Source organism: Stegodyphus dumicola, chromosome 9 (genome assembly GCF_044657685.1).
Source record: "Stegodyphus dumicola isolate Sdum_Otavi_A_Nest chromosome 9, ASM4465768v1".
Taxonomy (NCBI): Eukaryota; Metazoa; Arthropoda; class Arachnida; order Araneae; family Eresidae; genus Stegodyphus; species Stegodyphus dumicola.
In genome coordinates this window covers 70,523,394-70,590,065 of record NC_140776.1, presented here as the reverse complement: position 1 = coordinate 70,590,065, position 66,672 = coordinate 70,523,394, and the positions used below count along the sequence as shown (strand labels likewise).

General features: G+C 34.5%; 1 protein-coding gene across 1 annotated transcript; it reads left to right on the top strand.

Annotated features, from left to right (window-relative positions):
* The first annotated feature begins 27,739 nt into the window (after positions 1-27,739).
* On the top strand, positions 27,740-41,876 carry LOC118202986 (lambda-crystallin-like). Its single transcript, XM_035375222.2, has 6 exons — positions 27,740-28,005; positions 30,234-30,468; positions 34,119-34,280; positions 36,573-36,767; positions 39,657-39,762; positions 41,538-41,876. The coding sequence occupies exons 1-6, from the start codon at positions 27,971-27,973 to the stop codon at positions 41,759-41,761; spliced, it is 957 nt and encodes a 318-aa protein (XP_035231113.1). The 5' UTR covers positions 27,740-27,970; the 3' UTR covers positions 41,762-41,876.
* Positions 41,877-66,672: the final 24,796 nt, after the last annotated feature.

Genomic DNA, 66,672 nt, shown 5'->3' with positions numbered 1-66,672 from the left:
CATTCATGCATTCATGCAGAATCTTCATTATTTAGTTTCTTTAAATATAATGCATGCTAATAATGTTTTGTAGCAACAATTTGAAAGTGAAGCCATGCAAAATGTCGTTTTGAGACTAATAGCCGTTCGGGTCTAACGTCCCTTTGGGTTAAAAAAAAATAAAATAAATGTTAAATTAGCAAGTTAAAAATCGGAAATAGCAACATTTAACCGATAAGAAAGTCATAACTCCTTACTACCTCACTTGAAAAATGCAATTTTGAATACAATGATAATTTTGCTTCTTTATTAAATTATTCTTATAACAGGGCTTGCATGAATGGATTATATTCTACTACACGAAATTTTTTCATAGCAATAAATTGCTACATTTAGGGAACGAAAGTACAGTAAACCCTTTCTAAGATGACTAGCACAGGTTCATAAGATTTTGGGCTTTTGCGAATTATAGAAATAGCTCTCAGCACCAATGTCCAAGTTCTCAGAAATATTAATCATAGTAGGTGGTGTGTGGTGTATTTAATTATGGCAAAGCACAGTAGGGCTATCTGCCTAAGGGGAGGAATGCCTTCGTGGAGGACTTTCTAAGGGAAATTGGCTCGTATACACGTTACACATGGGGAAAACCACGAAAACACTCATGCAGCCAGTCCGTTCGCGGGATTCGAACCTCGGACCGAACTACCAGTGTTCAGCGACTTTACCGCTCGGCCGCTGGTGGACCTAATCATAGTAGGAAGATAATCACCAGAAGAAAAACCACTGTTCACATTCAGAAGGGCATTATTCTATAAATGAAAATACATTAAGCCGATTCGATTGCGTGTATGCCCGTATCTATATTTATATATAGTAAAAATTATAATATAAAATAAATATAGTGTAAAATATGTTACCGTTAAAACGTATAATGCAGTTATTTCCTCGAATAAAGTGAGTATTTGACTGAGAAAAAACTAGCCAAGCCGGTTAAGCTAATTATTTTAAAATAACTATATTAATTTGTATAGAATATAGTATTCTATCAACTATCTAATGATAAATGCCGCACAGACGGTGTAGTGGTTAGGGGAGCCAGCTGCGATACCTAACGGCCTGGGTTCGAGTCCAAGGGAATGCATAGTTCTAATTGCCCGTCCCTTCATAGGAGGCAAAGGTGGCCCACTTATTAGCTGCATGCATAATAAAGTGACAACTACTTCTGGCTTTAATCGAAGTCGGCTGAAGGCCCATCATTCATATTTAAAAAAAAAAAAAAAAAAACCTTAATAACCAAAAAATCTGAAAGGTTTCAGGTTTTAAATTACGTCCAAAGGGGGCGGTTTTTTAACGTTTTGTGTGTTACCTTTATTTATTAAATATCATGTTCTTTGCGCTTAAACCATAAAATTCAGTTCAATAGCAATGTCGCAAAATAATTTTAAAATGAGCATATCTTTAGAATTTCCGATACACAGTTCCGCGCGCTGGAGATAATTTTTTTTTCGTATAGTGTTGCAATTCTTCGCTTTTAAATCGTTGAGTTTGTTAATCAAAAATTCATTAAAGTTTTACAAAATATGAAATTGATAATAAAACAAATTTCAAATTTGGGCTTCCAGATGCCCATATTCGCAGGAGGATTACGTCATTCATAATTCGATGGTTCTATGTACTGTTGTTTTATCACAATGCGAAAAATACACATACATTTATGCAGATTTTTCATTATTTAATTTCTTCAAACATAATTCAGGTCTCTAACATTTGGTGGAAACAGTTTGAAAAGTGATTCGCCATTTATAGGGATTAAACGTAAAGTCGCAAAACGAAAAGAATAGTCCTCTAGGAGCAAAGTCTCTTTAGCCCCACCTAATGATAAACCGTTAAAGTGAAAAAGAAATTGACACTAAAAAATATCTATCGTTTTATAAATTAACTGATGATAAATCCTTAGTGTTTAGAAAATTATATTTCATATTACGGATAGATTAAATAATAAAGGAATGCGTAGTATAATATTATTGCTAGATTCGTTAAACCGTAATAAAATATAACAGACTATACTACGCCAATAGTTCTGTTTAAATTTTTACAGCTTATCAAATTATTAAGCTATTTAGTCCTGCAAACAAGCAGCTTTCGCGTGCCGTCTTTACTGACGATTCCTCATTTATCAACACTTTAATGTGACACAAACTGTTAACTTCCAGTTAGGGATGGATGAAATTTAGTTTTAAGGGCGGCAATCATTGATATAACAGAGAAGAAACATTTGCTCCCCATGGATTCTTTCCTTCCGAGTGATGTGGGTCGATTTCCTAAATGAAACGGATGAAGCAAACGCGGGGGAGGACATACCATTTTCCCGCAGGCAAGTTGGAAAAACCTCACATCGAAATCACCTTGCTCGGCTGCAGCCAGCTCAACATCTTACCCTTAAAACCTCCCTCAAGAGAATCCGCTATAACCCTGCCGGTTAAATTAGAATTTGGCCGGTGTACCCAACTAAGATTGGCGACATTATTTGGCGAGATTTTAGAGTTCCTTTTTTACCGTTCCTTATTTTCCGGGTGACATTTTTTCCGTTCCTTATTTTCCGGGGACATTCTTTCCGTTTCCCTTTTTTCCGGGTGTCATTTTTTCCGCACACCGGTTTTTGTGAAGCTGAAGAAAAAGGGAAATAATATTAATTTTAACTTAGGCATACATATCGGTGTGATTTTGTCAGTGTGGGCTTTTATCAGCGTGAGCTTATATCTATGTGGGCTTTTATCAATGTGGGCTTTTATCTGTGTGGGCTTTTATCAATGTGCTCTTTCATCGGTGTGGGTATTAGTCGCATGGGCAATAATCCCAGTGGGTTCTTTTTTGTGGGCTTTTGTCGCGTGCGCTTTCGTTCAGTGGGCTTTTGTCTGGTCACCGTTACGAAATGTACAAGCGCGGTAAGATGGCTTCCCCACAAAGCAATTTTAGAGTTACCATAAAATGGCAGTGAAGGCAGGGTTGCCTCATTTGGCGACAAAATTGGCGATATACCATGGACGGATGGAGAACCTCCTGGAACGAATTCTTACCGGTTTAGCCCAGAATGATCTCGAACACAGGCCGAAAGCTATATAAACCCTGCTGGTCCGCAGTGAGAGTGTGTGTGCCTCGTCTAGCGAGCTCATGGTCAGTCACTGAGAGTCTTTTAGTGCATCGTCGAGTTTTTTCTTAGACTGTGCTGAATCGAGAGCTATACTCTTGTGTATCGTCGAGTACATCGCGTGTTGTAGCGAAGAACCGGGAGTCGTGCTCTGTGTGACGTCGAGTGCATCGCGAGTAGTAGCTGGAGAGTTTCGAGAGTACGTGGAGCTCCGAGAACGACCAATCAGAGTCGGGAGCTGTACTCTGGTGCTTTGCAGTGAAGATGTCTTCACCGCTATAGCCTGAAGGCTGTGTCGCTGATTGTGTCAGCGTGTTTATAGTAGATCTTCGACGACTATAAAACGTGACTTTGGAGCTGTCCTGATCAGTATTAGTTAAATAAAGTGTATTTCGGTACTTCATCAAGTAAGATTGTCGTTATTCACTCCAAATCCTCACGAACCCCGTACGAACGTGAAGAAAGCAAATAACGTCAAAAGTGGGATTTGCGAGTGAATGCCAGTGACCCGCCTGCAGATGAAAGCCATGGCGGAGGAGATGAAGACTTTGATGGACTTCTTAGCCGAGATCAGAGCCGGACAGATGGAGCTGAGGCCGGATATGCTGAGATAAAAGCCGGATATGATAGGATGAAAGCTGGACGGGAAAAGATAAAAACTGAATATGAAGAGATGAGAGCTGAGATCAAAGCCGGACTGAAAGAGATGAAAGCCGGACTGGAAGAGAAGAAAGCCCGACGAGAAGAAATAAATGTCGGCTAAGAAAAGGTGCGAGGGTAACTCCGACAGGTGAAAGTGGAGCTTGCAGAAAAAACTGGAGCTATAAAAGAAGATGTGGAAATGACGGAAGTGGCATCTGAAGAATCAGAAGATGAAGAAATGAAGGAAGTAGCTAGTGAAGGATCTGAGAAAGCAAAAGAAATAAAGGATGAAACATCTTACGGGATTAAAGAAAGAGAACGAAAAGATGAAGAAAAAGACGGGGAAGACGCTTCTTATCCTCAGGTGTCCGAAGTTGAACTGGAAGACAATGATCATACTTGTGAAGATGAAGAAATAAACGAAGTGGCTTGCAAAGCTTCTGAAAGAGGAGAAGAAATAATTTATGTAAATAAAATTCCTGATTCTCAAATGCCTGAAGTGGAAGAAAGTGAAAATGCGACTGTTAAGTTAAACGAAACTAATAGTGAAGTTACGAAGTCGCAGTTAGCAAATATTGAACCATTTGAAAGTGCATGTGATACAGAGATGGGAGAAGCTGATGTACAACTTACGCAGAGTGCTCCAGTACTGCAAAAAAATTCGCCCACTTCGCAAACTGTGTGTGCGTCTCATAGTGGAGGTTTTACGGACAAGGACTTGATTCTAAACCCGGATACTTCTGCTTGTAAAGAATCGGATTCTATTCGCGACCCTGGTACAAACTTCGGAACTGGTCCGAGGAAACGGAGGTAAATGAGCATGTACCAATTGCTGAAAATACCGAGGTGAACTGTACGCATGCTGCGTATGAATTACAGACTGTTGAAAAAACTGTTTCAGATCTTTCTGTGGATGAAAAGTCTGAAAGGACTGAATCTTCAGACTGTGATATGCAAAACAGAAATGCATCTGAGAACTGCAGTGGAAAAGTATTTGACCCGAATATAAGTTAATGAAAAGACTGAGACTGAAATTCATTCAGAACTTTAATTTGTGTAATTTAAAATTGTTATGTGTTTAATTTGTGTATATAAATTGTACATAATGTAAATATCTGTTTCTTTAGTTATGTTATTTATTTATATCTTATGTTTGTTTCATTACGTTTATTTGTATTGAATTAGGCTTCTGACCAAGGGTTGTACTGCCCGGGACGTGCAGTCCTAGGGAGGGGGCAGTGTTACGAAATGTACAGGCGCAATAAGATGGCTTCCCCGCAAAGCAATTTTAGGGTTGTCATAAAATAGCAATGAAGGCAGGGTTGCCACATTTGGCGACAAAATTGGCGATATACCATGGACGGTTGGAGAACCTTCTGGAACGAATTCTTACCGGTTTAGCCCAGAATGATCTCGAACACAGGCCGAAAGCTACACACAGGCCGACCATGCTGGTCCAGAGTGCGAGTGTGTGTGCCTCGTCTAGCGAGCTGATGGTCAGTCACTGAGCGAGTGTTTCGATGTCTAGCGCCGAGTTGGCCGTCGAGTGCATCGAGAGTCTTTTAGTGCATCGTCTAGTTTTGTCTTAGACTGTGCTGAGTCGAGAGCTATACTCTTGTGTATCGTCGAGTACATCGCGAGTTGTAGCGAAGAGCCGGGAGTCGTGCTCTGTGTGACGTCGAATGCATCGCGAGTAGCAGGATGGAGAGTTTCGAGAGTACGTGGAGTCCCGAGAACGACCGAGCAGAATCGGGAGCTGTACTCTGGTGCTTTTGCAGTGAAGCTGTCTCCACCGTTATAGCCTGATAACCTGAAGGCTGTGTCGCTGATTGTGTCAGCGTGTTTATAGTAGATCTTCGATGACTGTAAAACGTTACTTTGGAGCTGTTCTGATTAGTATTGGTTAAATAAAGTGTGTTTCGGTACTTCATCAAGTGTCGTCGTTATTCACTCCAAATCTACGAACCCCGTACGAACGTAAAGGAAGAAAATAACGTAACAGTATGTTTCTGTTTGCTAGGCAATAAGCATCACTTTAACCATATTTTGAAACTATCATTTAGAATCAGCAGTGAATTCGTCCTTAAAACTCTCTAATATTTTAACTGGAGCATTGCTTTTCCAAGGAAAGTAATCGATGATTATTAATACATTTATTAATAATCTAATAGATGTAATTGTTAAAGTATAAAATTTGATGCATATTACTTTTTTGCATTTGATGACTGAATTTATAATAAACTTCTAATTGTGAACATCTCTGAAAATTTTTGAGATCATAATTAAATGCTAGTATTGAGTATCACTGACAGTCATGTTGTCTAAGATACATGTTGTCATCTATAGATGTAGATGATTATCACAAGACAGTTTTATTGAATTTGATTTTTTCCAGTTTTTCATATTTTTTTTTGGATTTATCTCATTACACTAATTTTTTAAATATACTATTTATGATGATTAAATTTCTGTTTGGATCTGTTATAAGTTACTGCATTTGTCGCGATGGTTTACGCCACAATACTCCAAACTTATCAGAAGGTTCATCAATAGGAATGCCGAAGATTTCAGTAACTCATAGGATAAACTTTAATTTAAATTAAAAGGTAAAACTCAAAACGAAATACATGATGATAAGTCAACGCCAAATGTCGACTATGAACAAACAGGAAAATCACTATCAGTATGCTGAAGTCGTTTAACTTCTTTTGAGTCGGTGTTTACTAATTTCTTGAGAGCTTCATCTTCCGTATTTAATTGCTGCAATTTAACTTCTTCAAAGGCACCTCTGGATGCTTCATTTTTGTCCTTCATCGGTTCCGAGATCTTCTCTTCATCGTGCTCAGCTATTTCCGAAAGATTATTGTTGTATTTCTTTTGTAACATCAACAAAATCTAAAGAGAATCTATGCCGGGAAAGTAAGAATACAGGAGCAACTGCATTTAACATTGAGTAAATGGGTATTTCGATAATTTGGCGAGATATCACCAAGCTGACAATTTGGCGACTTATTTTAAATCGCCAAATTCGGTGACAGTTTGGTCCGGTCCTTGTATCACCGTAATATGTATTGAAATTGAATAAAAGTAATTGACACTATGTTAGCTGTAACAATAATTCCACTCTCGTATTACTTTCCAGTAATTTTGAGAAGCAGAAAATACTAGAAATATATCGGCGGTTGGTTGAAAACTATGTAAGGTCGGAGAGAGAGCATCTGCTCTTAGTTGGGCAGTTGTTTAGTTGTTAGTTCCGCGTGTAGATATGCTTTGCGTCTTCTTTAGATATGCTTTGCGTTGCGTTGTGTTTTAACGTTCTTAGTTGGTTGGTGCTGATTGTACTCTGTGATACTTTGAACTCCTGTATGAGTATTTCTGCGGAAAATTCCAGAACTTTGAAATGTTTATTTTGATAAAATTAATTTTTATTAACCTATCATCGAACTTGTGCACATTCAATCTATTACGAACCCATACGTACTCAAGCAACAGTACCTTCCTTTGTCGAGTTCATTTCTAATAATGGCAGTCTTGGTTATTACTCACCCGAAAACGCAGTTTAGTTCGACCTCAGCCAACTGTAAACAGATTGGATTCAAATCCAACTGAAATTTGGCTCCTGTTGCACAGATACTTTTTCACCTGTCAGCATTTCTGCGCTGATATATTTGCGACAAACTCTATCAATTCTAGCACCTGAATCCCTTAATATAGGAATTTTATAATCATTTACGTATCTCATACTAGTATAAGGTAATAGAAATTTTCCTCTGTTTTTGCAGTAATTCTGTTTAGATTAGCATGAAATTTAGTACTATTCTTAAGTTTTGTAGATTGAGGTCTTAAATGCTGATAGGATCCACATTGATAGCATTGTGGCGTCTTTTATTTTTCATAATTATCATCTGGACGTGGACTTCTAGGTCAATGGAACCAGCTTTGCGAATTAAATCTTGATGATCATTAATTTTCAGTTTTATTTTTATTATCTGAACTCATTTTACTTTGAGTTTGCGAATTGTATTTCTATTTCTGCCGATTTACTACAAACCTTTTTTGAACGTTTTCGCGTGCATTTTCATAGACAATCAAGGTTTTTAGATACTTTCTTGGATGAAATCATCTCTACGCACTTGTTAAGAAAATGATCTCGAATTTCAGACGGAACTCGACGTTTAAGTTGGTCAATCACCGTCAAGTCTAACAACAGATCAAAAGTTTCAACTCCCAAGCCAGTCACTCATTCTTTGCAATAATTTTCTATTTTGTAGCTAAAATCCATTTATGTGGATTCGGAACAGCTTTTGATGTTTTACGAATTTCTGCCTAAACTTTTCCGGACTTTTCTTAAATCGTCTTAATAATAAATTCTTCACGTGTTCATACGCTTTAGCTTTATCGGAGGGTTCTTTAGCTATTAACTGTGTTACTTCGCAAGGAAGTAATTCTAGTAAATGAGATACAAATTCTTCTTTATCAATTTGAGCCCATTTTGCGTGCCTTTCAAACAGTAGCAAATATAGATTGATATCTCGTTTCTTGTCACCGAATTTCTGCATAAGGGGACGCAGCTTCGTTTTCGGCCGGACTTGTCGGTAGTTTGAAACTTTGTGTCTGCTTCAAGTCTTTAATCTCTCTAAATCTTATTATTCTTTCCTTTTCTGCTCTTCTGCTTTTTCCTGCCTCCTACATACTTTTCTTTCCTTCCTCTCTCCGATCTTCTGTTATCATGCCTAAGACTCCTTTGACTGATACTTCATCATAATCTCTGCTCTCAACAATTTTCTGTTTTAAATCGACTATTTTCAAATCTGCAGTCACATGCACTCCCAGTTCAGCAGCTAGATTTTGCAAATCTTCCTTACGAGTTCTTTCTAAGTAAGATATTTTTTGTAGTTTTAATATTTATAAACACTCTGTTCTTCATGCTTCCTCAAAACAACTCCATTTAATTACTTTAATTGATTAATACACTCAGGAATAGTGGAATTAAATGCACTCTCTTAAATACTCAAACCTCAAACATGAGATATTTAAATTATATGAAATTCATACTCTAACATTAATTGTGACTAAAGTAAAAATAACAACATTTAACAATGGATACACTATATATGTCTACTGTTGGGCAACTAAAATGAATATTAAACATAATATCCAACACGGTAATAAAATAAGGCTATACACGTTAACTGGAAGTAATAACCTGGTGTCATCGTAGTTGTATTGCGTTCAGTGATGAAGTATTAAAATAAAAACAAGCACGATTATTCGATCTTCCCAGTGCCCCCCAAAATAAATAAGACTATGATACTTGTTTCGCAGTTGAAGCAAACTCTATTGATGGAACACAGCAATGACCTTTATTTAACACATAAATTTCACAAGATGAAAGATGATTTCACAAGCAGCCCGCTACACCTTAATATCCTCGCCGGGAATCGAACCACGGACGTCTCGAATACGCGCCGATCGTGCAGACCACTATACTACGAAGGCACCCTAAGAAGGCGGGAGAAACAATTTATATACCCCTTTTTTTAAAGGGAAACTGAGGACTAGGGGACCCATTCGTCAAATCCTGGTGGTGGAGAATCTTTATCCACCACTTTTTTTTAATTCGGGAGCCACTGTAGAGCCATCAGGTATTTTTTGAAAGCAGGGGTCATGAAAAATGAGCAACGCTTTCGCCGGGACTCGAACCATGGGCCTCTCGAATACGCGCCGATCGTGCTAACCACTACACTAAGAAGGCATGTTAAGAAGGCGGGAGAAATGCCTGATAGTATAAAAGGCGGTACAGTAACTCAGCTGTTGGTAAGTAAGACCGAAACGACATCTTTACATGCGCAGTCAGACGGGATAGTAGAGAGGTTTAATCGAACCATCCTTAACAATCTCTCGTTGGTGGTTTCCGGAACCCCACAGAACTGAGATAAGAAGTTACCTCTGTTTTTACTAGCTTATCGCAGTGCTGTCTACGAGACTACCTGCTATTCCCCATCTCAGATGCTCTTCGGTCGTGACCTTCGTCTGCCTTGTGATCTCTTGTTTGGTCGCCCTCCGGATGCGCCTTCATCGCCTGAGGAGTACATCCAAGATCTCCAAGCACGGTTTGAAGCCATGCAGAATTTGGGCGAGAGCGAGTTAACCTGGCGGAAGACCCGATACGATACGAGAGCTAGTCGACATCGATTCAGCGGAGGAGGCAAGGTGTAGTTGTGGAATCCGTTTCAACGGAAAGGACTTTGTCCTAAACTGCAATCACCTTGGCATGGTCCTTACGCAGTTCTAAACAGGACGAACGATGTCGTAGTTCGAGTCCGTAAGTCATCAAGTTCTAAGCCTAAAATTATGCATTACGACAGGCTAGCTCTTTACTATGGCCATAGTACGTAGTGTATATAATGTAAGTAGTATAAAACCATGGCCCTATTTGTTTCTAAATTTGTAAATTTTTGCACTTATTTATTGATTTAATATTTTATTTGTTTTATGTTACTTAACTGATATTGTTGTTTATGTTTTGTTATTGCACTGTAATGTTTATTATTGCATTGATACCTTAGTTATAAGTAGGGTTTCTTGTCCAGGTATTGTACTGCACGGGACGTGCAGTACTTGGGAAGAGGGCAATGTTACGAATTTTGTACTTGGAATAGGTAATTTTAGTAGAATTATAAGTAAAATTGTAGTACTTTTCTGTGCAATGCAGCTCGAGACAAGTTTTAAGAGAAAGCCATGCCAGAGAACTAAGAATACAGAGGCGGTTTTTGGCGACTTATTTTGTCGCCAAATTTAACGAGAAGTCGCGGACCATTTGGCGACATTTTGGTCCGGCACTTGTAATCACCGTAATATGTACTGAAATAGAATAAATGTAATTGACCGCTATGTTGGCTGTAACCGTAATTCCACTCTTGTATTCCTTCCGAGTAATTTCGAGAAGCAGAGAGTACTAGAAATATCTCACGGCCGGTTGAAAACTATTTAGGGCCGAAGAGACAGCATCTGCTCTCAGTTGCATTGTTATTGTTGTTGCGAGTTGTTTAGTTCCGCGTGAACTGAGATATCCGACCTTTCTCTTTGTTCTTTGCATTACGTTTTGCTTGCTAGTAGTTTAGTAGTTTGATGTGTAACTACTAATTATACTGTGTGATACTGTGAACACTTGTGCGAATATTTGTGTGAAAAATTCCAGTGTTCTGACATACTTATTTCAGTAAAAATAAGTATTTATTAACCTATTATCGGACTTGCGCATTCAATCTATTACGAACCCGTACGCACGCAACAATATATTAGGTTTCTTGAAGCAGGAAATATGAAATATCAGTTGTATCTTCTCGGGGTTCTAATTATGGACCTTCCAGTTTACTAGCTAGCTGTTCCATTCAAGCACACACAAAGATATCTGATGTTTTACCTTCTCCTCCACTTAAAAGGCGAATGGATAGACGCACTGGATCTTAATTGAGCAAATCTAGGTAGTGGTGAAGCATCTTGCACCACATTTAAATATGGATGTCATAGTCCAGAATATTAGACATTTCCAGACTTGGACGTCCGCCCAGTATGATACCTGGACTTGCTAACCAGTAACACTACTAGAGCAGGCACGTTCGCATGCGAAAATTCCTTGTAAGGCGGTCAGGTTACCAATAAACCCGCAGTAATTCTGTAGGGTTGCAGGTTTCATTTTATATGATGCTATCTTTCAATCCTTTTATTTATATTATTATATTTTGAAACTTTTCGATCCCCTTTTTTTATCCAATTTAGGATGTTCATAGAATCTGACCAATTAAGTCTTTGTATTTTCCAAGTGTCTTTTTTCACCAAATTCGACAACCTTGCACCAATATTACTAGCCAAAAGTTCTAATCTAGGTATAGATAGAACCTTTAAAGGTGCTACTCTTGATCTCGCTTGGACTAATTGACAGATTACTTTGTCTATTTTATCTGCTCGAAAGACAATGCAGGTTGCATATGACTTCTTTGATGCATCCCAAAAAAGAGTGCAAAGTTAAATTCGAGTCATTTAGTTCTAATTCGGATGGCCCGAGAGGAATATTCAGTGCTTTTAAGTTCCTATAACTTATTTTCCTAGTTCTTAATCTTTTTAATTATACTTTCAGGTAGTTTAGAATGCTATGATGCTTCTATTTTCCAACGATCCTAAGAAGCAATTTCGATATCAACGTTACTGGATATGTGAACCCCAATCGGGTAAAAATTCCGATTTGCCACTGATAGGATTCTTCGCTTTGTAACTGGTTCATCTTTATTCTCCGTATGAAGCAACTCACATGGCAAAGCATCATTTCTGGTATTCCAAGTAAGACCTAACACTGACACATAAAGGTCTTTTACAGTGGATGAGTCAACCTTTTAGTGTTCATTTATTTCAGAAATACGATTGTTTTTCCAACCGCATAATTCAAAACGAATTGCACTTAATATATTCTTAGACTTCGTTCTAAAATATTCTAGTACACTAACTGATGATAAACAGTAACAAAATTGTCTACGTACATGGAATCTTTGACTTTCTGAGCAAAAGATTTTAAAGGTTTTTTGACATGATCCAAAACACGGTTTAAAAATTGCAGCAAGAACAAAAGGACTTCAATTAATGCCAAAAATTGCTCTGCAATGTCTTAATATAATTACATTATCAGGATTACCTTCTTTTTCCCAGAAGAAATGTAAGTAATTTCTATCATGTTCACGTAAAGCTATCTGCAAAAACGCTTTGCGGATATCAGCAGTAACTCCAAATTTGCTAAATCTATTAAGAATAGACGGCATTAGCTAGATTAAATTCTGCCCCTTTTCTACGCATTCATTCAATGGTACACTATTTCTAGTTTTCCCAGAGACATAGATAACCGGTCCTACTTTAGTTGTTAAATTTCCTCTGAAAATGCTCCTGTGGGGCAAATATTGTTGACGCGACGTTTCTGTATCAATTTCATCTTGGTTAGGATCAATGCGTTCTATGATATTTTCCTTTTCCCATTCATAAAATATATAGTGATAATTTTTCAACTCTAGGTACTTCACAGTGTTTTTATACGTCTTCGATAGGCTAAATCTCTCTTACTAGATAAAGGTGGATGATCCTCCAACCAGGGTAAACAAACTTCATACCTTCCTTCATACCTACACAATAAGTAGAGTCATCTCTACTTATTGTGTCTTTAAAATGTTTCAATGCAAGTTCTTGAGTTTCTATTTTAGTGCTTTTGTAACTTCCGTCTTTGATCCCTAAATCTAAATTCCAGAGATCTGATATTTTTGAATTATTTATATGATGAGATAACACTAACGTCGAACTATTGTTCTTATTTTGCTGTATGAACGGCTACCAGTCCTTTAGAAAGATTCTTTATATTCCCTGTGATCAATTTTTGAAATAAATCTGCTCCAGCGAGTAAATGAATCTCATTATGTCTTTCGAAATAACAAGCTTTTCCAATTATGACTATATCACTTACAAAGATGGCTAGCTTCTTTAATTCATCCAACGTTTGAGAATCTTCAATTTTTGGGATGCGAGTACAAATTTGTGTTTTATCCATCACTTCAGACTCATTGTCATAACTTCCGATGACTTTCATTAATTTAATCCGATATATCTCTGATGCTTTTCAGACTGCTGTACGCCTCCGAACAGCCCGTAGTTAATAGTTTTTTCTCCCAAGCTTTTAAATCTCATAGTCTCTACGACAAATTTCGAAACATAACTTCTTTGAGACCCACTGCCTTAAATACATAGAAGATAATGCTCCAAGTCATTATATTTTATGCAAACAATTAATGTTTAGAAATAAACTTCATTTTTAAGTGACTGGTTCGTAACGACTGTGCTTCCGCCAGATTCATTAATTGTATCCTTACATTTCTGTTTGTATTTAGAAAAGGACATTAACGACCAATGTTTTTCTGAACAACGAACACAAGTTATTACTTTTGCTTTGCAGGAGCGTAAAACATATTTCTTAATTCCCAAACATTTAAACATGTTCCCCTTTTCATAGATCCCCTTCCGCCATCAAAAGACTACAGATACGTTTAACTTGCATATGTAGATTCACTAGGTGATCGGAAGCATTTTCAATGACTAACCAAACTGCTGAAACTGTAACTGAGACTTCTTGCTCTGAATGGATTGCTAGATTTGGAGTACCTGATTTCATATCGTGGCACAAACTTCGAAAATTGAGATCACTCACAAAATTCCTAGGACGTCACAAAACAAAAAACCGCGGTTTCTTGTTTTGTGACTTTCTAGGAAGCATTTGGATGAAAGACACGTCTTTCATCCAATTGTGACAGCATGATAGACCGCATGCATCAAAAACTAAAAGCATCAGTTATATATCATACAACAGTTATACGGAGTTAAGCGTTACCATCAGTATTGTTCGGAATGAGATCATGCATTAAAGAAGATATTGAATCATCACCATCTGAAATGGCATATGTAACTTGCTGACACTTCTAGAGGTATTTCTCCACGCTTTCTCTTCAGCTCTAGTTCCTGCAAAGTACTTTGTTGATAATCTTCGTCAGGAGATGCGACTTTTTCAGCTAGCTGCAGCTTCTTGGCACTCTTCGACTTAAGTGTTCATTCATGACGATTCGCTTACAAGTTCGCACGTCTTTCTTTGACAAGATGCTAAAATCCTTAGAGCGGGCCCCTGGTATGGTTGCTCAAAGTATTAGCCGTGATTGAGAAATATTTTACAGTTGATATAAATTGTAGTAAATCTACAGTATCTGTAGATCGCTTAAAACCTGCATACATACTAGTAGACCCTCACGAGGTAAATCGTATAAATAGCAACAAAGAATCTGAAGCTGAATCTACAATAATAAAAAACTTTAAAAAAATTACTAGTCTTCATTAAGTTTGGCAGGCGTGTAAAGTAACCGAGTTTCGTAGATCCAAAAGTCTTCTATAGATGTTAATGGTTAAACGTGGCAAAACTTCAAGACAAACTATCCATCTGAAGAGACTAGTGGTGAATGCAATCTTATACAAAATTTCAGAACACTGGTAAAGAAAGAGTTGCAAAAGGTTTTTCATTACAATTGAAGTTATTTATCGATGGATACTACATGGACTGGTGATTCAGAATGTCCTCTTCAACCGGTCTCGTTTATGGGTAAAAAAAAACTTTCGAATACAACAATAGCTCCAACAAAATTTAACAAACATTTCACTACAAATTATACTAATATGAAGAATAAAACCGTCAATTATTTTAAAGCTCTGTTAAAATTTGAAAATAAACAGAGTATAACTTTAGTAAACACATTCACAGTTAATCAAAACGCTCAAGAAGCAAGTTATTTGGTAGTAGACCTAATTGCACACAAAAGAAAAAGGTCACACAGTCGGTGAGAATCTCATAATGTTTGCATGTAATGCTTTAGTAGGTAAAATGTTGGAAAAAGATACAGTAAAGAAAACTCAAAATATTCCACTTTCGAACAATATAGTAAATAAATGAATTAATGATATGTCACAAGATGTTGAAAAGATTTTATGTGATAATTTAAGTAGACGAGTCAACAGGTTTAACAACAAATATTATGTTCTAGCATTTGTAATTGTATTTGTTAATACGGAATAAATTAAAAAAAAAAAAAAAACCCTCTACTATAAAGAATTGCTTGAGAAAAGAGGACGAATAGAACTATTTAATATTTTATCTGCATATCTGGATGGAGATCTTTCTTGGATTGGCTTTATATGGATGGTGCTGCTTCATGATTGGCTCCATAAAAGGTTTGTTATTCTTGTAAAAGGAAAAAATTTTGATGTTGTTTCCACACCCTCTTTTATTCATAGAGAAGTGTTGACGTCAAAATGTCTTGGTAAGGAATTAGTAAAGGTATTTGATGATGTTATGAAAATAGTTAATTTCATTATACGAAAGCCACTTTACTCTTGAATTTTTAAAATCTTCGTAAAGACATGGATAAAAAGCGTACAAATCTGTTGCTATGCACTGAAATCCGATGGTTAAATAGAGACGGAGATTTTAGTAGGGTTGGAGGTAAATGAAGAGATGCATGGGCATATTATGACAAACAAATAAAATGACAAACAAGATTTTACTAAATGCTTTGAGGAAGAAATGTGGGTGAAAATGCCACCTAATTCAGTAGATATATTTGACTACATATTAATTACACTTGAACAACTGCAAAGAGCAGCAACTGCAAGTTATCGCAATGGGTGGAGAAAATATACTAACTTCAAGTGACAAGATTCTTGGATTTAAAACAAAATTAAACTGGAAAGGTCGTGTTTGAAAAGGGAATCTTGATATGTTTGAATCTAACTAAATTCTAAAAAGAGGACTAAAAATGAAGATCGCCAAAAACGGGTTCCGCACTCTTCATATGTATATATTTTATGTTAATTTAACGAACTTTTGATTAAAAACTCAGCTATTTAATAGCTCTGCGTTGCCACTCTGCAAAATGTAACATATATACAGGATGATTCGCTAACAGACCGACAAACTTGCAGTGAGTGTAGGGAACAGAGATGACTCGAAAATTCAGGGTCGCAAATGCGGATATTTGAGAGCTATGGTGCAAAGAAGCAAATAAAAAGAACCGAAACAGCAACACATTAATGGGACAAAAAACATTTAATTGAGAGGTATAACCTACAACATGCGTTGGAAATTACGGCCAGAAGTTGTCAGGCAGGCCTGACTTCAGCGTTGCATGGAATTCCTTACGTTCTGGAAGATTACTCCCGGCATTCTTGCGGTAGATGGCGCTGAACGGAAGGTTGTGTGAACAGCCAACACCATCTAAATAGTTACATATATCTAGCACACATGTTATCTTTCGAGACGGCGTTGGAGTAGCGATCCAGCTGAAAGTCGTCATTTGCGATCCGTTTCCCGAGGTAGTAGGATGAACGCGTATTCAAACGATGAACTGGTCGACATGCTGATCGTCTATGGAGATGCGGACTGTACCGGGCACGCCGCTTGGCGGTTTTACCACTAACGTTACCCGAACAGGCATGCTCCACATCACACGACCTTCGCAAGTGTGAAAAGAAGGTTACGTGAAACTGGTTGCTTAGCGAGGGCTACAATGAAACGACGGGGGCACCTGGCAACGAGGAGGCGGTCTTACGTCTGGCAGAAGACAATCCAAGTACAAGTACTGGAGCCATGACCCAACAAGTGGGTTTATCTCAATCAATTGTCTGGATCGCAGGAAATTAAATGAGCGCATACTATCTTCATCGCTTCCAGTTATTGCAGCTTGAGGATTAGCCACTCCGGGGTCCTGCCTGAAATTCTTGACGCAGCGCATGTTCCTCCGTCGTTGCGTCGCTCCATGTAGTATGTAGTACCAGCACGACGGGCTCTTCCACATTACATGACTGGCGTCCGCCGGCACCTCGACGTAACCTTTGGACAGTGCTGAATAGGTCGTGGTGGCCCGGTTCATTGGCATGCCAGATCACCGGACCTATCATGCATGGACTTCTTCTTCCGGGATCACATGAAGAGTTTGATCTAAGAGACACCTGTTCCTTCAGTTGAAGACATCGTCGTTCGAATATCTGTAGCTGCCGGGAGGATGTGTGACATGACAGAAACGGAAGGAATTCCGTGCAGCGTCGCTGTCAGGCCTGCCAGATGGCTTTTGGCCGTAATTTCGAACACTTTTTGTTGCATAACATTTCAATAAAATGTTTCCTGTCCGTTAATGTATTGCTGTTTCTGTTATTTTTCTCTGCTTCTTTGAACCACAACTCGCAACTACGTAATTTGCGACCCTGCATTCTATGTGATTTCGAGTCATCTCTGTACCCCATACACACCCTGCAAGTTGGTAAATTTTGGTAGAGAGTCACCCTATATGTTTTAAATTTAATCAGAAAACTCGGCGATAAAAAAAATTTTGCTGCCGCTCGGAAAAACGCAATTATATTAATTTGTCTCAAATCTAATAAACAAACTCGGCTATTTAAGAGAAATCTGTTGCCATTGGCCAAATTAAAATATTTTAAAGTGTGTTATCGTTCAACAAAGCGCAAAATATTTAATTTTTCACGCATAACACGCAGGCACTAACATGCGAGTTATTGCATCACACCCATTTTCTTTGCTTTTTGAAAGCGAATTTGTAATAGCTTTCCCAAAACATTACTTTCGCTGTGAAATCAATTATGCCAGCAAAATGAAAATCGATTGCTCGACGTACACCTCACACGAAAGAAAAAGACATCACGAGTTTCAGAAACAAAAGAACAAGGGAAAGCAAGACTGAAAACGTTCGAGTTAGCACTCTACAAACCCATTTGTATGAAACAAACGAGCAACGGCAAGCAAAACTGGGAAATGTTCGAGTAAGCGCTGCCCTTTCGTCTGAAACAGATGAGCAACGTTAAGCATGGCTGGAAAGCATTCGCGTACGCACTGCTCAAGCTCGTTCGTCTGAAAAAACGAGCAACCGTCGATTTATTTAAAAACCTTCCGATTTATTCTTGTACGCACAAGATGGAAAAACAAAGAACATTGTGTATCCAAAAGCATTTCAATGAACATAATTAAAATACATACTTTCTTTCTCTTAAGTAGCATTGCAACGCATGCCGGGTAACAGCTAGTATTATAATAAAAATATTTATAGAATATTTTTCGGCGTTCTATTTTACTTCTTTAACTTTCTCAAACTAGTCTTTCTTCCTCCAAGTACTACTCTAGCAGACAGGACCAGAGGCAGAACCGGGACAACCCGTGCGGACGCATCGGGCGGTATAATTAAGGAGCGGCAAAATATTTGCAATTTATTAAGGAACCGGGCTGCAGAATTTCGGAGGCGCAGAGTTTGCAACAGGCGGCAAAAAATCTAGTATCGGTCCTGGTTGCAACTTTCAACCGAAATTCTTTTAGTCAAAAAACTGCTATGTTACATTTTCATACCACAAATTTTAGAGATAATATAATTTTTTTTTCTTTTTTTTTTTCTTTTGTATTTTTTCCCCCCTTTCCTGGCTTTAAATTCAAACAACCCACATCCGTATTTTTTCAGTTTAGGTTTTCAGTGCTTGTCAGTTTTTGCAATTGTAATTTCAAGTGCATAGTGCTAGAACATAAGTAATGTCGGTTCCTGTATGCTGTGTGAAAATATTGCTACTAATGCAGTGAATATTTCTTTTAGCATTTAAGTGAAAATTATACTGTTCTAAATATATGTCTCATATTCCCTGGGAAGAGAAAAGCACATGAAAACTTGAACGGCTAGAAAATAAAGTCGTGGTATTAAAAAAAGTAGAGGGGACAAGCTTTTTTAGTCCAAAGGGGCAATTTGCCCAGAAGAACTATTAACTTCGTTTTGGCATTTTGCATCGATTCACAATAAGCGTTGTTTCACTTTTCAAATTGTTGCCACCAAATATTATCGCCCTGTATTACATTTAAAGAAATTAAATAATGAAGAATCTGCATAAATGTATGTATGTTTCTCGCACTGTGATAAAACATCGGTACCTAGAGCCATCAAAATTTGAATAACGTAACATGGCATAGAATATGGGCATGTATTTGAATTTGAAATTTGTTTTATTATCAATTTCATATTTTGTAACACTTCAACGAATTTTTGATCAACAAACTAAATGAGTTCAAACCGAGAAATGGCAATACTGTACGGACAGCAGGAAGGGGGGGGGAGGATTATTTTTAACTTCAGCGTGGGAGACTCTGCATCGGATATTCTAAAGATATGCTCATTTTAAAATTAATTCGCGATATTGCTATTGAGCTGAATTTTATACTTTGAATACGAAGAACATGATATTTAATAAATAAAGGTAACACACAAACGTTGAAACAAAGCTCCTTTGGATGTAATTTAAAATCTGAAATCTTTCAGACTTTTTTTTCTTTTTTTCCGCCCTGAAGAAAAAAAGGCGAACATGTATTTGATTCGTTTTATTCAAAATGCACGTCAAACTGAGATAGATATTTTTGCTTAATTTTAAACCCATCTTATGTCAAAATACAATAGTTGAAAGAGGAGAATTTACGGTATATACCCATCTGATAGGATTGGCATGCAAACTAAAAAGCAATTTTACCCAGATCGTAATTTTAAAATCTTAAAAGCGGAGCCCTAAGGAAGTAGGAAAAGTAAACAAAATTCAATAAATAAAATAATAAATATTCAAAAATTCACATACATAATTTAAAATGAATTTATTGATTTGCATCACATTTTAATGCGTCTAATATACACACAGACATCATCACTACAATTTTGCACACACTGACTGGAATGCTGCTGACTTAAGAGGTATGAGCAACTCCTATACCGACAACGTTAAATTGGCCATTTCAATGTACCTTTTCTCAAAATCTGCTGAGATAAATGATAAATGCTTGAAATTTTTTGTGTAATTAAAGTATACCTACTTGATTATACTGAAATGAGCTTTTGAAACATTTTGGATTTAGAGTAATTTACAGAATAGTTTGTTAGGCATAGTAAAATTTAGCACTTTTCTCATGCAAAAAAAATTTTTCAAATTTTCTTTTCTTAGTTTGTTACAAAAAGCTCATCTCATTAAATATTAGGAATCCTAATAAATAAGCCATAAAAATTTTAGATACCTTTGAACATTAGTCCTGACAAAGGTACATCAAGTATAAAAAAAATCACAATTGGAGAAAAACGCGTTTGTATGTAAAAATCCTCATTTATCAAACATTCGATGACAAATTAAAACTAGATTTTTTACATTTCTAATTTTCATAGACATTAAAGAATGGTATTTTTAGAAACATAAAAGTGTAGAAAGTTTGAAAATGCAAAAATCCGAAATCATGGTTTTTTGAAGATTTTCGGGTTCCAACGCGGTGGCTTTGCAAATGCGGTCAAAAGCAGGAGACTGACGTTAATTACGGAAGGGGAAAGTACACGGCTGTGTCAGGGATCATAAGGGGAGATATATATTTTAAAAGAAAAGTGTTTTTAGGTCTCATTCAGTATCAGTATATCAGGAATATATATCGCGCGCTGGAGATAAAAATGTTTTTTTTTTCGTACGGTGTTGCCATTGTTCGCTTTGAAATCGCTGAGTTTGTTAATCAAAAATTCGTTGAAGTGTTATAAAATATGAAATCAAAACAAATTTTAAATTCAAATTAGGGCTTCCACACGCCGATATTCTATGGAAGATTACATTATTCAAATTTTGATGGCTCTAGGTACCGTCGTTTTATCAAAACATACATACATTCATGCAGACTCTTCATTATTTAAGTTCTTTAAATATAATACAGGGCGATAATATTTGGTGGCAACAATTTGAAAAGTGATTCGCCGTTTATAGTTTTCAACGCAAAATGCCAAAATGAAATTAATAATCCTTCTGGGAAAATTGCCCCTTTGAACTAATAATGCATTCTAAGAGCGATGGGTTGATGCCTAGCAGTAAGGGTTTGGAATCAAGAATATATTTCGCAGAACCATTATATTACTTGAAATATTTCATTAACTGATGTCGTTAAATTTTGAAATTTCATATAAACTAGAAAAGGGATATAAAATTTAGGAAATATTTTATTTTTAAATAAACATTCAATTTAATATCAAACTGCAAATAATTTACTCAGTTGTTGTAGCAGAGTTGTAATTTTATTGGGGGGGAACTAGGAAATTCCACTGGTTAAGTAATGGAAAATCGAGAAATTTTTGCGATCGAGGAGCAAAACGCATTTTTCTGGGAGGGTAGGGGTCTATACCAGAAACGAAGCAATAACACAGATAACTAGCATGTAAACTAAATAAAATATTATACATTTTTTTTTAATTACAAATTTACATTTATTAATCAATTTAAGAAATGCATACAAAAGCATTAAAGTCAAGATTACTGTTTAGTTTGACGGTATTTTTAGACATTATTTTGTACATAAAACGGCTTTTCTTCGTTAAGAAGTTCGTTTATTTAAAAAGGTACCCTTTTTCATCGAAATCGTCGGCACTGATACGAAATGAAGAGCGATTTATTTACCTCAATTTCCTGGTCTGTAAGACGCGCAGTGATTTATCAGGTTAAAACTTGGGAAAAATACTAAGACAGAAAAGAATTAAGTACCTATTTTAATGATAACACTTTATACAACGAAAACGGAACTGTTGCATTAAAAACTTAACAAATACATCAGCGTTTCTTACAATCCCAGAAATTCGTCATCACTGTTGCTAAAATCATAGTTATTTTCACTTAGGTTGTCACTGTAACTAGATTTGCCACTTTTCTAAAACACGATGTCATCCTTATTTCCACTTAGTGCACTGCTAATTCCACACTTTTTAAAAGATTTGTTGTAGGATAAAATTGGATAATAGAATAAATGTATTTTTCAGTATTAATTTCATTCTGAAGAATTTTCTGCAGTCTAGTTTGCGTTATTTTATTCATGTCTCGAATTAAAAACAATTCAATGTTTATATGTCATTAGAAAATTAACTAAAAAGCAGCGACCACAATGTAATTGAAAAACAGTCCTTAGACGTGAAAAGGTTAAAAGCCATTTGAGTTAAGACTATTTTCTCAGATACTCAGCTACTTCGCATGCATGGAACATAGCATTCAAAATGAAAAATTCAATATTTACTAAAAATTCATTGATGTAACAAATATCTGTCTTTCTACTCCTACTTTAAAAAAAAGATGTTATTTGCCTTACAGTTTATAGTTCACTAATACATTTTCATTGTACAAAATTGAATTTCTTCGAAGAATTCAATTTGTATTTTCCTCTGTATAAAACTGAATGTAGAGAAGTTAGATGTTTAAACGACCCCCCACATTTTCTCAAGATCCCGAGGAAGATTATTCCTCCTTTTCAGCTCCCCTCGTGAAAAAAGGGGTTGTAAATTTACAACTTGACCGCATATAGGCTGATTTCAAATAAAAAGGATTCCGGCTCAGGGTTTCTTAAACTGTGGGTCGCGACTCCCAAGGCGGTCGCGGGACATGTAGTAGGGGGTCGCCAAAAATTTCAGCAGTTTTGATAGTTCTTTAACTCATTATAATAATTTTACAATTACAAAATATTTTTAAGCAATGTATCTGAAAATAGATAAAGATAAGACAATACAGACAAAGAAAAAACGAAAGCGTTTCAAAGAATTCTTTTTATAATATAAACGTTCATTTTCCTTGCTTTGCACGTGACGCTGTCATTTCGTCTGTTACTTATTTAAACTTTTCACATTGTTCTATGTCTTAAAATTTAAAATAAAAGTTAATGACCTAAAACTGCATTAGTATATTACAGTACAAGTGAAAATATTGACAGTTTCACTCACGCGTGTGTCGGATTTGCGCAATAGGTATGGTGTCCCACAAAAGTTTTGTATAAATATTATGGGGTCCTGGGGATTGCGAAAAAAATCTCAGTGATAAAAAGGGGTCGCGATTGAAAAAGTTTAAGAAACCCTGATGTAAGTGAACCACAATTTTAGCACAAATTTTGTTTTAATAGTAAAATATGCCTTAAAAATCAATTCCAACTTCTGAATGCGGATATGTCTTTCCCTCGCACTCAAGCCTTGCAGAGAGGTTGAGATTTTTAAGAAAAGAAAAGCCCCTAATCATATGTTAAAGGCTTATTCTCCAGGATATGCAATGAATTTATAAGAGAGGGTAAATTTTGTATTTCCTCCAAGAACTAAAAGAGATACCCTGGTCGTGCCCGTTCCACGCTAATGGCTTCCTACTGCAAACATTCTAAATGATGTAACCAAACGGGGGGGGGACGACTGCTGCCGCTTATACAGAGAAATCTTATGTTTATTCTCACGTTGTATTCAGGAAAATTTATTCAGGGAAAATTTCTATTTGACGGCTCTGTTCAATTTATGTTTACATCAACAGGACATCGCGATCAGAAAGTGTTGAACTCTTCCCTCTTCCTTTTCAAAGCTACACTTGTAGATTATTTCGAAGCAAAAGAGATGAAAAATGAGCAATGCCCTCGCCGGGACTCGAACCACGACCTCTCGAATTCGCGTCGAGCGTGCTGACCACTAAACACGAAGGCATGCTAAGAAGGCGGGAGAAATACCTTATACACTTTTCCATAAAATTTATTTTCATATCCTCATACTGTTTCTAGAAATCGCACTATTCTTCTTAGTGGAGCTTTAATTGTTTTATCTTTTTTTACTTAATGTGCTGCAAAAAAAGAGTGGTACCTGTCATCCCTTGGAATAGAACATTATACGTATAATCGGGGCTTAAACTCAGACATAAATGGGCTAAGCTGCTTCTTATTATCAAACTGGAATTGTGAATACAGCCGATGCCCCAAACAAGACAAGTTCCGATGCTTCGGTTGGAATTACGATTTTACTAAGACTGAGAAGCACTCGATTCGGGCTCCGAAGAGCTGTCGCTGAATTTCAACCCTGATTCTAAATGCTTCAAAATTATGTGCCTGTCTTTACCTTCGAAATCATGGTATCATATCTTATTCTCATTTATTTCTTCATCTGTCATTTGTTTTGTTATTTAACTTATTATTTTGTTTTAATCATTCATATTTGTATCTTAACATTTTATATCATTTTAATTGTTTATGATTTTATTTATTCATTTCCATTTAGCTTTGTTAATGCAATTCCATAGGTTCTGATTAGAAATTGAACTTTTTTTGTTGCGTAATATAGTACCTTTCGAAATTAGTAACGAAACGTCGAACATAAATACCATATTTCCCCTTATGTAAGACGCTTTCATGTATAAGAAGCCCCTTGAATTTGAGACTTTAAAATTCAAAAAAAAAAAAAAAAAAATAAATAAATAAAGAATTATTTGGTTTACGGACTGCTGGATCAGAATTGGAAAAAAAATATATATATATATATATAATATTATTGAAATCAACGTTTATTCAGAATACAGTTCGTCATCACTGTCAGAACTCCATCCATTAGCTGGACCTCATCTAAAGTACTCAACAGCGAAGGTGCAGCGTATCCAAATGCATTTTATTAGTTCATCTGTACTATAGCCAGTCTTATCCTAAAAGGGTTCTTTTGCGGTTCCTTATCCTTTGCGGTTAAAAGTTGTAGAGACATTAGGATTTTTTTGGAAGCCAGAGAGATGAAAAATATGGAACCGCCTTCGCCGAGAATCGAACCACGGACCTCTGGAATACGGCCCAGCGTGCTACCGTTACACCACGAAGGCACGCTAGGGAAGTGGGAGAAATACCTTATATACTCCTCCTTTTTAAAGGGTGACTAGGGTTTTAGGGGACCTAGTCGCCAAATCCTGGGTGCGGAAAATCATCATTCACAACCCGTTTAGTTCGGGCGCCACTTGTAGAGTCATTAGGATTTTTGGAAGCAGAAAAGATGAAAAATATGCAACCGCCTTCGCTGGGAATCGAACCACGGATCTCTAGAATACCGGCCCAGCGTGCTACCGTTACACCACGAAGGCACACAAGGGAAGTGGGAGAAATGCCTTATAAAGTGACTAAAGGTTAAAATTTCCTAAAGAGGAACTGTCCACCAATGGCGAAGCGGTAGAGTCGCCGAACACTGGTTCGGTCCTGGCAACATTGGGTTCGAATCCTGGCGAACGACTGTATGAGCTGTGTGAGCGTTTTCATGGTTTTTCCTATATGTGTGGTGTATACGAGTCAATTTGCTTTAGAAAGTCCTCCACGAATGCTTTTCTCCCGTTAGGTAGATAGTCCTCGTGTTCTTTGCCATAATCGAATAAAACATTTAGAAACTAGAAAAGGTATCATTTGAAACCTTCTTACCTCTTTGTTCGCTAATGAACGGGGGGGGCAGAAGAAATTCTTATGAATTTCTAATGCAATTTCAAACGTTTCCCTTTTTTAAAGAAACAGTTGAGCGATTCTGATAAGGGATACATATGCCGCGTATGTGTGGTCGACAGTCTCTCACCTTTGGTTTCGTTCGCCGCAACGTTGCGTTGGCGCCGGCGTCACTGTTGTACAAGACGAACCAGGTTTATAGATACGGAAAGTTTAACCTTCCGAGGGTTACGAGTTTAGCCCTGAAGTTTCAAAGTTCCTCAAAATGTCATGAATAAATGGTATTTTCATGATTTTTAATTAAAAATTGAGTCTCTCATTTTGTACCGATTCCTTTTCTACCAATATACGAGGGCTATTTAGAAAGTAAGGAACGTTTCCGTCTGCCGTCGCTAGGCGCGCGCCGATCACGTATATTTTAGTGTCTGCGTGCAGCCATCACAACGGGAAAATTTCTACGCTGCCCGAATTTCGATATTCAAATTTAAAATGTGCTCTGCAATTGAAAATCCCGCCAGTTCTGAGGTGCGTTCTGTGATATGATTTTTGTTGGCAAAAACCTATGGAAATTTATCGTCAAGTGTGTGAAGTGTACGGAAACAACGTAATGAATGAAATTTCAATCCGGAAATGGTGCATTCAATTTAAAAATGGCCGAACTAACGTTCACGATGAAGAGAAGAGTGGACGTCCTAGCATTGTGACTGACGAACTGGTCGCTAAAGTTTATGAAAAGATTCGTGAAAACTGGCGTTTCACAATAACGGAGCTTTCGCTTAATTTTCCACAAGTTTCACAGACTTTGTTGTTTGAAATTGTCACACAAAAGCTAGGCTACCGCAAATTTTGTGCAAGATGGGAGCCGAAATTGCGTACCATAAAGGTCAGCGAATGAGGGCATCTTTGACATTTTTGGAGGCCTACGACAGACATGGTAATTCATTACTGGATCGAATTGTAACTGGTGACGAGACGTGGGTAAGACACGTGAATTGCGAGACAAAATTACAGTCCATGCAGTGGGGGCACACAAGTTCCCCAAAAGACCAAGAAAATGTTTGCAAACCTTGTCACAAGAAGATTATGGCGACTGTGTTTTGGGATAGGCAAGGTGTGCTTCTGATTGAACGTGGTGTCACAATAAACTCTGAGCAATACCGTCAAACTTTGCGCAACCTTAGGAGGGCAGTTCAGAACCGAGGGAAGTTGAAGTCCAAAATTTTGTTTTTGCAAGACAATGCCCGACCTCACGCGCCAAATCGCACTCAAGAACTCCTTAATTCATTCCAATGGGAGGTTTTTCCTCATCCGCCCTATAGTCCCGATCTTGCACCTAGTGATTTTCACTTGTTTCCAAGAATGAAGAACTGGATAGCAAGAGAGCGCTTTGACGACGACAAGGAGCTGCGGTTGCGCGTCACTGAGTGGCTGAGATCGCAGGCGGCATAATTCTGTGACGAAGGAATTTCAAAGCTTGTCTACCTCTATGATAAGTGCCTCAATTTGTTTGGTGACCATGTAGAAAAGTAGAATTTTAGTCGCTCTCTCTAATGTATATAATAATTTTTTCTTGTACTTAGTTCCTTTTTAATTCCAAAACGTTTCTTATTTTCTGAATAGCTTACGTACATCCAAACCGAAATCAGATACACTAAAAGCTAGGAAAAATTTTCATGTATAATGAATATAGAAGTCAGCCTTCTATACGGAATTTTAAAGAAAAGGGCGTCTTACACACCGAGAAATGCGGTACTTTTGTTTTGGATTCCGTTCCACTGGTAGATTGAACTGGTTTCACTTCGTCCTCATTTCGGAGGAGGTTAAAATACTCCTTGCTTATATCCTCCTATGCGCTACCATGAAAAATAAAGAGTTTTTTAAGAATCGATAATAGTTAATTATGAAGATTAAATTAGATGCAAAGATTCAAACTTAACAACATTTATTTCACCTGCACTTCCAGACGACACACTCCTTGAACGTTCGGCAACTGACTGCCCTTGCTGTACGAGAATCTTAGAATTTGTACACTGTGATTACGTGCTGCCATCTCTCGGCTGTTCTGGGGTTAAATTGGTAGGTTGCTTTTCCAAATAGAATAAACCACTACAGAGTAAACAAACTTATTGCTTGAAACACGCAGAAGTCAAAAAGGAATTTCTGCGCAATTGGTCAGATTTAAATATTCCTGAGTAACTGGATTCTTATGTGAAGTCGGATGATACATTATCATACAAATAAACAATTGCTGATGTATAGTCAGCGATAAGGATTTACTCGTTTTCCTCTCTATACTGATAACATTACAGAAAATTCTGACCTTGATGTAAGTAGAAATGGCTTCTAAAGGCAAAGTAGGAATTGTTGGAAGGTATATATTTAATTTTTCCTTTAATTTTAATAATTCATATTGCCCTTATTTGCAAATGTATGTTAACTGAATTAGAAATAATAATAATAATAATAATAATAATAATAATAATCTTTATTTATATTCACATGTGTATGTATAGTTGCGATGGGTTGGGTGTATCATCTCTGTTGTAAATATTTCAGTACAAAATTATGCTTTGCATATATATAAAATTACATTTTTCAAACTAATATGCATATTATCAATTATGTTAAACTGTATACTTTAAACCATGGTATGAGAGAAATAGTTAATAGGTAAACTTTCCTCAAGAACTGGAATTATTTTGAGTGAACAGGCCCTGAGATTTGAAGGGAAAATATTAAACTTATTTGCAGAGAGCAATTAACAAGTATTATGAGAATTTTTCGTGTTGTATCTTTTTATAAAGGTTCATTCCCTGTAGACTGATACTTACATGAGCAACATACTATGTATGTTGCCTAGAAAAAGCAACTTATTATACTGATGTGTTAATTCAAAAGTTATCCAAGGTAATGGTTTGTTTTCAGTAAAAAGTTTTTAAAATGCATTTTTTCAGTGCAAGTGAATTTTTGTATAATAGATTTTATTAGTTTAGTAAATAAATCTACATTAAAAAGTGCATTTTGAAATAAATATCAAAAGAAATATGGAAATAAGTCCTGTTTGTTGAACTAGGTGATTTGTTAACTTATTTAATCTTCCCATCCCCACTTTTTTTGGCATTTCTTTCATATAAAAATTAGTTCTAATGTTTTTACTTGATTCTTTGAATTCTTGATTCTCTGTTCTTTCCTTAAATTCTTTTTTTTTTTTATTAGCCTCAGGGATATATTAGATATATATGGTGCTGTATGATTGTATTTATTGTATTAAAATTTCTGTAATTCAAAATATAAGGTATGAGCTGTATGATACAATGAATTAATTAACCAAGCTTTTATAATATTTAATTAAAAATTAAAGAATATAAATTAAATTAATATTCAACATCAAGAAGTCTGACTTAAAAATGTATTAGTATTCACACTTTTTTTCCTTCTTAGTAATAAGGTAATAATAAATGTTCTTAATGCACAGTTATAATTTTTCTACTAATGAACAAACAACAATAATCATAACAAACTTTATGCAGTATCTGCATAAAGTACTTATTACATTTTGTGTCTGATCTCCCATGCTTATCTACATCATTCATAGCTCTCAGTCTATATTAACATTAAAAAATATTTAGACTGCATTACTTTGTTTGGATTATTATATAAAATTCAAATTCCTATTCCCTTTTTTGTAGAACTTATGAGAGCCAAATTGCTAGATTTTTTAGCAAGTTAATGCACACAACAAGATTAGAAATTGTGATGACTGACAACAGATTATTTATTTGCTTACAACAAATTAGAGGGTACCATATTTTTTTAATTTATTTATTTTATTTGCAGTTTCCTCCATGTCAAAAGTAACTGTAATCAAATTTTGTTTAGAAACTTCGCTGCAGATGTATCTATGTAAAAAAAAAAAAAAAAAAATTGCAGAGTGCCTTAATAAATTTTCTATATTACTATCTGGAAAAAGAGTTTGAGTACTATTATATATTTTTTAATTAGACTTACTGATATATTATTCAGATGTTGAACTAATTGTATATTCTTTGGTTTTGATTAAATAGTATAAAAATTATGTATATTCTTTGGTTTTGATTAAATATTATAAAAAATTGGTTAATTAAGCTTTTATACTTTATCACATTTTGTTACTGTAGAATTTTTTAGTAAAATTCAAAATTAATGTTTGCATTTGGTACATGCTGTATGCTTTCTTTTAATTAAACTAAAAGAAATTCATAAGAGGAACTCAGATTGTATTAGAATGTGCAGAATATAAATTACAGATTTGAACATTATCATTTCCCATCATGGTCATACTATAACTTCCAAAAGAAAATAAAAGGCAATGTAACAAAGTAAAGTACCAAAAGTAATAAAGGTTTGCAGTACCCTGTGCAAGAGACAGTGTATATCTTAAAATGGATATGAGTGGATTACATGAAGGTCATTATAAAATAGTTCGGCTAATCTTTTTAAAATATTACTATTCCAAAAATAGATTAAGCATTTTTGGAAAAATTGTTGATTATTAATAATAATTCACACAACATTTTTAGTATGTTTTTATTTTAATGTTTTGCATTATTTATATCGTAGTGGCTTCATTGGAAGAGGATGGGCAATGCTGTTTGCCAGTGTAGGATACAATGTGGGCATATATGATGTTGATCCTTCCAAGATAGATGATGCTCTTGTTGATATCAAACAACAGTTGGAAAAATTAGAAAAGACTGGTTATTTACATGGGAGACTGACAGCTGATGAACAGTATAATCTTATTTCAAAATGCAATAATCTTTCTGACTGTGTTTCTGAATCTATCCATGTGCAAGTATGAAAATATATTTAAAGTAGATTTAAAATGTTATTGGTTTAATATCTGAAATATATTAGTTCAGCTGTGATAATTGCTAATATGCTGTATTTCTCTTTTATGTAAGCAACTGCTTTATTTATTAGCCAGTTGATTTGTAAAACTATTGATATTGAGAGCATATCAGTATAAACTACCACAGTGTATATACTCATATTGCAGATGTATGTATGTATGAATATTAAATGCAATATAGTGTTCAGACATTGTTTAAAAACTGCAGAACTAAATCTGTACTTAAGAGAATCATGGCAATGGAAAAATCTAAAATTAATTTTTTATAAATTCTTATTTAAAGTCTATGCCAGTTTAAGAGGCAGGGTTTCACACATACAATGAAAATTCATGGTGACCACTTTCTATTGACCATCATTTTCTAAAAGTATTTCTTAAAACATAAACAAACATTGCTATTGAATACCATCTGTCTCAGATGACCACCAGCAGAAAAGATAAAAATGATTTGGAATTGCAGGTGATCCTCTGAAGGAGGTTTCGTTTATATATGTGTGTTTGTGCTAAATATAATAGAATTTGATAATTTTTCATTCTGACATTTAGAGTAAAAAGATTGTGCAGCCCAGATAAATAAAAATAAAAAACATGGAGGGTCAAAAATAAAAATAAAAATAAAAATAAAAATGCAAAAAAAGTTCCATAAAAGCAAAAAAAGGGTACTTTTCCATTATGCTTCTGTCATACCTTTTGGCCCATGTGAAAGATCTGGGAGCTGTGTGTGCAAACAAAGATAATTAAACTTGTTCCCTCAAAATGCATGGCAAGCACATAATGGAAAATAACTAATTTTTTTTTTTTTTTTTTTTTTTTTTTTGTAACCCATGATTAAATATCTAAAGTAATTGCTCAGTGAAAAGTTGAATTTTATAAATCTGCAGCAATTAAAGTTAATCAAATTGGAAGAAAAACATGCTAAAGTAAAAAGGAAAATTAGGCATAAATGTAACCATAGTCTGGCACAGATTTTTAAATAAAAGAGATGTTATTCAAAATCTACACCAAACTGTTATTGCTCTTTTGCTTGATTTTAAAGGGGAGCTAAATTTAAACTGAACCTACCTCTCTAGTAGCACCAGAATGATTGGATATTAGAAACCATTATTTCTTTAAATCTAATCCATATCATTTGGATTAAAATTTGGGGAAAAGCAACCTTATATGTAGTGTAGATGTAAGTTTTAATCAAATTTCTATGAATTTCGAGAGCAAACAGGCACTGCTGTTTTTCATATATCTTGCTTTGACATTTTTCTCTTCCCTCTTCATTGGGATTAAGGTTAATGCATGGAAAAAAAGCATATTTTTACATTATAAAATAGGAAAGTTCTGCCAATTCAGAAAGAATGCTGACCACTCTAGGATTTTACCAGACACTAACTTTCTTAATACATGACTTGGTGAAACATGAAAGTAAAAATAAAGATGGATTTTATCAGACACACTAACTTTCTTGATACATGACTTAGGGAAGCATGAAGGTAAAAATGAAGATGAGATAAATAGCTAAGTTAGTCATTGAATATTTAAACAATCTTTATAACTCTATGAATGAACAGGTTAATTGTTGAATAGCTACAAGCTTTGGGGAGTATTTAGCTGACTGTCTGAAATAATGTTAACTTGACTTCCTTTATCTTATTTTTAAAAAAGGGGGAGAAGAAAAATTAAATTTTTTTAAGAGGAAAATGGATAATTTATATAATTTTATTATTTTAATTATCATTTTTAATTGGATGTTGTATATTATTCATTTAAAACTTTTGAAAAATTTATTGTGTGAAGTACCTGTGTTCTGATCGAGTTTTACAGGTGTCTTTTGGAATACCCATGTTTTCCAATTACATGTACATTTTTTACTTGTGTATTATACCACAAATAGTCATGTGTACATTTAACCTTTAACTAGAATACCCAGTAGTACTTGAATATACTAGACATTCACTGGTATAATCAGTTCTGATGTCAAAAAGGTTGGATAAAAAAATGGTCGAAAAGGAGTTACAGATCTAAAATATTAAATAAGTGTAGAAGATAGTTGTTAAGATTTAGATTTCTTCTTAAGTGAGATAATGATGATTTCTCAGATAACTAATGCAGGTTCCTCATAATATATACATAGCCAACTTTTTTAGAATGGTGGTAATGAGAATGTATAAGGATGGGTTAAAAATGTGGGAAAAAAATAAATAAAACAAGCAGTGAATAATTTTTGTGGAGATAGAAATGTGTGATTCATCAGGGCAAGTATAATCGCAGAGGATTATAAAAGCACATGTGTGCCAATCTCTTAAATAATCAACCAAGGTAATTGGAATAGTATATGTAATATCTGGTGATACAGTTTCCTATACTTTCTCATAAATTATATTTTGCAAAATTCCACTCAGATGCACTTTAAATCACAATTTATTTACAGTGAGCCCAAGATTACTAAAACGGGAACCAAAGTAATCTGATAACATCCACTTTCAATTATTTGTAAATGAACAGGCCAGAATATGCTAACAATGCTTAAGACAAAGGATCTTATTTACCTAGTTTCAACTATTTATCCTGGTAAATGTAATATTAAGATTTGATTTATCATGTGATTTCTGCATTAGAAGTTAATGTCCTGGCACTTTACCATATTGCATTGTAATACTTTAATCTCAAATGAGCATTTTCTTAACAATAAAATAGTATGCAATGGAACTGAAAATTAAAAAAAATATGTTGTATGGTGAAATTTTATGTTTCAGTGAAAGGTCTAGAAGGAAAAAAAAAAAATTGTAATAGTTTTTTACTCTTCCACCTGTAACAAGAATGCTAGCAAATTTCCCTCAAAATATCTTCCATGAAAGCATGCCATAACCAACCAAAGTAGTCACTAAGTAACTAAAATTTTAAAATGCTCACATGCTTTTTGTGTTTGGCAATCACGAATTGAAAATTTTTATAAAGTCTTTTTCAAGAGGAAATTGTATTGAACATTTAAAAATATTGTGGTTAGGCATTTGGTTGATCACCTAGATTAATCTGTATTTCATATCAAAATATCTAAATGGTGTAATATCTGAAGCAGGTTTTCTTGAAAAGGCCATAATTCCTTAAACAACAACAACTTCAAGGTTACCTCAAAACTCACTGTTGATAAAGCATTTTCACTCTTACGTGGGTATCATTTTCTTTGATAAAAAAGCTTACTTCCATTAAAATGCCATAAGGTTAAAAATGCTGTGCAGAAGTTTCAGGCTCATGAAAATAACTTTTGACTACTAAAATGCTTTCCACAATTCCCAAGTTATTTCAACAGAATACCTCATTTTGGGACTATTTCAATTGATGGATGAATCTCATCAATTTGAATAGTACTTAATATCTAAAGAATGATTTCCAGACTGCATTTCTTGTATACTTCTTTTATGAAGGTCACTAGTGGGTCAACAGATATTAAGTGGGTGTTCATAGTAATTTACCATTTCGAGGTATCTGTTGGATTCATTGTTGATTTACAAAAATTTTAGTTGATATATTTTCAAGCTGTTTTGTTACTTCATTACAATTTTTAAGTTTTACTTAACTTATATGCTATATTTGTATGTCAACAGGAGTGTGTATTTGAGAATATTGACTTAAAAAGAAAAGTTTTCAAAGATTTAGATGAGGTTGCTTCAGATAAGGTAGTGTTGTGCAGCTCAACAAGCTGCTTTCCAGCATCATCTTTTTCAGAAGATCTTGTGCATCGAGCTCAAGTTATTGTAGGACATCCTGTATGTATTAAATTTCATTTTATTATGTGTTTAATTATGTAAAAATGTTTGATTAAACTTTAAAAAAAATTTCCCCCCTTTTATTATGGTATGTATAATAAAATGCCTTGTAAATGCCCCAAAGCCATCTGAAGAATGTTTTGCAAAATTTTATTTTTCATTCCAATAATGCATGAATAATATTTTTTAAGGGAGACCTTTTAGTATGTTTTAAAATTGTATTTGTAAGTTTTCATTTATATTTGTAAGATATTTTTTTTTAAATACTTCCTATTCTGAATATAACAATTTTAATAATTTTTTAAATTATTCTTTTGGAAGAATGTAAAATATATTAGTTATATTAAATATAATAGTTCACATTATAATACATATACAAGTAATTCACATTCTTTTGGGCAGAGATTTGGCAAATTCTACTAAAGTGGTTATGATAACATGTTAAGTACAAAAAAGTATGTGCGCAAAATCACAGACAATAATTAATTATGGCCAGATTCGTGAACTCTATCTATTTTTGGATAAACTGTTTTCATGAAATACTTTTAAAAGATGGAGAAAAATAAGTCTTGCATAATTGTCTATAAATTGTCGTTGACTGGCTACAGCTTTGAAGTTCTGGTACTCATTTCAAAATTAATCCGTGGTTACTGAATAGGGTAGCTGTGTGATTTTTTCCCTTAAGCAATGTAAATTCACACCAGTTTCGAACAAAAAGTCCTGCATAAAGATATTTATGTATAGGCAGATATTGGTTCAAGTGCTTAACTCTAACTAGTTGAATAAGATCTAATTTATGTTAACTACTTTAAGCTGTGTTTTTCTTTTTTGTATTTTAACAAGTACTTTAAGAAACATTTCATGCTTTCGGTAAGTTTGATGGTATGTAATTTAATTATTATGTGAAATTCTTGGGAAAGCCTCATTATAGTGTTTTTTAAAGAGACAGCCAGCTTTAGAGTAGGCAGTATATTTTTTTGCAATAAAATGTTGCTATGAATTTCTATCTTTCAGGTTTCAGCTTTCATTTTTTAATTGTAAATAAGCCTTTTAAAATGTAAATCTCATTTGAGTTGATGTCTCATTTGAGTTGGTGATCTCAAAAGGTAAACTTTTATGCATTAAGAAACTTGTGTGTTAAAAATTTTCTTAAATCTTATTAGACTCTCTAGGTTCTGTAATAAAAAACTGAGTGCATTAATATTGACTGGCAGAATGTTTCTAATAGAAAGAATTGAACAAACTGTGAGCACAAGCATTCACATTTGAATATCCAATTATTTAATTATCATTAGAATCACAAAATGAGTTCTTAAATTGTTGTTGAACTAGTTTTCCCTCTCTCCTGAATGGGAGGCAGCATAGATGGAGGAGGCTTTGACCTTGCTGTACCTGTGTTAGATCATGCTTCAAGTTTTTCTTCAAGTTTGTAATTTGTCATGATAAAAATAAGTTAACAAGTGGTTGGTTACAAGACTTTGAGAATTATCTTCAAGTGCCATCATTCCTCAGTAAAGGAGCTTTATTTATCATGAGAATGAATATGTTCCCCAGAGAGCCTTGTTTTGCCATTTTTGACTTTACCTGATGCTGATGTACTTCCAGCTTGTGCCTAAAGTATAAAATACTCTTTTCCTGTGTGAAAAATGACCAACTTTCTTTCAGTGGAATGATTTTTCTCAACTAATTTTCCTCATTCAAGTTTTTGTAAATGCAGTTTTTAGATGGCTGAAAATAGATATCTGCATGGCCTCATATCTTCAGTACAGTACTTAATTGTGCTCGAACTCACAAGGACTGTTAAGCTAGTGATGATATTTGTATTTTCTCTTTAGCAATCCTTTACATATCAATCAGTTCTAAATCTAGTACTAAATAAATAATCACATGTGAAACATAATTTTGTTTCTAATTGGCACTATGGTATAGAGTAAGTACAGCTATTATTTTATGTTCTAGCTGTAGGTTAAGAAAGATTAATTTTTATCATTCCTTAAATTTTTAGTTTTTTCATTCTTGCAGTGCATTGTAATGGTTTCTATCTAAGTAATATTTGTTCATTAGGCACATACACATTTTACAACATCCACCCATTTATAAGTTTTGCTACCATTTTTCTTAACACAAACAAAACTGTAAGCATAATGTCATGAATAAACAAATATTTAATAATTTAAAAAAGTAACATAAAATGAGCATTCAGACATATTTTAAATGAATTAAATTCTGTATATGTTTGCAAATACTTACATTTTCATAAAAGTATGATATATCTTCTTAATATCTTCTTAGGTTAATCCTCCATATTATGTTCCATTAGTCGAAATAGTTCCTGCACCTTGGACTGATCCATCTATTGTAACTAGAACAAAGGATTTGATGACAGAAATTGGACAAAAACCAGTTATATTAAAAAAAGAAGTGCCTGGTTTTGCTTTAAATCGCATACAATATGCTCTAATTAATGAATGCTGGCGTATAGTTCAAGTAAGTTGCTTAAAAATGTGCATCTGTATCACTGTACTTTAATTTTTTATATAACCTGTCAGATATGCAATTTAGTATGGACCTTGTGATGCTGTTCTTTTTCTTTCTTTCTTTTTAATCTTTTTATCAATCCTGTGTAAAGTTTTTATTGTGAAAACTCAAAATAGACTGGGCACTGAAATTCTTTCTGCTTTCTACATTTAAAATATATCAAACTCTGATTATTGTAAAATTTTTAATAAGATTTCTACAGAAAAATATGTAATACTTATATTTTCATGAAAGAATTTCAAATTTGTTCTTTCATAAAGAAATAAATTTTCTGAAACTTTTGACATTTCAAATGAGATTACATATGCAAACAACTCTCCTAATATTTGCCCTTAATATTGCAATTATCAGTCTTAATGAATTTAGTCGAGATTGTTTTTCTGCCTAATTTTAAATCTCTAAAAAACATCTTCCCCCAAGATGTTAATATTCTTAACTCTGAAAGTGATTTTTATTTTTCTGTTGCAGTTAATAAACTTCAGATATGTTTATGTTTACACTGTGAAATATAATGGGATAGATATTTTGTCTCTAGATCTGCTTTACTATACTATAAAGAGATCTTTTAAAATCATCTCCACTTATAAAAGCCATGATTTATTTCATGTTTCTCAGTTAATATACTGTTTAACAGCTGTTTGGGAAAATGTTTTATTTATGCATATTTTATTTTCTTTCATTATTAGGAAATGTATTTTTTAAGAATAAAAATTACTATTCTAAGTGGTCAGCCATATATAAATAGAGCAGTCAATCTGAGTGCTTTTATAGTTTTAGGTATGGCTAGCTCTAAACTCAAACCTAAACTGATTTTTGTTGTTTGATTTCTAAATTAATACTATATTTCTGTTTGAAATTTTACATGATGAATAATAGCATAGGTAGTTTTAGTTAAAGTTGTGCAATTTCATTCTCAAAAATTAAATGATTTGGCAGTTACAAAAATAAAATTTACATCAACAGTCAATTTAAGCACTGCTGCACTTCTAGTATTGAGAGAAATAGAGCAAAAATTAAACAAATTAATACTCAAAAATAATACTCAAAATGTACTGAATGAAGTAGTAGGTTGTGCATAATCTGTATCTAAGTATACAAAGTAAAAATGAAAATTTTGTAATAATTTTTATATAAAAATAAAGAAATAAAGCTTTTATAAAATTTAGACAGGCTAAAAGTAACTCTCATAGGTATATCCATAAAGTAAGACAATGTGTTAATATAGTGTCTTTTATTTACAATCACCTCATACGAATGCTTTTGGAGACTGAACTATATTTGCCAAATAAGTAATATTTCATTATTGTACTCTATCTGGTACTCGTTAGGATCCATGATGCCTTCTTTATTAGGATTAGGTCAGGAATTTTGATTGGTTATTTGAATATGGCAAAGCACACGAGGACTGTCTGCTTGAGACAGACCAATGTAAACCAATTCTGCTGTGTAAGTTGTCATTTTCTCAAATTGGTACTGTGTAGCAGAGATGTTACTTTGTTCAAATTTCCACCTTAACTTTTGAAGAAACTCGTGAATTGATAACGTTTTTAACAGTTAATAAAATTCTTTTTGCTACCATCTAGCCAGATCTTTTTTTAATACATTGTTACGTATTATTTTAAGTATTATGTATTTTTAAGTAATACATTATGTATTCTTATGTATTTTTTAAGTAATACATTGTTATGTATTAGTTGCAAGAATTGACAGAGAAGTTTGATGATTAAAGCTAAATGCTTCTTGAACCTATTGATGATTTAAAACCTTATTGTGTACTGTAAAACATTTTTGCTTCTTTCATAAGGCCATTTTAAAAATTTGTTCAATGTCTTCATAATCTAAATCCCATTTTTTTCTGTCACAAAGTATAATTATTTATTGACATTGCTTTATTTAATCTTCTAATGGCAAAGCACACAAAGGATATATGCCTAAGTGAAGAATGCCTGTGTAAGAAGCTTTCTGAAAGAAATTGGCATCTGTTTACCTTAAGGGGAAAACTAAGAAATCATCACTTATTCAATCGCTAAGATTCAAACATGGGTTGAACTGCCATTGTATAGCAATCTTATCCACTCAATGACTAATTATTATCATTGGATACATACTTGCATACTTTAATTGCTTGTTTTTATGCTGCACTTTCAGAATGATTTGTAAATCAGATTTTTTAGAATGATACAGCTACGTTTCCTTTGTGAAACACCATTAATTACTATTATTGTCAGCACACCTCTTGATTTTGCACAGGTACTTTTTTTATTGACTGATTATGGTTTATAAGACATTTTATTGCTTAAATACGCTCTTTCCACATCTTGATTTTATTTTAATATTTCTATCACAAGTTAGTATATAGAAAATGCAACATTTTGATTGTCCTAGAGACATAGTAATTTCAGCAATGGTCCTATTTTCTAATCTCATCTCGATTCTCATGAGATCTTCCCTATAAATTATGCTAAATGTGACATTTTAACTTGTTGGTCGAAAACAATAGCCGTTGATTTTTTTACTACTCTAATGATGCACATTTTCTCTTAACCATTGTATAAATTTCACATTTGCATAAAAATTGCAAGTTTACTTAAACTTTTGGCATACTAATTTTTCTGTATTTTTTAAATAAATGCTTTTTTGCAAATTTCAGAAGATGAGGGAAATTGATTTGATTCAGAAAAACTGGGGTCATATTTTATGTACTTCATTATTTCTCAATTAAATTTTATGTTTTCCCTTTTCTTCTAATGCATAATCTTTTGAAACTGATTGTATTTGTTGTAAAATTAAATGCTGGAGCTGATTTTTTATATTTTCTGATTAATTTTTTTTTTAAAGGATGACATTATGTCCTTAGAAGATGTTGACACTTCGATGTGTGAAGGCTTAGGATTAAGATATGCTTTTATTGGACCACTAGAAACGTGTCATCTAAATGCTGACGGTATAATATTTGATAACATTTTTCCATTGGTTTTCAGATTTTTATCTTGTATTTGTGAGTAACTTCTGATTATCTGCACATGCACCAAAAAGTCGTAAATTCATTGTAAGTAATTTTTCACCAAACTAATGTATAAAAGGTGACAACCATTTTAAAAATTGGTGGTGCAGTAAGAATTCTGTACAACAGTAATCAGTAAAATTAAAAAAACAAGAAACATCAGTAATAAAACTCTTTCCTTTTTTGAGAAATCCATCTTTTCTGTACTGTTGTTCTCCCCATGTATGCTGCAATCATTTTCAGTTAAAAAAAAAAAAGAAAGGGAGAATTGCACAAATTCAGCATTCTGTGAAACTTTGCTATTTCACCCTACCAAAACAGGCATGTGTACTTGGGTTTCCATGTAAATTTAGACAACATACTGCTTTCCTTCTTAAATATTTTGTTAATTTTGTACAAAGACTGGAAACAAAATTTTAACTTAAAATATTTTTTTCATATTACATAAATACGAAAGATGGTAAAGTTTCAGTGAGTTGCTATTTATACTATTTAGCCTTGCATAAAAATTGCAAAACTTAGAAAAAAATCAACAAAATGGACATTTAAGAAAATGAATACTACAGTAGAATTCCTTTAATCCATAAATCTCAAGACCAAGGATTGTGCAGATTAGTGACTTTTGGGGATTGCTAGTCATGTTTCTCTGCATATTTATTGTTTATATTTTTGTTTTTCTAATTTTAGCATTATCTGCACATAAATACACTTATGTACAAAATTAAGAGAATCTGCACATTATGCTGAATTTCTGGAAACCTAATAGAGATAATTTATTGATGTTTGGTATGAATATACATCATAGATGGGAAAGGCTGCTGATCTAAACAAATTTGGTAGAAAGCAGGTTGTAATGGCCAAAACTCAGAATGAGTATCCAAAACTGCACAACTGGTACTTTATTCACAATATTCCATTGCTAGTATTTATGCAGAGTGGATAAATGATGGTGAAACCAGCAGTAAATGTGAAGGTGTTGGATGTACATGCATCATCAAAAAAAGGATGTTTGTGACTGTCCCGCTTGGTACAGCAAAATCGGTGCCAGGCAGTGGCTTAGCTGATAGCCCAATGCAGTATAGATCCAAGTGTAAGTGCTTCAGAACACACAGTTCAGCAGACACTGTTGGAATATGGGACTGTGCAGAAGATATACCACTCATGTGCCTCTGTTGACCAAGCATCAAATATGCCCTCAGTGGTTCTGGGAGTATTGAGACTGGACCATGAATAAATGGAAAACAGTGGCCTGGTTAGATGAATCATTATTTCTCATTCATCACGTCGATGGTCTTGTCGGAGTACCCCATCTTCCAAAAGAACAGTTGCTCCCCCCCCATTTTATTAGCTACTTTGAACATAGGATATCCCAGTTTAGTAGGAAAAATTCCACACATCTGACTTGTTTTCACGATTTAGTTTGATTTTATCATATCCTGTGTCTTGAATAAGCAACCAAGAACTAGTAGTTATGGTCTAAGTATCATCTAATATATGTATTTGACTTGTAGGTATTGTGCATGTAGCAACCTAGGCAGATGTGCATAAAGTAACTGTACTTTGAAATAGCTGTTTCGACTGCAGTAACCAAATACAACCTAATATAGAAACCATTTAATATAAACTAGCTTAACCATCTGTAAAAGTAATTATTTATTTATTTTTGTTTTCAATCGTGTTGATTTACACCTATAATAATGTTATTTAATTTCTAGGCTTGTTAGATTATTGCAAGCGGTATGGAGAAGGCATTTATAAGGTTTCCCAGACATTTGGTCCTAATCCAAAAATGAAAGGAGAAGTAGCAGAACGTATCCATGAGATGATATGCAAACTATCTCCACTAGAAAAATTAGCTGAACGTCGCAAATGGAGAGATGCTCGGCTTACTGCATTGGCTAAAATGAAAAGAATTTTGGATGAACAAGATGCTTCATAGCAAAGATAAAAATTAGGCCGTTTATTTACTTGCAATTTATGAAGATCATCTACATTTTATATGTTAAATGTATTGATTTTCAGGTTACAATAAAAGGAAATATATTTTGCATAAATCTGATTCTTTTTAATTCATTGTTTAGAAGCCTTAATGTTAATGCGTGCGTGCGTGCGTGCGTGCGTGCGTGCGTGCGTGCGTGCGTGCGTGCGTGCGTGCGTGCGTGCGTGCGTGCGTGCGTGCGTGCGTGCGTGCGTGCGTGCGTGCGTGCGTGCGTGCGTGCGTGCGTGCGTGCGTGCGTGCGTGCGTGCGTGCGTGCGTGCGTGCGTGCGTGCGTGCGTGCGTGCGTGCGTGCGTGCGTGCGTGCGTGCGTGCGTGCGTGCGTGCGTGCGTGCGTGCGTGCGTGCGTGCGTGCGTGCGTGCGTGCGTGCGTGCGTGCGTGCGTGCGTGCGTGCGTGCGTGCGTGCGTGCGTGCGTGCGTGCGTGCGTGCGTGCGTGCGTGCGTGCGTGCGTGCGTGCGTGCGTGCGTGCGTGCGTGCGTGCGTGCGTGCGTGCGTGCGTGCGTGCGTGCGTGCGTGCGTGCGTGCGTGCGTGCGTGCGTGCGTGCGTGCGTGCGTGCGTGCGTGCGTGCGTGCGTGCGTGCGTGCGTGCGTGCGTGCGTGCGTGCGTGCGTGCGTGCGTGCGTGCGTGCGTGCGTGCGTGCGTGCGTGCGTGCGTGCGTGCGTGCGTGCGTGCGTGCGTGCGTGCGTGCGTGCGTGCGTGCGTGCGTGCGTGCGTGCGTGCGTGCGTGCGTGCGTGCGTGCGTGCGTGCGTGCGTGCGTGCGTGCGTGCGTGCGTGCGTGCGTGCGTGCGTGCGTGCGTGCGTGCGTGCGTGCGTGCGTGCGTGCGTGCGTGCGTGCGTGCGTGCGTGCGTGCGTGCGTGCGTGCGTGCGTGCGTGCGTGCGTGCGTGCGTGCGTGCGTGCGTGCGTGCGTGCGTGCGTGCGTGCGTGCGTGCGTGCGTGCGTGCGTGCGTGCGTGCGTGCGTGCGTGCGTGCGTGCGTGCGTGCGTGCGTGCGTGCGTGCGTGCGTGCGTGCGTGCGTGCGTGCGTGCGTGCGTGCGTGCGTGCGTGCGTGCGTGCGTGCGTGCGTGCGTGCGTGCGTGCGTGCGTGCGTGCGTGCGTGCGTGCGTGCGTGCGTGCGTGCGTGCGTGCGTGCGTGCGTGCGTGCGTGCGTGCGTGCGTGCGTGCGTGCGTGCGTGCGTGCGTGCGTGCGTGCGTGCGTGCGTGCGTGCGTGCGTGCGTGCGTGCGTGCGTGCGTGCGTGCGTGCGTGCGTGCGTGCGTGCGTGCGTGCGTGCGTGCGTGCGTGCGTGCGTGCGTGCGTGCGTGCGTGCGTGCGTGCGTGCGTGCGTGCGTGCGTGCGTGCGTGCGTGCGTGCGTGCGTGCGTGCGTGCGTGCGTGCGTGCGTGCGTGCGTGCGTGCGTGCGTGCGTGCGTGCGTGCGTGCGTGCGTGCGTGCGTGCGTGCGTGCGTGCGTGCGTGCGTGCGTGCGTGCGTGCGTGCGTGCGTGCGTGCGTGCGTGCGTGCGTGCGTGCGTGCGTGCGTGCGTGCGTGCGTGCGTGCGTGCGTGCGTGCGTGCGTGCGTGCGTGCGTGCGTGCGTGCGTGCGTGCGTGCGTGCGTGCGTGCGTGCGTGCGTGCGTGCGTGCGTGCGTGCGTGCTGATAGGTGACCATGTCTTCCCTAAGACCAACCGTTATTACAATTAAAAATGATTATTGTGCAGTGACTTATTATTAAATTAATTGTTGTAATTAGTACAATTAATGTGACTGTTGTGCAGGGAAGACTGGAAATCATGGATTTGTACCTCTTTAAACATCAAAGCCAGAGAAGCATAGTTGAAGTGAGGTCAACCACACATAAATTGGAAAAGCACCTGAATAATCCAATACATTATTGATGTATTAATGAAGCTTTGTGGCAGAATTCATCGATAATTGTGTGAGATTCTGGAGAAAAGGAATGATAATCATTGAACATCATAATTTCAATGCAAGTAGTGTAATGATGTGGGCTGGATTTTTTCTACGCTATCACACCAACTTATATGTCTTCACAAGACATACAGATGAAGTCCTTTACCCCATTGTAAAATTGTATGCTCAGCTGTTGTTTCACACTTATTCATATGAAAGATCATGTATATCCACATGAAGCAAATGTAATGGATCTTAGCAGTGACCAAAGTATTCACCTTATCTCAGCCCCACTGAAAATATTTGGAATGCCCATGGGATGTGCTATCCTTGCTCATATATCCCTACTCTGAAATCATCTCTGAATCTACATCAACTGCTCTGAAAAAGAGAGGAATTAGGAAGGCAATTATTGTCATCTGTTATAACTTGACTACTTTTTGAAAGTATAAGTCATCTTGTATGAAGTGAAGATAGCTCATCTAGGAGGAACTTGCATAAAAGTCTCAAATACTTATGTCCCTTATTAAGGAAAGTTTTATTTGTCTGCACAGCTTGGAAAGAAAAAAAAATTGAACTTTGATATATATATGTAAATGATTACAAATAAACCGAAATATATTTTGTTTATAAGGTATTTCTTCTGCCTTCTTAATGAGCCTTCGTGGTATAGTAGTCTGCACACTCAGCGCATAATTGAGATGTCCGTGGTTCGATTCCCAGTGAAGGCGTTGCATATTTTTCAAATCTTAAGCTTCCAAAAAAAAATCCTAATGTCTCTGCAAGTGGCACCCGAACTAAAAGGGTGTTCAATGCTGATTCTCCTCACCCATGATTTGGCGATTGGGTTCCCTAAAAACCCCAGTCGCCCTTTAAAAGGGGGAGTATATAAAGTATTTCTCCCACCTTCTTAATGAGCCTTTGTGGTGTAGTGGTCTGCATGATCAGCGCGTAATTGAGAGATCCGCGGTTCAATTCCTGGCAAAGGTGTTGCATATTTTTCATCTCTCTGGCTTCCCGAAAAATCCTAATGTCTGTACATGTTTACCATAATTTTTTATTATGAATGTGTAACTAAATTACCTATCTTCATGTGAAATTGAAGCATAACCTTTACAGTTGAATTACTGTTGAATTAATTGAAATTACTGCTGTTACAAAATATATTTACAGCTGAATTAATTGAAATTACTGTTGCATGCATAATTTTATAAAGCAGTGTGTACCTTCAGTGAATCAAAAATAAATTAATTGTTTTGAATGATTTGTAGAACTCTTACTTTAAAGAGTAGCAGTAATAAACTCTTTCTTCAATCCTACATTATATTCAAAATTAAACCAATGTCTGAAGAATAAATATGTTTTCATTTGTTATGAATCAACAAAATTGATATCTTAACAAATAGTGAGAAATAGTGTGCAAATCCACTGCAAGATATGTTGAAGTGCCAGGAAAGCCATAAGTTATCATTATTTATGATCAAAATAAGATATACAAAATAATGAACAAGACATTTCTGTCAAGCATAGTGGTCTGTAAATAAGATTTGCTTATGGGTTGCATTTAAGAGCAATAAGAGATTGAAGAAAATTCAGGAGAGATGTTTCTAGCATATGGAAAGAGTAATAACAGTATGCAATAAAATAATACCAGTGTCATTTAAAGCAGGGTTTCTTAACTGGGAGTCGCCAAACATTGTAGCAGTTTTGACATTTTTTATTATAATAATTTTACAATTACCAAGTTATTTTTACACAATGTATCTGAAGATGGATAAAGATAAGACAATACAGACAAAGAAAACACCAAAAACGCCTTGACGCATTCTTTTTATAATATAAACGTTCATTTTCCTTGCTTTGCATGTGACGCTGTCATTTCATCTGTTATTTATTTAAAATTTTCACATTGTTCTATGTCTTAAAATTTGAAATTAAAGTTAATGACCTAAAACTGCAATAGTATATTACAGTAACAAGTGGAAAAAATTGACTGTTTCACTCACGCGTGTATCGGATTTGCGCAATACTTACAGGGTCGCACAAAATTTTTTTTAATATTATGGGGTCGTGAAAAACTCTCAGTGATAAAAAGGGGTGGCGACTGAAAAAAGGTTTAAGAAACCCTGATTTAAAGGAAGTAGTGAGACATTTACATTACAAACATTCATTTTATGCATCATGCATACTGCAGTTGACATATTTAAAAGATGCAAAGCACGAGGCCTCACCATACATAATATGCAAGCATTTTATTGTTTTATTCAGAAAGTTCTTATGACCACAGAGGAAATCATTTCAATTTTTCTGTTTTATGGTCATGATGAATCTCCCTGTTCCTGATGAAATAAGGTCATGAGTAAAAACAATGAGGACTGTGTTTTACATTGCCTGCAGCAGTTTGATTTCATAATGGGTAATCCCTCGCAGAAGGAACGTAAGTGGATAAAAGGCTAAAGCTAATATATCACACCAAGAATATAAAAACCAGAACTTTTACAAATGCAAGAAAATTGCTTATAACTATTGCTCTGGTTGATTTAGATGATGAAAGGCTGAATGCCAATAGTGAAATGTAAATGTAAAACTATTGAAAGAATAGTGGTAGAAAATATGCAGTCTGGAACTTTTAAGCTTGTAGGAGCGGGGGAAACATGTCTTTCTTTGAGTAATAAAGCTTGCAGAAAAATTATTCTGCAGAGTGTGAATTTTCTAAATACTGGTAGTTCGACCTGGGTTCAAAAACCTTAAAAAAATGGATTCGCTGCATAAAAATTTTCATGGTTTTACTCATATAAAGTCTTCAAAGAAGGCACTCATCCCCTTATTTGATTACAACGGAATATGCAATAATATTTGTCATGCCCCATGGAGAACTTCGAAGGGAAACTATCTCATATCCATGCTATATGTGGAGAAAACTACGAAAATGCACATGCAGCCAGCCCATTCTCCAAAATAGGACTCGGACGGAACTACCAGCGACTTTGCCTCTCGCCCAGTGGTTCAATCCAATCCTGAATAGTTTGTGTATGGTAATGGCTTAATCACCTAGTAAATGTGCAGGCCAACCAGCGGCTGAGCTGTTAAGTTTTCTAGTACACATATGTTCAATTTCAGGAAAATGGGCTAATTGAATGCCATTTTTATGGGTTCTCCCATGCGTAATATGGATGATCTGATTGACTTTAAAAAGTCCTCTGCAAAGGCATCTTCTCCCTTAAGCAGGCAGACCTCACATGCTATGACGTAATCAAAAAAATCAAATAAAACCTTATAAAGGTGCGTTTTTCTTTTTTCTTTTTTTTCTTTACTGGGAATATTGAGTTTCAGCCCCCGAGACTGGAACAAAGATTCTGAATATTTGGGAATATTCATGTTAACTGGAAGTTTGAAAATATTTTTATATTTATTTACACTCTTTAAATTTATCAGCGGCCAAGCGATAAAGTCTGTGAATACTGGTAGTTCGGCGTGGGTTCGATTCCAGGCAAACAGGCTGGCTGCATGGATGTTTCTGTGGTTTCCTCTATATGTAAGGTGGAGACGAGCCAGTTTCGTTTAGATGGTCCTCCACAAAGGTATCTGTTCCCTTATCCAGATAAACCTAGGATGCTTTTTCATAATCTAATAAACCAAACCTTTAAATTTACTAAAATTTCCATGGTTAAATTTTCCATTTCGAAATGTTTGATATCTATTCCGAATACGAATATATATTTGTCATTATATTATCATTAAAAGGAAAACTGAATTTTCTTTTCTAAACTTGAAATACTTTTTTTTGTTTGTTTGTTGTTGTTGTTAAAGCCAAAAGTATCAGTTGTTCCTAAGGTTGATTATCATCGAAAATTTCGACATTTTTAATCGTTGCTGTGATACAAATTAATCGCCTTTATGTAGCTACAGTCACCGTGTGTCTTTGTAGATAACATTCAGAATATTCAAATCTTGAAGTAAGTAAAAGTGGCTTCCAAAAGGCAAAATATGAGTAATTGGAAGGTATCAAATATTTAATTTTTATATTTTAATGTTTAAATTGAGCTAATTTACAAATATAATGGATTTAGAGAGAGTTCTGTCTTACATTTTACAGTATTTATGTGTGAATTATGAGCAGTAGATATTTCATCACAAAAACATGCATTGCATTTAATGATGTATTTTTCTTCAAAAGTTACAGGGAATCTTGCACATTATTGGTTAAAGATGTGAGGAATGTTTCTAGAGTACTTGCCAGGTATTTCTAATGGAATTCCTTTTGGTAGATAAATCTAAATTCGTTGCTTGCATGAATTTGCATATGCGTAAGCTTTCACGCAGAGTATTTTTTAAATATTGCATAGTTAAATATCTCTTGAACGGCTGATCCAGTTTCTCTTAGAAAGTCCTCCACGAAAGGCATCCCTCCCTTTAGGTAGATAGTCCTCGAAGCTTTACCATAATCACACACACACACTCTTGAACGGCTGCTTGTATGTTCATGTTTCTGATTTAAAGAAATAAGGGAGATAAAATATATTTTCAGACTGCTACAGACTTCTTTCAGACTGTTGACGCAATTTGTTAAATTAATAATAGACATTAAATTTGTAATATAAATTAAAATAGTTCATTATGAGAACTGGCTGTCTGCGAGGCAGATGAAAGATAAATTAAAGATCTCTTTCACACAGTGACCAACCCTTCCTTAAGGCAGTTTCGAGATTCTTCCGTTCTTCTAATCTTTAACAAACTCAAGGATTTCAAAGCGAGCAGAGGCAACGTTGTACGGAAAAAACATTTTTATCTCCAGCGTGTGACATTGTGTATCTGAAATTCTAGAGATATGTTCAATTTAAAATTATTTTGCGATATTGCTCTTGAACTGAATTTTATGGTTTAAGTTCGAAGAACATGATATTTAATAAATAAAGGTAATACACCAAACGTTAAAAAAACTCCCCTTTGGACGTAATTTAAAATATGAAACCTTTCAGATTTTTTTTTAAATTTTATTATTTTTTTCCTTTTTAAATAATATAGTTTTTTAGTACGAATTTTTAAAAAAGTATCTTCCGAAAAGCTATTAGTAATATCTGCTCTGAAAAATTTATAAAACATAACGTTTTTATAATCATGTACTGTAAAAGGCGGCTGTTTGCCAATTTTATTAAACTTATTGACAAGTCTTTAAAGAATGAAACACGACAGAAGCGACTTTATTTTAAATACAAAAGTTTATATTTATGAGTGCTATAAAGTATAATTTCGAGCTTGTGTGTAGGGATAAAGTTGAAATTATTCACATAACCTTTTTTTCTCAATTAAGTATTTTCTAAAAAAAAATATCTTTATATTTTATGGATGTAAGAACGATTGTAAATTATTTAATTGTTATTAGACAAAATATCAGTTGAGAAAATGGCAACAGCTAATTTCTGGATGTCGTTCTATTTATAATTTTTAAAAAATATGCATGCAGATGATGTACGCTTCAAATGTTTAACGGTACGATGCAGTAAGTACGATTGTTATGTTATGTAGGTTTACGAATACGTTACGTGTAAGTTATTAAGATTTATCTTTAAATAAATGTTTGTTTGTCTCTTACAACCATTTTATGAATGATTAATTTAACTACAAAAGGAAGCTAACATAAATCAGAAGTGGGATTATTCTGAAACCTAAGCCTAAAGCTACAAGAATTTGCTATTACGTAAATAAATTGAAAAGAATTGGAATTTCAGGGTATGTGCATTAATTGATGTAACATAATCATTATAGAATTTAATTTTGTTATTTTTTTTATCATTCTGGAAAGAGAGTTTATTATTTTCATTTCTTTAAATTTTGAAATGTATTTAGAACGTCAAACAAACTTATAAAATACCAATAACTGTGTTTTACTAAGTTGTCTAATTGGAAGTTAATAATAATAGCATATATATATAATTTGCATTTTAATGAGTACGAAAATGTCTATTTTCGGCAAAGAAATGCGATTTAAGAATATTAGCTGAAGAATTGGGAGAAGATGTAAACGAGAGTCATAAAATGAGCGGTTTAAAAAAGATAATTTTGGCTAGCAAAGAGTACGATGAAGAATGCGCCCAAGAATGCTTAAACATTATAATAAATGAAAGAAAGGAAAAAGAAGAAATTGAAGAACGAAAACGTCAAGAAGAAATTGAAGAACGAAAACGTCAAGAAGAAATTGAAGAACGAAAACGTCAAGAAGAAATTGAAGAACGTAGACGAAAAGAAGAATACGAGGAACGAAAACGAAAGTATGAAATGGAATTTGAACTGCAAAAACTACGTATTGAAGCAGAATGTAGATCTACAAATTCTGGCACCAATGAAAATGCTAGTGGTACGCACATGAATCCAAAGTTAGAGCTTCATCGTTTGATGCAAAAATTTAAACCTGACGAGAATGATATCAATTTATATTTAATCATGTTTGAACGTTTGGCTAAACAAGTTGAAATACCAGAAAATACATGGGTTACTCATTTGTTTGGCTTATTGCCGTATGATATTGCTCAGTTAATCGCCAGAGAAACCGATGAGATTGCAAACGATTATAAAGAAGTTAAAAGGATCTTATTAAAACGGTACAAGATGACACCTGAAAAATTTCGCCAAAAATGTTTTACGAACATTTTATTGACATATGGTCTGAGTTGATTTCACCAATTGATTTAGTTGAAAAACTAGATGATTACGATACCTTGAAGTCAACTTTCAACAATAAACAACCGCGTAAAGAAGGGTCTTACGACAAACGAAACTCTTTTAAAGATGGTCCAGTTGCTACAATGAACGAAAAGCAAAAACTCTACGCTATCACACATAATGAAAAAGGTGAACCAAAATGCTTCAGCTGTAATAATTTTGGACACATCTCAAGGGACTGTCCGCTGCCCAAACCAGTAGTAACATGCCGAAAATGTTATAAAACAGGTCATAAAGTTAAAAATTGTGTTACTAAAGTTGAAAATAATCATTCAAATGATAAAAATTATTCTGTTGAGCAAGTTGGCGAAAATATAGAAGAGAGCAATTCATATTTGAAGAAAGCAAAACTGAATAATTCTGAAGAAGTACAAGCTTTAATTGATACGGGGAGTTCTTGTTGTCTCTTAAGGACTTCAGTTGCTCAGAAACTTAAAGTGAAACCAGAACCTGCTATGAATGAATTGTACGGTTTTGGAAATCAAAGGGTGCCTGCAGTGACCTCTATAGGAATGATTAAAGCCGATATTGAAGTTGATAATGTAAAAGGCCAAGGCATAAATATATACCTTGTACCTGATAATGCACAGCCAGTTGATCTAATCATCGGACGGACATGGCTTGATCTCCCTCACATCGCTTATGTCAGAATAGGAAAAAGATTTCACTTCGGGTATAGAGAAGATGAAATATTTAGTAACCTCCAAATTGATGAAAAAATAAATCGAGTCTGCATTAAAGCTCTTGAGGAAAATGAATTAGAGAAAAATATGATCAGTCTTGTCAGTTCTCAAACAGATTCTGTAGATAATGGATTAATTATGATAGAAAATCCTTCCGAAGGTATAAGCTGTTTATTAGAAATTAAAAATGGCGAAACTTGTATACGAGTGATTAACGTTGGCGATAGAAGTATTAAGCTCCAAAAAGATCAATGCATTGGGAAAGCTGAAGAAGTTGAACTATGTTTAAATACTGACATTTCTGAATTGAGCTCGAACTTAGCAAAAACGGAAACTATTAGCAACATAAAAGTTCCTATAAGTTTAAGCCAAGTTAAAATTGGCTCGGATCTCGAAGTTGATCACCAACAAGAGTTATTGTGTCTTCTGAATGAATACAGAGATTGCTTTGCACTAAATATTTCAGAACTAGGGTGCACAGATTTCATAAAAATGAACACTAAAGAAGATATATTCGTTCACCAAACTCCAGTAAAGAAAAATAATACAAAACGTGCCGTTCGAAGTGTAGGATATGGTGAATTAGGTGCATTTGAAGTTGTTGTTCGAGAGAAGGGGAATGAAGCTGCAAATCTGATTGGACTGAATTGCACTTCGGTGAAAAATAGTCCTTATGCTGCAAATAGAAAACGACACTGTGGCCAACTGTTCTCTAAACACCACTTCATGCCAAGGCAAAGACAGAATGACGAAAGTGATGGTAGTCAAAGCCAAAAGAATGTAGATGATAAGCAGCAACTACAACCTCAAAGGCCCGTACGAAGGCAATTACGTCATTCTTACTTCAGGCAATATTGTAGTTATATATCCATAGGACTTCCACGAAACGTTGAACGTGATGGAAGTGAAGATGAACAAAATGAAAGAAAAAACGAACAAAGAGTTTCAGGAGGTGGAAGAGACAATCACTGGAATCCCAGACGATTTTATCAAAGGTGCTTTAATAGCAAAACCCACTATCATAGGAATGACACTCAATGCAGTCAAAGTAGAATGGAAGGAGAAGCAACTAGTAAAGATACTGAAGCAAATAACGAAGAACAGCAGCCACGCGGTCAAGGATATAGATCTTGTCCACTTTACAGATCAAAAATGGGTTGTCGAAAGCCCCACCAAGCTGATTCACGTGCTAAAAACAGATCTTCGGAGGCCATCATTTCCAGCAATACAGAAAATGATGATAATGACGAGGTTGACGGCGAACTTAAAAGGTCCAAGCGAATAGTGCGCAAACCATTGCGCTATAGAGACTTTGTGTAGGACTTATAGAATTTTTTAAAAATTATATTTGATTTTATATTTTGTTGTTGTTTATTTGTTTCTTTAATGTATGACAAGATTTGGTTCAATTGAGGACAATTGAAAAGTCAGGATGGTCGAATGTAAGAACGATTGTAAATTATTTAATTGTTATTAGACAAAATATCTATCGAGAAAATGGCAACAGCTAATTTCTGGATGTCGTTCTATTTATAATTTTAAAAAATATGCATGCAGATGATGTACGCTTCAAATGTTTAACGGTACGATGCAGTAAGTACGATTGTTATGTTATGTAGGTTTACGAATACGTTACGTGTAGGTTATTAAGATTTATCTTTAAATAAATGTTTGTTTGTCTCTTACAACCATTTTATGAATGATTAATTTAACTACAAAAGGAAGCTAACATGGATATACATTTGAAAGAAACTACAAGAAACAAGACTTTTTTTAAACTATTTTTCAGATCATGGGCTCATAATATATTTAAAATTTATTATGTATGTACTGAACCAAATCCATCGTTTTAATAGAGATAATTCCATTTCATAAAGCACTTTCATTCGCTATTCTTTGGTCTCCGGTTTAACAAAAGTTACGTTACTATACTTAATTTATGTTTAGCAAACATTTCAAGTACTAAATGGTCTGTTATAATTAAATTTCAATATCTAATTAGGTAATTATCGCTAATTAGTTAATTGTTTCTTTTTGAGGCTGTGAATCGTTTATTACATTACTGTAATCCTGCCACTGATGACGATGATTTGAGTTGCACCATTATGACAAAGTCCGAAAACTGAAATATTTTACTGTTTTCATAGTAATGCATTTTGGGGTTGTTTTTCTTTTTCACCTCACCTAGAGATATAGCTGGACACTCCAATATTATAGTGTTGCTTATAGGTTATTACATATTTTATCTCAAATGATTCATGAAAAGTGCGTTTAAAACTTTACCTCGAATCAGTGCTTGTACAGATTCATTGTTGTTGCGGGTCAATGATAGTTTGTTTTATCCTTGAAACACAAATAAATACAATATAGAATTTTTCTTGGGGGCAGTGAGGAGGAAGTGCCATAAATATTATCTGTTTATTATTTCTTCATGCCATTTGCTTACAGATTTAGAAACATTAGTTCAGTCTTTTTAACTATTAGATTTTCATCCAAATTGTGTTTGATACTATTGACTATTTATTGTTATATAAACTATTGGGTATCTCATCACAATCTAGTATTTGTTAAAAAAAAAATATCTAACTGCTAGAAACACTCAACCAGAATTAAAATTTATTTATTTAAAAATAAAAATGAATATTTCAGTTTCATTAATAAATAACTCCCAAGAAAAAAGTATCAGAGTCTCCTGAAAATTTTATTTTCACATCTATAGGCTATTATTTCTTAACTTTATCTAAAACATGGAAAATTTATTTTTGAGTGTTATTTTTTGCTTCTTTACTTATTTTCAATTATTTCATCTCAAGTAAAAGCGCAAAATTTGCTAACTTATGTATAAGATGAGCTGTCATCTAAAAGATAAATTCTTGCGTCTTAGTTAATAAAAAATAATCCCCCCTTCCAAAAAAAAAAAAAAAACTTTGTATCGGAGAAAATCTAAATGAAATCCCTTACTTTTAAGCCTTCTATTGTATGCAATAGATGGCACTACTAACTATCGTATTCTCTTCTTTTTTTTAAATTCTTGTATCAGTTATTTCGAAAATGATAACAGTTTATGTGTAGTTCAATTTTCTTCTCCTTAGTGACATTGGAGGTTGATGTAGGTTGATTCATGTTATCTGCAGTATGTTTGACAAATGATAGCTTGCTAGTAATCAATTTTAAGTAAAAGACAAATGATGAGTAATAATTCTATAACAAAGGAAGTTTAATTTTAATGATTATAAGTTAATGTAAAGCTGCACTATAAGTTCATTTTTTATAACAGTTTCATATCCAAACTTGTTTTCTTAGCTTTCTTTCTTCAATTATAAGCTAGTGTCATTTAGCATTTTTTACGAGATATGAGTCTAGCTAATCATCCGGGCGAAGCATCGTCTAAAGGACAGCTTTTATACAATTTATTTAGGGCGGGAGATGCGAAAATAAATTATCACGTTGTAGTTAGCGCAATGCAAAATCATTCGAAATGATCTCAAATAAAAACTCTACAAAGAAGTAATTGATTAATCATCTAACTAAAGGTCAGAATTTTAATTAAAATATGATTTTTCAAAAATTTAATTTAGTAGTAAAATTTCTGCCTAGAAAGGTTTGATTTTCATGTATTCGAGTTTTATTTTAAAATTTATTTTTAATTTGTCGCTAAATGTGCTTTTTGTAACCCTTTGAAAAAAGAAACTCCAGAAAACTGTACACAATTAAAATATTTCCCACATTTTAAATGTTAAAAGCTATAATTACAAGAATAGGCTGAAGATTCACAGTCGCGATAAAATTATTTCCTGAATTTTCATCATATAATTTAGTTTTATATATTGTTGAAAGTTTTCCTTTCTTCTAATAGATGGCTGTACTAGTCATTCATAATTATCCGAAACTCTGTTGCTACTCTGCCGTGTCAGTCAGTCATGTTTTTTGGCAAATTTTATAACATTTTTCAAATATTTTTTTAACCACTGATTAGATAAATATTTTTAATATCCATTTTTTGTTTCACAGTTTTTTTTTCAAACAAAGAAACTGAACACAATTCATATTTCTTGTAAGTACTTTTGTAAAAATGAAATTATACATTCATTTTGCATGAAATACTGAAGCGATATTTTTAAAATTTAACAGTAGACTCAGTACAATACCACTAAAATACAAGAAATTCAAAAATTTTCTTGACTGAAGAATTTAAAATCTTTAGATAAATACTCTAAATATTATTAAGAATTGGAAAATGATGTAAAATAATAACTCAATAAATGATGCAATGTTTCATGACATCTTTAGTCAAACTTTTTCCTTTTTTTTTTTTTTTTTTTTTTCCTAGAGCACAAGGTTTCTTCAGTTTCGAAACATATTTTTTCTTCTCTTCATTTCATTAAAAGTTCAGTTCCTGTACTTCATTTTTTAAAGATACTGGATTAGATTCTTTAATTCAGGCAAAGCTTTCGAAGATGAGTTCAGATTTATCCCAATTTTGACCCAGAGGGACTGCGGGATTCTTTGAAAAGGGAGTCAACATATCAGAACGTTAAATAGAATAAAAGTGAGAATAAACGTAGAGATTTCTTTTCTCCCTATATTAGATGAGTTTTTTTTTTTTTTTTTTTTTATGAAACTGACTTGATATTAAAACTGCTAAACTGCTAGCTTGATGTCATACTACAAGTAGTTTCACAAAAATAAAATTCTAGATGAAATCTGTATGATATTAAAGTGCTGTAGATCCGAAACTTAAAATCATATTATCTTCAACTGAATGTAAGATTAAAAGAATAAGAAGAAAACAGGAAATCAGAGGTATCGGATAGGCGCAAATTATCTTAATTTGTAAACTGAAATAAAACTCAAAGTACCTGATTGATATCTAATTAGTGAATAGAAAATTCGATTGGGGAAGCCCGTGACGCTTTTCTATTCCAATTTTTTAAACGGAAGGAATCAATAATTTAGTGAGTGAATAACTATTCCAAAATAAAATTTAATACTGAGATTAAATTCAATACTTAAGTATTTCTTTAAAATGTAATAAATATCGCAGCTATTAAGATGTCATCTAACTCACTGAAAATTAATTCTGCATTTAAGTAATAAAAGTAAAATCTAAAGAAGCATACTAAAATGTTTTTTGCAGCAATAAAAGGCCTTTATAGGTTTTTAATGTTTTTGTTATTTCTTTCGGTGTTGAACATATACATATCAGAAATCGTTAGTTATTACAAGTTTCCCTTACTTCCACTAGATGGCACAGTCAGTCATTTATGTTCGTAATGTTTATATTCAGTCATTTATGTTCGTTATGTTCTGTTTTAGCGATACTTTTCCATCACAGATTGCTCCACTAATTATTAGCTCAAAAGGGGTTATTAGTCTCAAAATGGGAATTTGCTTCAGTTCACTATAAACGAGGAATCACTGTTCAAATTGTATTCAAACCAAATATTATCGCCCTGAATTATATTTAAAGAAATTAAAAAATGAAAACTGCATGTTCGTATGTATGTATGTATGTATGTATGTTCTTCACACTGTGAAAAAACGACGGTACCTATAGCCACGAAATTTTGAATAACGTAGTTCTCTACCCAAACACCAAACAAGGGAACCTGGAAGCCCAAAATTTGAATTTTGATTTTTTAAAAATTTCACATTTTGTAAAAATTTAAGGAATTTTGATTAAAAAAAGAATTATCGATTTGAAAGCCAGCAGTGGCGACACTGTACAGAATAAAAAATTTTTATCTCCAGCGTGCAAGACTATTGGGAATTCTAAAGATATGCCATTTTAAAATATTTTGTTATTCTGCTGTTGAATTGAATTTTATGTGGCGTAAGTGCGAAGAACGTGATAAAGTTAATACACAAAACGTTAATAATAAAAATACAAAGAAAAAAGATTTTAAATCATCTTGCTAAGGAAACTGAATATTGATATAATGAACTGAGAAAAGACCGGAAAAAATAGAAAATTGTATGCCAACACTTAACACTGGATAGGGAATTCTAAACATATGCTGCTTTTAAAGTTTATGTAATTTTTTTTTTGTTTTTTTTTGTTGTTGTTGTTGTTGTTGAATTCTGTATGGTGTCTAAAAAGACAAAAAGAAATGGGTTAGCAGAAGTGATTGCAACAGCAGACTGATAGTCTCCGAGCTCAACAAGAGAGTATAGAACTTTAACAAATCCTTTGGGCGGTCGTTAAAATCTGAATGCGTTAATAAGCATAAAAGAAATATCAGTTTTGCGTCTTCTCAATTTTAAGTTCCGAATCTATTTAGTGAAGATTTTAAGCAAATATTTAAAAATATAGTACGCTAAAGTGAATTTTGCACCTTATAGTTAAGACTGTGGAAACTATTAAAGTGAATTTAATATTAAACTTCGAAGGATAAAACTTTTCAGAACCGGAGACGTAGTAAATTTTTTTCTTTTAAATTTTATTTGTAACATTCTTGTTTCTTGTATAAAATACATTAATCAAAATAACCGTTGGTTATTTTAATTTCTCCTTGTATCCAGTAGATGGCTCCACTAGTCATTCATATTTGTGAGGTATTTGCTTTACTAAAATTGTGGTTGCTAATGGTTTTCCTACGTTTTTCCATGATTTCCCCTACCTTTATTTCCAGCATTCCGTACTCAACGCCACAAACTTAAACGATTTCAAATTATACTATCACATTTCGGAAAAACAGCGTATTTATTCGATGGAGCTTAGGGAGTACAACCGTGACCTTCGAGAGGCACCCGTGACCTTCGAGAGGGTCACGGTACAGCCCAGAAGCCCGTGGAGCAGAAGTACTAGTATTACACCGACGGCACTAACTTGTTGTGGACGAAATGCCGAGTCAGTACATGGAATAATTTAGTAACTTAAATGATAATTCCAGAATGGATTAAGCATATTTTAATTCGCAATAATAAAAGACTTTAAAGTAACAACATCAAAGGGAACTTTTTTTTATTTTCATTCTTTCTTGTTGCCAATCTAGAGAAACTAAACTTCGCAATAACAATGATAATATTACACGTAGAGCAGGGATGGGCAAACTACGACCCGCCGGAAGGTTCTTTCCGGCCCGCGGATAGAATTTTAATTTGCCGGTAATTAAAAGAAATATATATTTATATATCTATCTTCTTTTTCTACTTTGTTACGTAGCTAGAGGGTGGCAGGTGACAGGTGACGGATCTGTCCCCGGGCGCAGAATCCAAGGGGCGTCAAACTGATGTTACGACATTTTAGGATTAAATGTTTTCCATCCTTGGCAGGCAGTAGGGGGGGCACAAAATCTTCAGTTGTCCCTGGGCGCTGAAAACCCTAGCTACGACTCGGCTTTGTTTAAATACTATTTTTTCTTCCTTTTTTCAAAGGACTGATGATCTTTTTTACTTTCTCTGTTTTTGTTCTACAGAACATAAATCAACGGAAATAGCAAGCACAGATAGGTTTCAATGGGTAAAGCGTTAAAAGCGGAACTTCTTTATTAGTTATGACTGTAGATTGCCGCCAACAAGCGTTATCTCTTTCTCGGGGAGCAGACATGTGGGAATCCAATATAGGTAAATTAGACCTCGCATGTGGCAGACTGCGCATTTTTTTAAACTCCAGCCAGCGGCTTTTTTTTTTTTTTTGGAGTGAGTTCTTATATTATTAATTGCGTATGGAAAAATTGCGGACATATAGCATCATTGTGAATAGTGGTAAAATTATTAAAAGTATAGCGTAGTTAGTGCTTGTTTGGGTTATTCGTAACACATTTCAACCCCAAAATGGCAACTAAAAAACGTCAAGTTGATTCAGAGTGCCGTGCTTTTAATGATGAATGAACCTAGAAATATTTTTTACAGTTGTAAAAGAAAAACCAGTGTGTCTCAACTGCAATGAAGCTGCAGCAGTCTTCAAAGAATATAACATTTCCCGTCATTTCACATCTAAGCATAAGAATTCCAATTACGAAGCAAGGTCCGAATATGAAAGAAAACAAAATGCAGAAAGTCTTTGTAAAAAATTATCAGGATGGCAAAATTTTTTCAAGAAGGTAAACTGTATCCAAGAAGCAGCTACACATACAAGTTACATTGTAGCATACAATATTGCTAAAAATAATAAATCTCTCAGTGATGGGGAATTTGTTAAACAATGCATGCTCCAAGTTTGTGATATCTTATGTCCAGACAAGAAAAATAATTTTGAGATTGTAAGTTTATCTCGGAAAACGGTGACTTCTAGAATCGAAGACATCGATAAAAATTTGACATGACATTTAGAGTCAAAGATTGGCCAGTTTAAATTTTGCTCCATAGCTATGGATGAAAGCACTGATATAAATGATACTGCTCAATTCATATGTTATATATTTATAAGAGGCTGATGAGAACTTTGAAATTACCGTGGAATTAGCGTGCATGCGTTCTTTAAAGGGAACTACAACGGGATGTGATATTTTTCGTGAATTTCAGGAAGCGCTTTTAACTTTGAAAGTGCCTATAACAAATATATGTAATATTACAACCGATGGAACGCCAAATATGACAGGGAAATAATCTGGATTTCTTGGACTCTTTAAGGGGTGTTGGAACCTCAAAATCTTCGAAAAATTTTGATTTCGGTTTTTTGCATTTTCAAATTCTCTACACTTTTATCTTTCTAAAAATACCATTCTTTAATCTCTATGAAAATTAGATCCGTAAAAAAATCTAGTTTTAATATGTCATCGGCTGCTTTGATCAGTGAGGATTTGTACATAAAAACGCGTTTTTCTCCAAACGTGATTTTTTGTATACTCGATGTACCTTTTCTCAGGAATAGAGTATCACAGGTATCTAAAATTTTTATAGCTTATTTATTAGGTTTCCTAATATTTACTGAAATGAGCGTTTTGTGATAAACTTAGAAGAAATTTTTTTTTTTTTAAATTTTTGTGTGAGAAAAGTGCTAAATTTTATTATGCATAACAAAATAGTTTGTAAATTACTCTAAAATTCAAAATGTTTCAAAAGCTCAATTCAGTATAATCAGATAAGTATACTTCAAGTGTGTATCTACAGAGGATTTTGAGAAAAGGTACATCGAAAATGGCCATTTTAACAGTGTCGGTATAGGGGTTGCTGATACCCCTTAATCAAAACTATCCAAGGAACAATATTGTTTTTCTAGATTGTGTTGCACATCAAGATGCTCTGTGTAAATCTGCATTGAATATGAAACCCGTGCTTGATGGAGTCGAGAAGCTTTTAAATATAATTCGATCTCGTGGGCTTACTCACATTCAATTTCGAGATTTTCTTCAGTCCGTACAATCTATATTATACGAAAGTAAGAGGCTTAGTGCAGGATGTGTTTTCGACTGAGTTTGGCAGCTGAAAGACGACATTGTATGATTCTTCCATAAGAAACAGCGTTCTGAGGAGTGCGAAATGTTAGAAGATACAGAATTGCTTTCGGACTTTGCATTTTTCTCAGATTTTCGTTGTCATATCATCAACCTGAATGTCAAAATGCACGGGAAAAATAAATTTATCGACGATATTTAGGCCCATCTCAAAGCTTTTAAATTAAAACGTAATCTGTTTGCTGGGCAGCTAGCTAAGAACGACCTGTCACATTTCCCGAGGTTAAATTCAATACTCTCGGTAAATGAAGAGAAGTTTCAGAATTATGAAGATGGCTTGAAAAAACTGCATTTTGAGTTCGAACGCAGATTTCAAGATTTCAGTGCCATTCAAACAGAACAGGATATTTTTACCATGCCTTTCAACGTAAATTGTGAAGCAGTGAGGTCAGATTTGCAGCTTGAATCAATTGAGTTGCAATCTAACTATCATCTCAAGCAGTTGTATCTAAATATGCCAAAGTGTGAGATTTACAAATCATTATTGAAAGTAAGTTTCCCAAATCTTACGCCCAGAAAATCAGTGCTATGTTTGCTTCCTCTTATATATGTGAAGAAGTGATTTCAACTATGAACCTTAGAAAGAATTATTTCAGAAGTGGACTGAAAGATGAGCATTTAGCCTCGTTCCTTAGAATCAGTATATCTCACTTCGAACCTCAATATAAGGAACTTTTAAAAATTAAATTGCAATTTCATTCATCTCATTAACATATTTAAATTGTAATGCTTCTATATTAATTTTAAAATTTTAGAAAAATTCATCGTGGTCCGCCAAACTTTTTTTTCTTTCAATTTTTGGCCCGCGACCGAAAACGTTTGCCCATCCCTGACGTAGAGGGAGCTGCTACAAGCTAGATAATCTAGTATCTGAATATACAAATGAGAATATATAAATCGAATAATAACATGTACAGAATGTCTAAAAACGTTCTAGGAGATATACAATTAACTACATTTTTCATGTGTCAATAAACTAATACATTTATTATTTTTATTTCAAATAAAGGTAAAAAAGTTCCGCTTTATTACAAAACAAAACGCTCTCTTTATTTATAAAACTCATAGGAAACTTACTCTGAGTAAGAGAGTATCAAATCAATTCCCTTATGTCTGAAATTCAAAATAACAAAAAGTATTCAGCAGTCCACGAAAAGTTCCTTTGTATGGGACAAATACTAAACATTTATCTACATATTCAAATAAACAAAAACGAAACTTGTAACTCTGTAAAAGCAACTGTTTCAAAATTAAAACAACATTCGATGACTTGAAGGGTGAACAGCAGCTTATTATTGTCTTGATAAAATTTACTGGATAACTACAAGAATTGGGAAGACGAGATGAAAAACAATAAAAAAGTACTGTACTGTAATTTGTACCCAAAATTTAGGCCTTGGGATGACAAAGTATGAAAATGATAAAATATAAATAATAAAATTCTAAATTATTGTTACGAAATTTGATTCAGGAAATATGCAACATATATAAGAACATAACAATAAAATATTAAAATAAAAACTTCTTATGACAGAAACATCTATAAGCTATTGCTAGAGTAAAAATAAGATCTGAAAAGAATGCCAGCAAAACATATCGATAAAGAAACAATATTTTAAACCGGAGTGTAGTAAAATCTCTCCTGGACTCATGAAATCAGCCGAAAATTATATAACTTCTAGTTTAAACTTGGCTGGTTATTTGAATATTTCAAAGCTTGCAAGAGCTATCTGCCTAAGGGAAAAGATGACTTCGTGGAGGACTTTCTAAGGGAATCTGGCTCGTATTCATATTACACCTGGGGGGAAACCACAAAAATTTAGTCTACACTATAAAAACGAGATATATAAACTATAATAGCCCTATATAGTTATTTGAATGAAATAAATAATGTTTTAAATCTCATACACAGCTATTAGGAAAGTCGGTGTTCGGGAAAATTGTCCGTTCAAATACAAAGGATATCTTCCCATTCAACAAATTTCACCTCTCCCTTTTCTATTTTAAGCACTGATCATAACTCATCGAAATCTTACTTTAGATTTGAATTCTCACGTATTGGCAGGAAGGACGATTGTGTTAAGCATGCTCTTCCCCCACCCAGAAGTATCACATAAACCCCTTTTTTTCTTAAATAAATATAGGCTCTCTTATTTAAAAATCTTCTGGTACAAAAAAAGGACTAGTTTTCGAAAAAGAAACTAGGCTTTTCTTTCGGATTAATCTTTTACCCTTAAAACATTAAAAAAAAAAAAAAAAGTAAAAGTAAGTCATAGTTAGAACAAGGAAACGAAAATTGCAAGTTAAATTTTAGTAATTAATTGGAACATAAAATAGACCAAGAAGATCCTCCTAAGCTTATTTTAAGCTCGGTGGTGGTGCTGGGGGGGGATAAAAGAAGCCTGACTTTCAACCTTTCAAAACCAATGAGTCTGAACAACAGATACGAATTTGAAGACAAATAAGCACGGAATTCCTAAATAGATTTGGAAGAGGAAAATTAGTACACAAATACACAGACACAGCTGGCGTTTGGGTTAATTGCCCAAGCCGTATTTCTAATAGAATATTTGCGTGTTTTAATGTGATTGTCAATATTAATCTTTAAGTAAAAGTTGCTACCAGCGAAAATCTGCTACGAAAATAGTTTTCAAAGTTTCAAATACCTTTATTCTTTGCAAAAGAAGTAGAAAATGCCTTTTATTATCAGCTTGTTAAAATCACAACGATTCCTTGATCGTCTTTGATTGACGTGTGGCTATGTAAAGTATTAACAGCTAAAGTAAATCTACGTATTTTTCATTCAAACCTTATTTCAAGTGGAAATTTACTGAAGAACTTACGTGAAACGAAGAACGGGGAGTGGATTCATAAATTCTTAGTAAACAATTTTATTTCCGATTTGATCAGCGAAGTTAAAAATTCTCCGTCAAATTTCATTGTAGCATCTTCTTACGAGATCGAAACTAATAAACAAAATACGAACTCGGGAAATGCACTTATTACATAGAAACAGGGCACCAAAGAAATGCCCTAATTTCTTTTATTCATGGCAATATCGACCAACTCGAAATTTTTATGAAATCGGACACTGGATCAAGATCTAAACTTCCTTAAATTCCATGAAACAGATCTAAACCAGTTTCAAACAAGTAGGGCTACTAAGTTCAGTGGGGATGAGAACTGGAGCTTTATGAATTTTTTCAGTCCATAAAAAGTAGGGTACAAATAGTTGCCATCCTTCCTATTACTACCTCTACGTCGAAGACGTTCTGCGGTCAGACCAGATTTCGAAAATTCTCATCTCAATTAGTTTGCCGAAACCAGGGCTTTCCTTCGACCTAGTCCTTATTTTCACCCACGGATATGTTCTTTGCTATCGAGGTCACGAACGCGGATGGATCAACATTCATATCGCGGCAGCCTCGGACACAGATTACAATAGGCACTACTTACCTACATACTGGGGAAGTCTAGTAAGGACCTTTTCTTCGAAAATCCGCGAAAAAAGCAAAAAATCCGACAAAGGGCACAACACAGCGTAGTATGTAGGTGACAAAGTGCAGCCTGGCGTCGAATTGGGGTCAGTTCGGGTCGAGATCGGGCTGAGAACACGGAAAGAGGACCTTCGAATTCGTACTCAACCCCGATTTAGTGTACCCTTTGAGACCTGCAAAAATTCGAACAGTTCCCATTTCATTGTTGCGGGTTTTTATTGGGGCAACCTAGTGAAAAATCTGTTAAAGAGACCGTGATAACTCACTGTGATAGTGAAGCGAGAAATATCGCTGCCCTAAATGCTAACGCGCAAGCAAAATAAGGTGACCTCACATGGTTTCAATAATCTGTTACAATTCATTGTTTGTTGAAAGCGTATCTAATGTCGGAGCAGAATATTATTTATCTAATCTGCTCTAATAACGCCTTCAAGAAAAGAGTCGTCGATAACCACCGAATTCTATCTTTTTCACAAAAGAGAATACCCTTTGTTAGTCATTAGTCCTAGTAAAAATGAATTTACTGCATTAAGAAGAAATAATTATACCATATGCATCGTTTTTCTGTTTAAGAACTCTAAGATGTCATATTAGTTGTTACTTTATTACCAATGTTTCAGTTACCAAGTAAATATCATATTAAATTAATAAATCAGCAACTGTTTTTAATGGTTTCAGGATTCTTTATGCATATTAGATTAAAATTTAGTTTTTTTAATCAATATTTCTAGGGTAAATAATTCCAAGGATTATTCCTAGGACAAAGATTTCCAAGGGCGTCAATACTGACCCCCTGGGTGTTGATATAATTTTAAAGGGAATCAATGATCAAGGGCGAAGGGGTGGACAGCAGAATGTGCATCGCCAGTTGATCGGCATAATCAAAATTCCATTAATTACAAAACAAATATTATTAATAAAATTGGTAATAAATTGTTTTTTTTTTTATACAAAGCTGTGTCAGAAACTAAGGAAAGATGTCACAGAAAATAAATATAAAGGGGAAAAACACTAAAATTATTTAATATATTTTTTACATCATTGATTTATATATATACATTTTTTATCCAGTAAGTGAAGTATCAAAAGTAAAATGCAAAAACACAAAATACAATCGAAAAATACAAAGCTACAATGGAAAACAAGAAACAGGTTGGGGATTTTTGTGGAAATTATGCAATTTTATGTCAAATATTTATAAAAAATTGCATCAGTGCATCAAATGCAAATATTACAGTAATTAAAATCGAATTTTTGCGCAATTAGAATCTGTGATTTTGTTTCTGAAAACCTGTTTATACCTGCAAAATAAAAAATAATAATAATACAAGCCATAATTAAACATAAATCTAATAAGCCATATTTTAAAACTTTTGTTTGTATTCTAATTGTTCGCTTAAAGTTATTGATGTGCAGTTATTTGCGTTATGATTATGCTGTGTACTGAAACATTATACAGAAAAATGTAAGGGCAAGAAAACCATTTCTTTAAAAGAAGAAAATGAAGGAAAGCGTTTCTTTCAAAGGGGTCGATGCAAGAGAAAGGTTGGGAACACCCATCTTTTATCGATTACTATAGTAATTACAGTAGTGTATTCATAGAAATTGTAATTTGAATATATTGTAAATTATAACAATTAAATATATTACACGTTTTCTCATTTAAATATGCTTATTACTAAAAAGGCAAAATAAAGATATAAGTAATTAAGAGCACGTTTATTGCTTTTAAATGTTTCAGCTGTTAAGCAATTACACTTAAAATCTGAAAGATAAATTGATGACCTTAAGCATATCGAATGCAACACTATATGAGAACTGGCTGTTTACCAGGCAGTAAAGAAGTTAAATTAAACAGATGATAAATGCCCTGGTAGCGTAATCTAATGTTGGAATACAGAATTTGTTGGAAAGACTGCAATAGGGATTCTTATAATACTATACATTTTAAAAGGATTTTATGTACATTAATCGATTCCACTCCTTCTGTTTTTAAAATATTAATTGGATATCGAATCCTAACTGAAACTGGAAACTGTTCGAAAGGCATCTCGCCCTTGTGAAGTCTGAATGTATTTCAAAAGGTAGTGATGTAATCGCAAACCAGCGAACAATAACGGAGATCTTATTTTTCGGTGTATTGAATGAAAACATCTGAAATTTGTCAGTGTGAAAACCAGAAGGTAGGGGAACTTGGAAATATTTTACACTGATTGTACAATTCCAAGCAAAATGTTCTCGTGAATTCTTCACACTGGGATCAATGACATATTTTTTATTGATAATATTGGTATTTATTATTGCCAAAAATATCGAAATATAATATATTGTAATACATGGGTTTGTTTATTGTGTTTCAGGCGTTTATTCTTCCCTCTAACTGTCAAAAATAGTTAGTTATTTAAAAACAAATATTATTGGAAAGGTTTCCGTTCCGAAAGTTGGGATATAAATTACTTTCGATTGCATTGCTGTCTAGACATCAGCTTTTACATTTAACTCCTACTCTTCATACCAAACATTGTAGAGAAATTAGGTTTATTTAGAAGGAGGAGATGTGAAAAATGAGCAACGCTCTCGCCGGGAATCGAACCACGGACCTCTGAAATACGCGCCCAGCGTGCAGACCATCACAGTGCGAAGTAATGCTAAGAAGGCGGGAGA

What these genes read in the sequence shown, in the direction of transcription:
- LOC118202986 (XM_035375222.2), top strand. Translation starts at nt 27,971, where the DNA reads ATGGCTTCTAAAGGCAAAGTAGGAATTGTTGGAAG. An exon ending in CTGAATCTATCCATGTGCAA is followed by an intron (nt 30,469 to 34,118) that starts GTATGAAAATAT and finishes GTATGTCAACAG; the next exon opens with GAGTGTGTATTTGAGAATAT. An exon ending in GTGTCATCTAAATGCTGACG is followed by an intron (nt 39,763 to 41,537) that starts GTATAATATTTG and finishes TTTAATTTCTAG; the next exon opens with GCTTGTTAGATTATTGCAAG.